General features: G+C 38.0%; 1 protein-coding gene across 6 annotated transcripts; it reads right to left on the bottom strand.

Annotated features, from left to right (window-relative positions):
• Positions 1-42,734: 42,734 nt before the first annotated feature.
• Positions 42,735-46,111, bottom strand: LOC130469333 (26S rRNA (cytosine-C(5))-methyltransferase NOP2B-like). Of its 6 annotated transcripts, none has more exons than XR_008929820.1 (7): positions 45,675-46,109; positions 45,173-45,265; positions 44,638-44,706; positions 43,834-43,909; positions 43,555-43,647; positions 43,400-43,479; positions 42,973-43,314 (listed from the first exon to the last, which is right to left on the bottom strand). XR_008929820.1 is itself a non-coding variant. In XM_056838503.1 (6 exons), the coding sequence occupies exons 3-6, from the start codon at positions 43,564-43,566 to the stop codon at positions 42,885-42,887; spliced, it is 261 nt and encodes an 86-aa protein (XP_056694481.1). In that variant the 5' UTR covers positions 43,567-43,647; positions 43,834-43,909; positions 45,675-46,111; the 3' UTR covers positions 42,735-42,884. The 6 variants fall into 6 exon arrangements, 1 of the variants encoding a protein (XP_056694481.1); XR_008929822.1 differs by having other exon boundaries at positions 45,173-45,240; positions 45,675-46,107; XR_008929823.1 differs by lacking the exons at positions 44,638-44,706; positions 45,173-45,265 and adding an exon at positions 42,735-42,951 and having other exon boundaries at positions 43,216-43,314; positions 45,675-46,103.
• Positions 46,112-72,089: the final 25,978 nt, after the last annotated feature.

The following is a 72,089-nucleotide window of genomic DNA, read 5'->3' as shown; positions in this document are numbered from 1 at the left end:
ACGAAAATACCTGAAGATGGAACGACTGTTCCGTTCTTCTGATCTTCCTTTAGCTTCAAGCAATCTCTCTTCCAATGCCCCTTCTTCTTGCAGTAGAAGCATTCGGATTCAGAAGTGGGTTGACTGACCTTCCTCTTTACAGATTTGGCGCCAGTTTGCTTAGTTGGGCTGGCCTTGTTGCCACCTTTCTTAGCCTTCCTCTTCTTTCCAGATTTCTTGAACTTGCCCCCATGCACCATAAGCACATCCTGCTTATCACTTTTGAGCGTCTTTTCAGCGGTCTTCAGCATACCGTGAAGCTTAGTGAGCGTTTTGTCCAGACTATTCATACTATAGTTCAGTTTGAACTGATCATACCCGCTATGAAGAGAATGGAGGATGGTGTCTATAGCCATTTCCTGAGAAAATTGCTGATCCAGCCGACTCATATTCTCAATGAGTCCAATCATTTTGAGAACATGTGGACTTACGGGCTCGCCTTTCTTAAGCTTGGTCTCAAGAATTTGCCTATGAGTCTCGAATCTTTTGACTCGAGCCAGATCTTGGAACATGTTCTTCAACTCACTGATGATTGTGAAAGCATCTGAGTTGATGAACGTTTTCTGCAGATCTGCACTCATGGTGGCAAGCATTAGACATTTCACATCCTTGTTGGCATCAATCCAACGATTGAGGGCTGCCTGAGTGACCCCGTCGCCTGCGGCTTCGGGCATCGCCTCTTCTAGGACATACTCCTTTTCTTCCTGCATAAGAACTATTTGCAAGTTCCTTTGCCAGTCAAGGAAGTTTTTCCCGCTCAACTTCTCCTTTTCGAGAATTGATCGAATGTTGAATGAATTGTTGTTTTCCATAGTTAAAACTACAATTGAAAAAAATAAACAAATAAATAACCATTCACAATTTCTCTTAATAAACTTAAATTCTAGCATACATGCATAATTCAATGTTCATTAAGCATTTTATTCAAGTTATGTGTTCCGGCAGGTGTGAATAAAATGATTCCAAGATCCTAAAATCATTGAAGAACTAAGCACAGTTTGTCGACTTAATCCTAAAACATCTTAGGTAAGCAAAAACCTTTTGCTAATAGTCTAGAAACTATTCTTGGTTGATAGGTACGTCTAAGAACTTATTAGGTAAACCTATCGATTTTGCCACGACATAAAAGGACTCCTTACTTATATCGTTGAGTTTCACCAAAACTAACATGTACTCACAATTATTTGTGTACCTTGCCCCTTTAGGACCAATAAGTAACACCTCGCTGAGCGAAAACTATTACTAGATTGATGTAAAGGATATCCAAGCAAGTGTATATTTTGGCATGGCACCTTTTAACTCAATTTTTTAAGTTTGGAACTTAAGGCTCTTACTATGTTGGTTAGATTTTAAGTGAACTAAAATCCTTAATCATGCAACATAATCAAGCTTTGATCTCATGCATTTTAAGACATATTTAAAAGCAATAAATAACTTAAAACATGCATAAGATAAATGTGATCTAGTATGGCCCGACTTCGTCATGAAGCTTTAACTTCAAAGTCGTCTTGAAAATCTCCGTGGGAGGCACCATTTTCTTCAAATAGGATAAGCTATAATTAAAACTAATTACAACTATTTGATGGTACGCATACCATATTTGAATTAAAAAACAACTTTGGTACTTTAGACCAATTACATTCAAATTAATGGTACGCAGACCATATTTTCTATCCTATTTGGGCCATACTAGTCACTTCATAACCTGCAAAACAGTACATATACAATATATACCATTCACCCATTCATTATCATGAATGGTCCACATAGCTGGTTAGTAAAACACATTATGCATCACATAAACATTTGCAGCAATTAATCAAGGGCACCAATAATCTACAAATTATTCAGTCCTTATTAATTCTAATCAAGTTGTTTTAACCTTAAGGATTTGTAGACCTAATCAAGAGTATATGACTAAAAAGGGCTCCCACTTAAACCAATAAATTCATATGCTTTACTAATTTTAAACATAAAAATGTATTTCTAGTCTAACCGGAAACATACAAATTTAATTAAAATTTAAAGCTCATATAAATTTATAATTGAATCCATAAATTTAATTTAATTTCAGTCGTATTTAAATTAATTCATGATTTTAATTTTAGTAAAATAATTAGAATAAATAAAATTTATTATAATTACAATATTCAAAATTAAAATCCAAGAAAATAATTTAAATTATTAATTTTAAAATTAATTAAAATTACGTAAACTGAAATTTTCAAATTAAAATTTCAAAACGATCTAATCGCAACGCAACAATCCCACGCAACGCACGCCCATGGGCCACACGCACACAGCCATCGCTGGCCATGTGCGCGCAGCCCATGCGCTGCGTCGCATCGCTGCTGCTCACCATCGCAAGGTGCGCGCCAGCGCTCGTCGCAACAAGCATGCTGCTGACCATCGCTGGGCGCAGCGCTCGTCGCACGTCGCAACAAGCACGCTGCACACCATCGCTGGGCGCAGCGCTCGTCGCACGTCGCAACAAGCACGCTGCACGCCATCGCTGGGCGCAGCGCTCGTCGCACGCACACTAGCGCTCGCTGCGCGCGAGGCTCCGCATGCTTGCGCGAGGTAGTGCGCGCTGTGGCGCAGCACGCTTGCTGCCCTCACGCGACTGCTCGTGCCTTGCTCTCGCCCTTGCCCATGCGCCCATTGCTCACAGCCCACGACACAAGGCAGGGCTGCTGCCTTGTGCTCGTGCACCATGCCCTTGCTCGCTGCATTCGTACCGCATGGGCGACGAGCTCCCTTGCTCGTCGTCGCATGCCCGCACTATACAACACCCCTTAAGGGTAACACGTAGCGTCCATTGCTTTGTGCGTGCAAGTTATATGAGCGAATCGCATAAAAATTAAAAATTTATATTCAAAATTAATGACAAATTAATAAATAATATTAATTTCATAATTTTAGGGCGAAAAATCGAAAATTTATTATTTAATTGATTTCCGATTAACATGGATTCAAGTCTAGGTCATAAAAATTTAAAATTTAACATAAATTTACAATTTTTATGGTGGTTTTTAATCATAGGTATCTAATTAAATTATAACTAATTATGAAAATCAAATTAATTCTAAATTATTCCAATTTTCAACAAATTAATCATAATTACAAATTAGATTGCATAATTAACAAGGCTAGGCATTCAAACTTGTTAAACATAAACAGTAGGTCAATAAAAAATTCAAGATTTATCAACAAGAATCGCAAATATTTAATTTAACATCTTAAATTTACGAAATTTTGCATTCGAAAAACTAAAACCTCCGAAAAGTCATAGTTAGGCTTCGAATTTGAGAATTCTGGGTTCGGCCAAAAAAATTTATTTTTGTCAAAATTTTAGAATGCCTTTTACATGCGGAATTGACACAAAAATCACTCGATTTGGATGAGTAACGAAGAAACTGCCGAAAAACTGCGTACGTATAATTAAATAAACGCAATTTGCAATTAATTAACAATTACGAAAATTAATCACCCCTTTTTTATTCTTGCAAATTTGTAATATTTAACCATGTTTATGCAATTTAGATTATGAAAATAATAAGAGGCTCGTGATACCACTGTTGGGTTATGATACATATGACAATTCATAAATCATGCGGAAAAACCATTTAGCCAGGAATACATATTATTTACACATAATCATATAGCATAGTTTAGATGCATACTCTTTGTTGCGTGCCTTCCCTAGCTGCGCCCGAACCGAACAAGAACAAGTCTTTAGGACTCCAAATGTCGTCCCTCCGTAGATAGTCCACAGTACGTCCGGATCCACCTCAAGTTAGACCAACTAGAATCGCCCTTAAGGTTACTAGGAATTTCGGCTAGTGTTTGCAAGTGTATGGTTAATTTTATTTCAAAAACTTACCCTTTGAATACTTCAATCGTTTGTGCAAATAATGACCCTAGGCCCTTATTTATAGAGGTATGGAAAAGGAACTGGAATCTTATTAGGATACTAATTAGTTAAACTAGAATCCTAGTAGGACTCTAATTAATTAATTTTATCCTTTTAGGATTAGGAATTTAATCATCAAACAAATCCTACACAATTTAGGTTTCGTATGTGAACACAAACTCTACACGAGCATGACCCACGAGCGTGCAGGCCATGCCCGCGCACAGCCCACACGACCGCTCGGCCCACGCGAGCCGCAAGCCCACGTGAGCAGCAGCACAGCTCGCAGCCCATCGCTGCGCGCGCTGCCATGGCCTGCTGGGCCTGGCCTTGCGCTGGGCCTGGCGTGGCCTTGGCTGTTCGTGTGGCGCGCTTGGCTTGCTGGGCGATGGCCTGGCTTCGTGCTGGGCCCTCGTCCGGCAGGCCTCGTCCGATGCTTATTCGTACGATACGCTTCCGATTAAATTCTCGGTTCCGGAATTCATTTCCGATACGTACAATATTTAATATTTCCGATTCCGGAATCAATTTCCGTTTCGAACAAATATTTAATATTTCCGTTTCCGGAATTATTTTCCGATTCCGATAATATTTCCGATTCTGACAATATTTCCGTTTCCGGCAATATTTCCGATTCCGGCAATATTTCCATTTCCGATAATATTTTCCGATACGTACCATGTTTCCGTTTCCGGCAACATCTACGACTTGGATAATATTTATATTTCCGATACGATCCATATTTCCGTTTCCGGGAATATCATCGTTTCCGGAGTATTCATTTCTTGCTTGTGACGATCTCAGCTCCCACTGAAACCAAGATCCGTCGATTCCGAATATCCATAGATAGAGTATTTAATGCCATTAAATACTTGATCCGTTTACGTACTATTTGTGTGACCCTACGGGTTCAGTCAAGAGTAAGCTGTGGATTAATATCATTAATTCCACTTGAACTGAAGCGGCCTCTAGCTAGGCATTCAGCTCACTTGATCTCACTGAATTATTAACTTGTTAATTAATACTGAACTGCACTTATTAGACTTAACATAGAATGCATACTTGGACCAAGGGCATTATTTCCTTCAGTCTCCCACTTGTCCTTAGGGACAAGTGTGCATTTCCTAATTCCTTTGTCGCTCGATGCTTGCTCTTGAACATAAGGTAAGAGTTGTCATCCTTATTATGTCCAGAGGTGTTCCTCGGTTTCAGAGTTCAACTGATCAAATAGACAGATAATCATAGCCTATGATTCATCCGAGCACGGCCATGCATTTCACAGTTTCTAGCTCGAATTAGTATTATATGTTGCATATTGCTAAAATCAATTCAGATTAGTTTAATAGTTAACGCATGTCCCTTCGATTATTTATGCTGAGCTAGTAAGGATATCCTGCCTCTGGAGTTATCGACGAGCGAATTACTCCTCTCGGTAGTTACAGTCCCCCGAACCCTCAATCTCTACCTTGCGGGTGTATATTGAGAGATCCCCACACCAGGGATCACAAGGGAACCTACGGCCGTCGTGGTCAAACATAATTGCACTCCCTTTATGTCACGATAACCGAGTTTTGTCAGTTTTTCTCATTGTCGTTAAAAACTTAATGGCGACTCCTATATTACTAGTCAATTGGGTGTATACTCACAGGAAATCCAATTACACTTGATTGAATAAAAAGAATCGTCACACCCACGAGGGACAAGGTCATGCATTAGCCTCGCGCTTTTTCGACCCCCTCACAGTGGCGACTCCACTGGGGATAGTGAAGGAAATACTCGTGCTTGTAGGTAATCAAAATAGCTGAAGGGTGAAACGATCCTACCCCGCGTTTATTTCCCCATCAAGTTGGGACGACCTGAAAATCAGCATATTAATGTGAACGGGCAGAACATCATAACGAATCTCGGCTCCCTCGGGAGTTGGGACTAAGGATACCCTTTTTTCGCCAATAGGGGGGTGCATACGTCGCGCATGTTGCCCACTCGGTACTTGTGCAGGTAGTACACCTATCCCGAACCCAATCGCTCGCCCATTAGGTCCCTCTCGCCTGCATGCCCCCTTGGCTTGCACTTGCGGGTTGGCCTCTTGAGCGAAATTCGTCTGATGAAGACACTACCTCGACCGGGGCATGTGTTGGATCTACGATAGAAGCGGTACCAAGCCAGGCGCAAATAAACTACCCATAGAAACCTATCATAAACTACGTGGCATATTTAATTTTCAAATCCATGTTTGTATTGCAGTTATGTGTAGCGAAATATGTGATTGTGTGTGACAAACTATCCTAGAAAACCAACGACCTTAAAAAACTGCCCCAAACATTCATAGACTAATTTGCCAAAGAGTTATACCGAAACACGTGTTCCGCAAACCCGAATGATCGCCACAAAATAAGCGACGCTCGGGATGGCCTGTAACGAATCCCACAAAGGCTGCACAATGCGTAAGGACGTTATTAGGCAAGCACGCAAAATCAAAGTCGCAAAAAACAAAAGTAGACGAAAACTGAAAACGAGTACCAGTTAGGGACGCATTTTCAGCGTCCCAGGCTGGGCGCCTAAATTTCTCACGCCCACTGCTGGGCGCTGAAGTTGCTGCCTGGCCTTTTGGTCAGGCACAGCAGCCTCGGTGCCTGCGCATAAAAAATATACGTAGCAAAAAAAAAAACTTTTCGTAAAAAATTGCTGCATGGGAGTATGAAAAGGCACTCGACTCTAAAAGCGACTAAAAAATAAAAAAATAAATAACTCTTTGTGTCGTTGTTAGGCCTCCTACGACGACAATGCTCGGCACCAAAACCGAGCATGCTAATTAAACGACCTTGAATGTCACATGGGCAAAATATTCAAAAAAATAATGTTCGAATAAAGTCTTCAAAAAAAATAAATGTTCAAATAAATCCGAGTCTAGACCAGGCTATGCCAAAATACAATCCAAATCCTAAGTCTTAGTTGTCTTATCCATAGAATCGGTCCTAATGCTTGGTGTCATTCTGCAAGTTAAAAGGTTAAACCATATTGAGTCTCCTGTCCTAACATTTAAATCAATAAGCACCCATATGTAATTGTCATCCCTTGCTAAGAATCCATGGCCTCAATACTCTCTCTCACCAATAAAAAGAATATATTATAGTATTTGCAAAATGGAAACGGTCACATTCTGAAAATCATTCCCCCATAGTCGCACAACCCCCAAAGTGAACCTAAGGTATCAATACCATTGGCAAAATTAATGACCTCAAGGCTTATGATCACATTGGGTCACAACTATCATAGTCCTCTCGAGTCACTCACTCCTTGAAATACTACTAAGTACGGACTAAAAGATTTTCCATGAATGCAACATGACCAACCATGAAAATACCCAAATTGGCATACCATAAGGCTACCATTGGGGTAAAGCAATACACACTAAGAGAGAAGCCGCACTAATGATTCTAGTCTTGCAAAAATAAAAATTCGATCTCCCCAACTAACTACCTTGCCAACATTAAGTAAAATGGCGCTTGACAAATGAACACCCAAGGGTTAAAATCTAAAGTTTCAACCAACGAAAGTTATGGTCCAATTAGCCTAAGTCTGAGAGTCGCTTGGTCAAGTATTATAGGCTTACGCCATGTTATTATTTTGAGTCTAGGCCACCTCCTTGTATTCATACACGGGTTATAATCCGAAAGATTAATGAAAGTTTGAGTCTAAATCACAACTTCCAGTTAAATCCCGGAAACCGGAATCTGAAAAGAAGCAAAAAATTATCTTCGATGTAATTCTTTCGTTAAATTTCAATAAAGTAAAAATTACATTTTGAATCTACGCAATTTGCACATTTTAAGAAACGACTAAATACGCTTGCAAAGTAAGACAATTAAAAGGTCCACCCTAGGCCTATTAAAGCTAAAGGTCCACTATAGGCCTACCAAACGAGGCTCACTCAGTCTCGCCTCGTGACTCAAAGACCACAACCATCTACCTTTTAGCCCAAATTAAAAATTGAAGAATTTATGTTGGGGAGGAATCCCAAGGAAAAAGAAAGAAAAAAATAGAAAGAGAAAAGGGAGAGCGAAAAGAGTAAGCTAGGGAATACTTATCCCGTAGTGCAACATTTACCTAAGTAAACGAAGGAAAAGAATTGAGTCAACCAATCCAAATCATAAAATTCTACGATGTCTACCCTTTCCCATCCTTATGCTCTTAGACGCCTTCGCTCTGGGGTCCCTGTTCAGCTCATTTTAACCTATCCATGTTCTCATTGCCATGACCCAAGAAACCATTACCTCGACTCTTGTTCTTGAACTCGTTGTCAACCGCAAACCACGCACGGCCATTGACACGTGCGTCATACCCCTTATTTCCAAAACCTGCTCTTATACCACCATTAGCATAATGACCATATAACTTGTGTGGATACATCCTGTTGATATACCCTTGAGCCATCCCTATGCTACTCATTGGCCTTGATTAATGTAAACTCGTGAACGCTAGCCTGAGGCCGTAAAATGTGAATCCTAGCAGATGTAATCCTTATGCTTGACCAATACCTATACAAACTACCCTATCTCATTCAACCCATCTTTCAAACCGTCTTGAGTCACAAATAAAAAAAGACAAATGAAAAGTACATTCTACACTCAAAAATGAAAATTAAAAAAAAATTAAAGAATGTAAATAATAAAAAAGAAACTTTGCAAAGCGCCTCTAAAGTTAGTCTAAAAAGGAAAAGAAGCATTTAGCGCACCAAAAAAGATCCGCCCAGAAGTCATTTTCAGCGCCCAGAGCTGGGCGCCGAAATCTTTAGTGCCCCTGCCTGGGCGCTGAATCTCTTTGCTTGCTGAAAGATTTGTCCAGAAGTGCTCGTCATTTTATCCGCACATGCACGGAAAAATAACGAACACTTGGAGGGGTACAACACGTATTCAGGTATACGTACCAAAAAAAAAAAAAAAATCACATGAAAAGAAAATACATGTACTCAAAAATATAAAACAATTTTTTTGGCTTACGGCAAGGCAGCAGATTTAAATAATAATAAACTTCACTTATTCTACCATTTCAAATAATATGTTTCCACCTCGGAACGTACTTGTTTAAAATCGGCATTCTAAGAAACCATTTTCTAGGCTAAGAACTACGCAAGACCTGATTCCAAATTAAATCTATTTAAGGCGGATACGTAGGCAATCCATGATTCGGTCCAACTAATTTGCAAAAATATTAAAAGCCTATAGAATAACAAGAATAAGAAATAGAGTCCCTTATTGAAATTTAATTACTTGCAACCCAAGTCGAAAGAAAAATTTAAGTCAAAGGAAGAATCTAAGTCATCAAGATGCCAAAATTAGTGAGCACACATCGAAAAATAATAAAGGGCATGTACCCTTGCCAGAAGGAGCACTCACACTCCTAGGCACTTAGCCAAGACTCAAAAGACCGCTTTGCCTCAATTGAATGGGGGCTAGCGCAAGCGTCCATGACCTCTAAAATACTCGACTTGACCCTCCCTAAAGCGAACTAACTCACTTAAAGACTTTCTTTCACCTCCAGACATAGTCGTTCGCTTAAAGACCTTCTTTCACCACTAGACACAGTCATGATCGCCAACAAGTAGCAAAGGCAGTAAGCTTGCAGTGAAAAAGATTGTTCTACGGCGTCGCCCCATCGTTCCTTCGAACTCAGGGCACCCGTTCATGGTAATTCAAATGCTTGCTAATCCCCTTTTGAAAAAAAACAGACATTGTCAATAGGACTTGGCACTTAACCAAGGCTCACCCTACTCAGACATATGACACGGGCATCTAAAATCGAAATCTAAAAGCATCATTAACGGGAAGACATAATAGCAACTGGGGGCTAAAAATTGAAATGAAAAAGCTAGGGAAAGAACTAAGTATACCTTGACCTTTTGTACAGACATACACCAAGTAAATCTAAGTCAATTTGAAAACGGTTTATATTCCCGCGATTCTGGAAAAGATGGCCCTAAAAGCCTAAAGCACATGCTAAACGGGCACAAGTATATCTTGAAGCCTGCACCCTGGCTTCCAGTATATCCTTAGACAGCATTCCAAAAATCGTAACAGTATTTTGATTCACTCATGTAATCCTGTACGAACCCTTCTATAAGTCAACCTACTTAGGACACCTCGGATTGTACACAGTAGGACTCGGATTTTTAATAAGTTTCAAATAAAGACTTCTTCGAACATAATAAAGTGTTGTTGGTTTAGGCCAAGTATGCGTTTATCTCGATGTTGCAAGTGAGTCAAAAATATTTCTGAATATGATTATGGGTAAAGAAAGGCACCTAGCTTTTGGTCAAAGGCACACTTCAACATGGGACTACCTTGACCATGGCAATGTCGCACAATACGACATTTACAGGAAAATTAGCAAATCACTACTAGAACGTACCTCGCACTAAACGAGTTTGGTTCAAACTATTCATGATCCATGTCACCATGAATACATAAAAACGTATGCCAAGTATTATAGCACCAAGCCAATCCCGTAGCTATAATTGGGGGCTTGAGAAAAATACTCTAAAAATGCTCGAAATGACGATTTTACCACAAATTCTCGACGCTAATGCTATACATACGTCATAGAGGCACAATCCTAAGGTTTGATCGTGTAAAACGAACCTTAGAACGGCTACAACCCCTCCCAAATTCTAAGCATTACTTAGAGTATATAAAGTTGCCCCACTAACAAGGGTAACTGAAAATCGCGAGTCACCAAAACTCCGATCAAACCACTGCACATAACGCTCGCCCTATAAAGCGCCCGTTACACAGTCTACATCGTTCCAAAGCAAAAGCGAAAAAAAAGAAAAGAATAAAAAAAAACTGTCAAAATTCTGCCCAGGAATCATTTTCAACGCCCAGAGCTGGGCGCTGTTATCTTTAACGCCCCAGCCTGGGCGCTGAATCTTTCTGCTAGCCAAGTTTTGCCCAGATACAAAAATAAGAAAGAAACACCTATGAATCATTGCATCGAACGAAGTAATAAGTCGTGCAAACCCACGCAGAAGGTGCTACACTTGTTCGAGCACCTGAACGATTCAGCACGATGAAGTACTCCAAATAATGATATCCCAACACTTGGAGGAATGTTCTAAGACACGCCGTTAGGCCACACCAGCCTGCGTTGCACCATAATCCCACAGTACAAGTCTAAAAAAGGTAAGGCACATTGCACTAATGTAAGCACGACTAAGAGTAAGAGGCAAAGACTACTTATCGCCCAAATACAAGCCACACGACTTCTACATTAAGGATTAAAGGTAGCAAAACATTATCTACCACGGAAGGGATAGCTCGCACCTACACGAGCGGAACCCCAAGACATCTTTCTCGAAAGAACCTACAAAAATCGTACGCCAAAAGGAAGCATCCCAACATGCATACTTGAGAGCTCCAAGCTACGAAACAACCATAGCAAAATAAAAAAAACCTCGAAGCAAATGTTTGAACAATCGAAAGGGTACGATGTTTGAGCCCACTTCATGAATGGACCTGACCCCTATCAAGCTTCTAAGCAAACTATTCAAAATCAGTCATTGCTAAAAAAAAATGATTCAAGCAAACTGATTAATGGACCGCACACAACTGCCATTCTATGAACACTCGTTCGCACATACATATCATCATTCACGAACACGTTCAAAAAAATAAAAGAGCGATCAAAGTCTTACACCTCAAGGTATGTTCCTCGGGCCATATAGACTCGCCCGACTATTGCAATAACTGAACACCTTAAGAGCAACAGTTCCTTAAAATAATCGCCCCAAAGCGACAAAAACCGTAGTCCACCAATCGGCTACGGCTTCTCAAGAAAATCATCACGTTCTAAAAACAAAGAAAAAAAACAAAAGAAAAGAAAATACATATAACTTTCAAGTGAAATAAACGAATGAACAAGAGGCCAACTGTGTCATCAAAAGACCAGCCCAAACAACACTTTAAACGCCCCACCTGGGCGTGAATTATTTCAACGCCCAGGCCTGGGCGCCGAAAATGAACCCAGGCTCAAAAAGGCCCTAACTTCTATTGGGCCCTGCCATATTCATTCGGCTTGAAAATTGCCGATTTCTTCACTAAAGTCGCACTCCACGGCTTCGCTAAAGTAGCACACTACTATAGAAGGTCGCTCGCACATACGAGCGTGACCCCAAACATTATTACAAGATGCAAAAAACAACCGACGAGCCCCAACGCTTGGGGGCTCGCAAAAAAAAAATGGACTCCAACAAGGAGCGCGCAATCAAAATCACATTCCCAGACTGCGCCACACACCATATCATGTTTGGATATCTCAAAAAAATATATTGTTAAACAAAAATATACATAGTGTGGACCCACTTATAGGACACATCTAATCAGGAAATATTACGGCCCACCAACAGGTTGTAATCACAAAAGCCCTTCTACATAGGCAAAATAAGAAATTCAAAATGGGCTCGCCCACCCTCAGCGGGCGGGGTCTGCGTCACTAAGCCGCGCAGGTCCCCAGTTTTCGAAAAATAAAGTCTTCAAATTTAAAATAGGCTCGCCATCTTCAGGCGGCGGGATCTACGGCGCAAACCACGTAGGTCCTTATTTTCAAAAAAAAAAAAAACAAAATAAAATTTCAAAACAGATTCGTCCACTTCTATCGGACGGGGGGTCCACCCTCAGCGGACAGGCTCGCCCACCTTCAGCGGGCGGGGTCTGCGTCACTAACAGCGCAGGTCCTTAGTCGCTGCAGCGATAACTTTTATTGGTTTTCCCTTTTTCCGAAAATTAAAGGATCGGTTTTCCCTTTTTCCGAAAATCAAAGGATCGGTTTTCCCTTTTTCCGAAAATCAAAGGATCGGTTTTCCCTTTTTCCGAAAATCAAAGGATCGGTTTTCCCTTTTTCCGAAAATCAAAGGATCGGTTTTCCCTTTTTCCGAAAATTAAAGGATCGGTGTTCCCTTTTTCCGAAAATTAAAGGATTGGTTTTCCCTTTTTCCAAAAATTAAAGGATTGGTTTTTCGTTTTTCCAAAAAAGAGCGATGTGTTGGATTTTCCTTCGTTTTACGTCCTATAAAAACAAGGGGGTTTTCTCGTTTAGCTAGCCCTGAAAATGAGAATCTTTAAAAATGTTTTACCTCGTGATTGGGCTTGGCCAGGCCCAATTACACTTTACAGCTTTAATTTCGAAAACATCTGTAGTTACTCCCAATGACAAAGTGAGGGAGTTTCTACGCATCTTTAGATCCTTCCAATGACAAAGTGAGGAAGTTTCTATACTATCAGTTGACAAATCCCAATGACACGTGAGGGATATGTCGACACTTCAAGTGATGACCCTTAAGTCAAATGTTATCACTCGGGGGCTCGTGAGACCCTCGCAAAACAGGTCACATACACCATGGCTTGTGTGACGCACTCCGTCTAATACTTTGACCATCGTCTTACTCCAAGACTCAGTCAAAGTGGGGGCTAACTGTAGACACCTACTTTTGTCCCCATTCCCGCAAGGGAAAGGTTCGATGATGAAAGCATAAAAACTCCACTTGACAACGCATCTCCTATAAAATAAACGAATCTCGATTCCCCATTTCATTTCACCCGAAACCTGCTATTTATGGAAACCTGCTAAAAATAGTAACTGCCGTAAAAGGTAGCTTCTAAAAGTGGCAAATCATAAAAGATAGAAACCTGTCAGAATTAGGTGTTGCATTCCAACATAAATCCTAAATGAGATAGAAAACCGCGAGAATCCTATTCCTAATAGGATTCGAAAATAAGAGTTACGTATTAATTAAAATCCTAACGAACCTAGAGTTCGTAACGGGCCCAGACGCATTCCGTCATAAAAATTGATACGCGCTAAAAGACTCGAATTAATCTCAAACTCTACGGATTTCAGGAATCCGAATCTGACAAAGAATTCGGCCTAGACATCACTTTCAACGCCCAGAGCTGGGCGCCGAAATCTTTGACGCCCAGCCCTGGGCGCTGAAATTACATGGATCTCTATTTTCAACGCCCAGCCTTGGGCGCCGAAATTACATGGGACGTGTTTTTTCCTAATTCTTTATGGATTAGAACTCTGCAATTCTATCTTTCCACGAACTCTTCCCTATAAATAGGCCCCTAGTTTCGACGTGAAAAAAACAACAACACATAATATATTCTGAGTATTGACTCTAAACCCCTTAGCCTAAGCCTCTCGCTGCGAAACTGTTCACGCGTTCTGTCGCAATCGATCCATAAATCGAACAGAACGTATCCTGTCCCATAATTAAGATTCGTTAAATAAAAAGGAGAAATAGCAAAGTCAAAGTGGTTAGTTTTCTGAGAACCGTGACACACCTCTCAAGGGTGCGTCGTAATGTGTCCCTTTTCGATGATTTAACTGCTTTCCTCACCCTTTTTATGAACTGTTAAACTAACCTAATATGATTGTTCTATCACGCCTAACAAATATAATATTTTTGGGAAATCGGATTATCATGCTAGGTCCCTTAATGTTATTTAAATCAGATAATCACGATCGAATTAGTATTATATGTTGCATATTGCTAAAATCAATTCAGATTAGTTTAATAGTTAACGCATGTCCCTTCGATTATTTATGCTGAGCTAGTAAGGATATCCTGCCTCTGGAGTTATCGACGAGCGAATTACTCCTCTTGGTAGTTACAGTCCCCCGAACCCTCAATCTCTACCTTGCGGGTGTATATTGAGAGATCCCCACACCAGGGATCACAAGGGAACCTACGGCCGTCGTGGTCAAACATAATTGCACTCCCTTTATGTCACGATAACCGGGTTTTGTCAGTTTTTCTCATTGTCGTTAAAAACTGAATGGCGACTCCTATATTACTAGTCAATTGGGTGTATACTCACAGGAAATCCAATTATACTTGATTGAATAAAAAGAATCGTCACACCCACGAGGGACCAGGTCATGCATTAGCCTCGCGCTTTTTCGACCCCCTCACACTTAGGAAAATAGGATTGGGCTTAGCAATTAAATGATTGGGCTAGCCAAGAGTTTGGAATTAAATTCTTCTGATTGGGCTCGTTTAATAAAACGAATTGGACTTTTCATTTAAAACCCGAAGCCTTTAAAAATCATTTGCAACCCATTTAATTTCCCGACTCAAGAATTAAATTCGTTTCGTAATTAATTAAAATAATAAATATTCTAATTAATTAAAATACATTTAAATAAGATGCATTTAAATATTATTTAAATGCTAATTAATTGTAAAATGCTTTACAAATATAATAAAATATACTTATAAATATTTATAAAAATACGAGGTATTACAGTCTACCCTCCTTAAAAGAAGTTTCGTCCCGAAACTTGGGTTCGGAAATCAAAATTCAACTCAAAACTTGAGACTTTATGAGACCTTTAATGCGTTCATTTGCAAAAATTTTAAGTTGCTGTACTCTTTACATGATTAAACAGGACAATAATAAGCGCAAATTCAATAGAAAGCACTAAATTGAGCATAAAATAGGGAAAAATAAGGTAAAAAGCGCGAAATTCTACCGCACTCTACCCCCCTTAAAAGACACGAGTTACGACCCCGTAACTCAACTAACCTCGGGAAAAAGCTCGGGATATTTCTTCCTCATTTCGTCCTCCGCTTCCCAAGTAGCTTCCTCTGATTCTTGATTAGACCACAACACTTTGACAATTTTCACATCTTTAGTACGCGTACTACGCACTTTGCTATCGAGGATTTTGACAGGTCTTTCCTCAAAGGTTAGACTTTGGTCTAATTCTATGGTCTCCGGTTGCAACACATGCGATTTATCCGGGATATATTTCCTTAACTGAGATATGTGGAACACATTATGCACTCTATGCAGGTCCATAGGCAAGGCTAGTCTATAAGCTACCTTTTCAATTCTTTCTAAGATTTCATATGGGCCTATGTACTTAGGGCTTAACTTTCCTTTCTTTCCTAATCTCATGACACCTTTCATTGGTGACACTTTGAGCAACACTTTATCACTTATGCTGAACTCTTCATCCTTACGTTTCAAGTCTTCATAACTCTTTTGGCGATCTTGCGCCGCTTGAATCTTTGATTGGATGGTTCAGATTTGGTTCATGGTGTCCTCTATCATTTGAGGTCCCAACACTATGGTTTCACTAATATCGTTCCAGCAAAGTGGACTTCTACACTTTCGTCCATACAAAGCCTCAAATGGTGCCATTCCAATGCTAGCATGATAGCTATTATTATAGGAAAATTCAATCAAATCCAGGCTATCTTCCCAACTTCCTTGGAAATCAATAACGCATGCCCGAAGCATGTCCTCCAGGGTTTGGATTGTCCTCTCAGTTTGTTCATCCGTGGCTGGGTGGAAGGCTGTACTCATTTTCAATGTCGTACCAAAGCTCTTCTGCACACTTTTCCAGAAATTCGAAATAAACCTTGAATCCCTATCTGACACGATATCCTTAGGAACTCCATGTAACCTCACAACATTCTTAACGTAAGCTTTAGCAAGTTGTTCCATTTTCCAGGTTTCCTTCATTGGTATAAACACTGCTGACTTAGTCAACCTATCTACCACAACCCAAATTGTATCATTTCCAGTCTTTGACTTAGGCAAACAAGTGACGAAGTCCATAGAAATACAGTCCCATTTCCAGCTTGGAATCTCTAAAGGTTGGACCTTCCCTTGAGGTCTCCTGTGTTCAATTTTAACTTTCTGACAAGTCAGACATCTAGCCACAAATTCAGCCACTTCGTTCTTCATCCTTGGCCACCAATAGACCTTCTTCAAGTCCTTATACAACTTGTCACCACCTAGGTGCACAGAATATGGCGTATTATGCCCTTCTTTCATCAATTTCTCCTTCAATTCTCCACACTTTTGAGGCACGCACCACCTGCCTTTGTACCTCAAACTTCCATCATCATGGATTCGGAATTCTAACTCCTTACCTTGCGAAATCTTTTCCTTAATTCGCTCCAACTTCACGTCACCAGCTTGATTCTCCCTAATCTCATCAAATATTGACGGCTGGATGGTTAAGACATTCATCATTCCCTCAAGGCTTTCACCACTCACTATTTCAAGGTTCAAACGCTGCATGTCCTTACACAGCTCGTTAGCAACTACTAACGCATTAACACTATGACTTGATTTCCTACTCAAGGCATCCGCAACTACATTGGCTTTTCCTTCATGGTACTGGATATCCAAATCATAGTCCTTGATCAACTCCAACCACCTTCGTTGGCGCATATTCAGGTCCTTCTGTGTGAAGATGTACTTTAAACTCTTGTGATCCGTAAATATCCTACACTTCACACCATACAGATAGTGTCTCCATATCTTCAATGCAAATACTATATCAGCTAGCTCTAAATCATGGGTAGGGTAATTGGATTCATATGGCTTCAACTTCCTTGACGCATACGCAATAACCTTCCCGTTCTGCATCAATACACACCCTAAACCATTCTTAGAGGCATCACTATACACATCATATGCACCACTCTCATCTAGTAAGGTTCACATTGGCGCGGTTGTCAATCGCGTCTTTAAGGCTTGGAATGCTTCCTCACACTGGTCACTCCATTCAAACTTTGCTTCCTTCTTCATCAAGGTAGTCATGGGCTTGGCTATCCTAGAGAAGTCTTGCACAAATCGTCTATAGTAGCCAGCTAATCCCAGAAAACTATGAATGTCAGTCACACTCTTGGGTGTAGGCTATTCACTAACAGCTTTGATCTTAGCAGGGTCAACTGCCACTCCTTCTTTAGATACAAAATGTCCCAAAATGCAACTCTTTCCAACCAAAACTCACACTTTGAGAACTTGGCATACAACTGGTTATCTCTCAAGGTACTCAACACAGATCTCAAGTGTTCCGCGTGATCCTCTTCACTCTTTGAATACACTAGGATGTCATCTATGAAAACCACTACAAACTTGTCCAAATTGGCATGGAATACACGGTTCATTAAGTCCATAAATATTGCAGGGGCATTGGTTAACCCAAAAGGCATAACAGTGAACTCATAATGTCCGTATCTAGTCCTGAATGCGGTCTTTGGTATGTCATGATCAGCGATTCTCAATTGATGATAACCCGAACGCAAATCGATCTTTGAAAAGATTCCTGCTCCTTTTAGTTGGTCAAATAGGTCTTCTATCCTAGGTAAAGGATACTTGTTCTTGATCATGACCTTATTGAGCTCCCTGTAGTCTATACAGAGCCTCATACTTCCATCCTTTTTCTTCACAAACAACACTGGAGCTCCCCAAGGCGATGCACTTGGCCTAATGTAACCTTTCTCCAATAAATCCTCCAATTGGCCTTTTAACTCATTCATTTCTACTGGAGCCATTCGATAGGGTGCTTTTGAAATAGGCGCGGTTCCAGGCACTAAATCTATGGTAAAGTCAATAGGTCGATTGGGAGGCATCCCCAGGATCTCTTTCGGAAACACATCAAGGAATTCATTAACTACTGCAATATCTTCAGGCTGATCCTTGATCACATGCTCTAGGTTTCTCACGTTACATAAGAAAACTGGGTTCCCTTTACCGACTAGCTTCACGAGTTCCATTGCCATGATAATTCCTATGTTCTTAGGCTTACCAAAACGACGATATGACACTACTTTGCCTAGGCTAGACCTCAAGTGAACCTTCTGCTTCTCACAATCTATTTTGGCTTTGAACATGGCCAACCAATCCATTCCTGGAATTACATCTAGCTCTCCTAACTCAAACTCGATTAGGTTAGATAAGAACACGATCTTGGCTATGGTCAAAGGCACATCTCTATGGATTTTGGTACACTTCACTATACTACCAGTAGGTATGACTATAGGTACTTCAATTGTTTCAGGCTCTTTCAACCCTAGTTTCGCCAAAGCATCTACTGATATAAAAGAATAAGTCGCACCAGAATCAAATAGAACTTTAACTAAAACGGAATTAATAGAAAAAGTACCCGCTATGACGTCAGAGGAAGTTTCCGCTTTTTGCCTAGATATCACATTCAACTTTCCTTGGGCAACTCCTTTGTTATAGCCACCTCCATTGGTGTTCCCATTGTTGTTTTGGTTCCCATTCTACTGTTGGTTTCCTCCAGGCTTTCCATGGTTCTGGTGATTGCCATTGCTGTTGCCATGGGTACCACCTTGGTGGTTCCTTTGGTTTCCACCTCCATTTCCCCCATTTCGGTTCTGACTGTTATGATTATTGCCTTGGTGGTTACCTTGGTTGGGCTTCCCATTCTTAGAATTACATTCATACTCCCTGTGGCCTAACTTCTGGCAGAATCTACAAGTCACTAAGTTTCCATCACAATCCTTTCCAGGGTGATTCATGTTACATCGCCTACAGTCGTAGGTCCTTACTCCATTCCTTCCAGACTGATTTCCACCACTTTGGTTGTTGCGATTACCACCATTGTTAGCCCTAAACTGGAAATTCCCATTTCCTTTGTGCTTCTTAAAATTCCCCTGATTCTGATGGTTATTCCCTTGATTCGAGCTTCCGCCATCCTTTCTCTTTTCAGTACCACCATTCTTCCTTTGTTGTAACCCATACAGGTGAGCAGCTTTCCCGTACAGGGTGTCTAATGAGGTAAAGGTCTCTCTAGACAACAACAGCTGTAAGTCCATGGTTAAACCATTCTCAAATATTTGAGCCCTGAGCTCTTCCGTTTCCACCACTTCAGGTGCAAACCTAGACAGCTCTATAAACTTAGAATAGTATTCCGTCACAGACAGACGCCCCATTTTGAGTTCAATGAAATCCTGCTCCTTTTGCTTCTTCAGATAAGGTGGGTAAAACTTGTTCCTTAGTGCAGTTTTGAATGCTTCCCACCCAAAGTTAGGTGTGGCTCCTGTTAGGTTATGATACATATGACAATTCATAAATCATGCGGAAAAACCATAAAGCCAGGAAAGCATATTATTTACACATAATCATTTAGCATAGTTTAGATGCATACACTTTGTTGCGTGCCCTCCCTAGCTGCGCCCGAACCGAACAAGAACAAGTCTTTAGGACTCCAAGTCTCGTCCCTCCGTAGATAGTCCACAGCACGTCCGGATCCGCCTTAAGCTTGACCAACTAGGATCGCCCTTAAGGTACTTAGAATTTTCGGCTAATGTAGGCAATTATATGACTGAATTTTTGCTCTCAAAAATCACTTTGAATACTTGAATACTCTATGTAAAATAATGACCCTAGGCCTTTATTTATAGAGGTATGGAAAGGGAATTGTAATCCTATTAGGATACGAATTAATTAAACTAGAATCCTAATAGAATTCTTATTTAATTAATTCATCCTTTTAGGTTTAGGAATTTAATCATATGTCAAAACCTGATAGCTTTATGATTTGTATAGCACACAAACACACACACGCACGCACAGCAGCCCACGAGGGACGCCATGCGCGCGCGCGCAGCCCGCGAGCTCGCAGCCCATTGACACGAGGCCCACATGCTGCCGCAGCGTTGGCGCGCGCTGGGCCTGCCTTGCGGTGGGCCTGGCGCAGCCTTGGCTGGTGCGTTGTGGCGCGCTGGCTTGCTGGGCGATGGCTCGGCTTCGTGCTGGGCCTTCGTCTAGCAGGCCTCGTCCGATGCTAATTCGTACAATACGCTTCCGATTAATTTCCCGATTCCGGAATTCATTTCCGATACGAACAATATTTAATATTTCCGATTCCGGAATTAATTTCCGTTTCGAACAAATATTTAATATTTCCGTTTCCGGAATTATTTTCCGATTCCGACAATATTTCCGATTCTGACAATATTTCCGATTCCGGCAATATTTCCATTTCCGATAATATTTTTCGATACGTACCATGTTTCCGTTTCCGGCAACATCTACGACTTGGATAATATTTATATTTCCGATACGATCCATATTTTCGTTTTCGGCAATATCATCGTTTCCGGAGCATTCATTTCTTGCCTGGGACGATCTCAGCTCCCACTGAAACCAAGATCCGTCGATTCCGAATATCCATAGATGGAGTATTTAATGCCATTAAATACTTGATCCGTTTACGTAATATTTGTGTGACCCTACGGGTTCAGTCAAGAGTAAGCTGTGGATTAATATCATTAATTCCACTTGAACTGAAGCGACCTCTAGCTAGGCATTCAGCTCACTTGATCTTACTGAATTATTAACTTGTTAATTAATACTGAACCGCACTTATTAGACTTAACATAGAATGCATACTTGGACCAAGGGCATTATTTCCTTCAGTCTCCCACTTGTCCTTAGGGACAAGTGTGCATTTCCTAATTCCTTTGTCGATCGATGCTTGCTCTTGAACATAAGGTAAGAGTTGTCATCCTTATTATGTCCAGAGGTGTTCCTCGGTTTCAGAGTTCAAATGATCAAATAGACAGATAATCATAGCCTATGATTCATCTGAGCACGGCCATGCATTTCACAGTTTCTAGCTCTCCGAGTGGCCTTGTATAACTTTTAAGCATCTCATCCCGATTTATGGGAGGACAATCATATCCCAATCTTGCGATCTTGAGATTAGACTTCGTTTGATAGGTGATTACCTGAGCGTTGCCTTTATAGCCTCCTTTTACTGTGCGACGGTTGGTCAACGTCAAAGCAACCAGTTCACAAACAAGTAATCTCAAATCACTCAGGTATTGAGGATTTAGTGTCTAATAATTTTAATGAAATTTACTTATGACAGATTTTCATCTCTTACAGTAAAGTTTCATAGGTCTTGTCCGATTCTAGTCTTCCCAAAGTAAGTATCTATGCAAATGATTATGACATTGCCATGTCCACATAGTTCAAGAAACAGAACTACTAGTCATGCATTCTAATCGTCTAACGTTTTCTATGCGTCCAATTTTATAGAAAACTCCGACTAGGGACCATTTTCAACCTTTGACATTCAAGTTCACTTGATAGACATTTCTTAGTCACAGGACTGGTCCTGACAGTCTATCTTGAATATATCGTCAAATTGAAGGGACTCATCATTTAATAAACCACAAATTAAATGGAAAAATGAATTCTTTTCATTTGTTGTGAATGATTAACCAATAATGTTTTACAAAGATTTAAACTCTAAAACTTTAAAACATTAAACAGGGATATCAAAGCCATTCTCCAATATGCTTGATTCCCATAGCTGCAGTGTGCGAGTTGTGCTTCGCCTGCGGCAGAGGTTTTGTCAATGGATCTGATATGTTGTCATCAGTTCCAATCTTGTTTATCTCGACTTCTTTTCTTTCAACGAACTCTAGTAGAAGGTGAAATCTACGAAGTACATGCTTGACTCTCTGGTGGTGTCTAGGCTCCTTTGCCTGTGCAATAGCTCCGTTATTATCACTATACAGGGCTATTGGTCCTTTAATGGAGGGGACTACACCAAGTTCACCTATGAACTTCCTTAGCCATATAGCTTCCTTTGCTGCTTCATGTGCAACAATGTACTCCGCTTTAGTTGTAGAATCCGCAATGGTGCTTTGCTTAGCACTTTTCCAGCTTACTGCACCTCCGTTGAGGCAGAAGACAAACCCAGACTGTGATCTGAAATCATCTTTGTCGGTTTGGAAACTTGCGTCTGTATACCCTTTAACAATTAATTCATCATCTCCACCATAGACCAGGAAGTCATCTTTGTGCCTTTTCAGGTACTTCAGAATATTCTTGGCAGCAGTCCAATGCGCCTCTCCTGGGTCTGACTGGTATCTGCTCGTAGCACTGAGTGCGTACGCAACATCCGGGCGTGTACATATCATATCATACATTATTGAACCAATCAATGATGCATATGGAATCCCATTCATTCGTCTACGCTCATCAAGTGTTTTTGGGCACTGAGTCTTGCTTAGAGTTATTCCATGAGACATGGGTAGGTAGCCTCGCTTGGAGTCTGCCATCTTGAACCTATCAAGCACCTTATTGATATAAGTGCTTTGACTAAGTCCAATCATCTTTTTAGATCTATCTCTGTAAATCTTGATGCCCAATATGTACTGTGCTTCTCCTAGATCTTTCATCGAAAAACATTTCCCAAGCCAAATCTTGACAGAGTTCAACATAGGAATGTCATTTCCGATAAGTAATATGTCGTCGACATATAATACTAGGAAAGCAATTTTGCTCCCACTGACCTTCTTGTATACACAAGATTCGTCTGCGTTCTTGATGAAACCAAAGTCACTGACTGCTTCATCAAAACGTATATTCCAGCTCCTGGATGCCTGCTTCAATCCGTAGATTGACTTCTTTAGCTTGCATACCTTTTTAGCATTCTTTGGATCCTCAAAACCTTCAGGCTGTGTCATAAACACAGTTTCTGTTAAAACGCCGTTTAAGAAAGCAGTTTTGACATCCATCTGCCATATTTCGTAATCGTAATCTGCAGCGATTGCTAACATTATCCGAATAGACTTTAGCATTGCAACTGGTGAAAAGGTTTCATCGTAATCCACACCGTGGACTTGCCTGTAACCTTTTGCAACCAATCTAGTTTTGAAAACTTCAAGTTTCCCATCCTTGTCCTTTTTCAGTTTGAAAACCCATTTGCTTCCAATGGCTTGGTAGCCATCTGGCAAATCGACCAAATCCCATACTTGGTTTTCAGACATGGAGTCTAATTCAGATTGCATGGCTTCTTGCCATTGCTTGGAGCTAGGGCTCGTCATAGCTTGTTTGTAAGTCGCAGGTTCATCACTTTCAAGTAATAGAACGTCATAGCTCTCGTTCGTCAAAATACCTAAGTACCTTTCCGGTTGAGATCTATATCTTTGCGATCTACGCGGGGTAACATTTCTAGATTGACCATGATTCTCACCAGATTCTTCTAAAGATCCACTACTACAAATATGGCTTTTAATAGCGTTTTTTTAATAGCGTTTTTGCCTCTATTGCTATCAAAAATATTAAAAATAACATATCATAGCGCTTATAAGAAAAACGCTGTCACATGTGCACATATTATAGCGATTTAACCGGGAGCGCCATTATTTTATAATCGTTATTATAGGGCTTTTTCAAAAACCGCTATTACAAGTATAAGAAAAAAAAAAAATACAAAAACCAATAAAAAAGAATCGCCTAATTCCCTCACTTCATCACTCTGCCAAACCAGAAACCTCGAATCTCAAGACTCTCAATAGACGCCGAAACCAGCACCACAATCCTTCACGCGGCGGCCATTAAGGGTGGTGGAGATTTAGATGGCGGCGATTAAGGTTGGTGGAGATTTAGGTGACGGCGTTTCCTTTGTCCGGCGTTGCTTATTCTGACAGAGAAATCGATTTTCAAGGTAATCTCCATAGAATTTGCGAAATTCTGTTAATTTATGTTGTCTTAATTTTTGTATGAAATTCGGGATAATTGTAAATTAATTTTCTTGAATTGGTTTTAATTTGTTGAAAAGGAGGTTTGGATTCAATTATGGTTGGTTTAATTATGGGTTTTGGGGTTTAATGATGGGGTTTGGGGTTTTGCGGTTGCTAAACAACTCTTCCTCGCCCAGAATTGAAATTCATCCTCCAGCAAAATAACAAGAACTATTCACTGCTTTCCTGTTCAATGAAATCTCTCTTTCCACATACAAAAATAATCTATGGTCAGACAAAAGGTTTGTTTTCATTCGATTTTACTCAATCAAGGTAGAAGAGTGTTACAATCCTCAAAGGTTCTTTGCTTCTTGACATGTTTCCATGAGTATTTTGCTGTCATGGAATGCAAAACAAAGGACTTGCTGAAATTGTGAAATAATATATCCATGTTGCATAACCTGCAAATTAAACAGTGATACCAGGTTACACAATCCATAATCAAGAAATTGGAGAGGTGGTGAGCTATGCCTAGTAAATTAAAAGGGCATGGAACATTTTAATAAATTAAAAGGGCAAGGTGGTGAGCTATGCCTAGTAAAGTTTACATATCTCGGTTAATTTCCCCCTAGTTCTTATTTCTAAGTACTCTGCAGAACTCTTGTAAGCTAAGCTGCAGGAGTTATCCATTCTGACTTTGAGAAAGGTTTTATCTGTGCTGTGACGGTAAGGATTATAACAGATTTTTTTATCTTATTTTCAGAAATATTAAAGGTTAGATCCCTCTCTAAAGAAACTAATTTGGGGAGGATGGTAGTACAACGCAGTGAACCTAGATTTGTATTCAGCTAAGCACGAAATCCTGTGGTAATAGCCATTGACTGTAGTTTTTTATTGCAGGGGTGATTCTTCTGTTCTTGTTAATATTCTACTGTATATGACTTAGTCATGGTTAAAATTTTTTCTCCATTAATTTCTGAAATTGTGAAGTTAAAGCAAGTGGTGAATGTATTGATTAAAAGATCATTTTTGGAAAATAGAAGTGTTTTCTCAGTGAGTTCGTATTTGTCTCTTTCATTACTAAATATGAAGGGACTTAAACCACTCCAGTGGAAGTAGTTAATTTGGTGTCTTCGCTTTCACCTATGTCAAGAGTTGATTCATTTTTTCTTACATGCCTAGTCAAATCACTCAAATGCAATGTGTAAAAAAGCTCCAAGCCTAAAGCGGTAGGGGTCTTGCTTCGGTGCGCCTAGTTGAAGTGAGGCGCACTATATAACATTTTAAATCAACTGACTGATGTGCGCCTCATATGCTGCTTCGAACTGATCTACTGCAATGCTACTAATATGTTGCTTTGTGCTATGTGTAATGATCTCTTTTGGTTGTGTTGTTATGCTAGTTTATGCTAATTTGTTATGCTATGATTGTGTTGTTATACTTGTTTATGCTAATATGTCTGCTTGTTTATGCTAATTTATTCTGCTGTGATTGTTGTGTTCTGCTTTTTTATGCTAATTTATTCTACTAATATGCTGCTGTGAATACTGACTACCGATTTACTAATATGCTGTTGTGAATATTAATCTGCTGATCTACTGATATGCTGCTGTGAATACTGATCTGCTGATCTTGCATACTGATCAACTGATCTGCTAATGTGAATATTGATCTGCTCTGAATGCTGATTAAATATTGATCTACTGATCTTGCTACAAATCAATCTGATGTACTGGTTTTCCACCGTTATTTGTTCCTTGAGTGAACTACTGTCGGATTCTGTCAAAATATTACCTGTGTTACTCTGATACGGGTGCTTACATACTTAAAACCTTCTTAATTGAACAAATCCATGCACTCGTTGATGGTAGTCAGTCGATTCTTGGTTCTGAATGGAGACTATTGTTCTTAATTCGACTGCAGTGATAATATGAAACTTGAAACAGATTGATGCTTCTGATGAGTCTGATACTTGAGGGTTAAGGGATTTAGTGGCAATATTGCCATGATTTAATATGTCTGAAATATCATGTCTTTTTAATACTGCATCAGCTTGTAATGAAATCACAAATCTGCCAAGAAAATTAACAAGTATGGGGAAAGATTGCTGCTTATATTAATGGAAGATTAAGCACACAAAATGGTGCGGTTACAAGTTAGCTTGAGGCTACAATTCTCCAAAATAGTGAGTTTAGGTCACAAGTCTCAATTGTTTACTCACACAAAAGACAACCAAAACTCATTGCTCTCTTCCCTTATTAATAGCTAAAACTCGTTGCACTACCAGCCCACTTCCTTTTCTCCTCTATTGCATCTGCTGTCTTGTTTGCTACGGCTTTTTAAAGATGTTTGGATGATTCTGTTGCTGCCCCTTTTGTCCTCTTCTGTTGTAGGTGATACCATGATAGTTATTGGTGGGCATTGCCAAGTCATCACACAACTTTATTTTAATCCTTATAGTTTCATCTAGGTTAGAATTATAGAATTGTAGTAATAAGGGTTAGTGTACGAAAGCTACAGTACTAATGAAGAGCATCTATTATTCTTGTTACTATAATATTACTCTTGAATTTATAGGAACCGAAAAATGCATCCTTGGGGATTTACTTGAAATCATATCGTTAACACGTAAGTGAGCTTAATTAACAACCATTGTTTGACTTTAATTAAATTTTATACGATAATCAATTAATGTTCCAGTGGGGTACACCGTTATTCAGTGCAGGCAGTGTGTTTGGGATAATGGGTGCGGCACTTGTTTCGTCAGCAGAGGTTTGATCACGTTCGCATAAAATTAATAACTTTGCTTGTGTTTTCATGATTTGAGTATTATAAATTTATAAAATCACTTTGTTGCTGAAAGCTCTTTTAGGTAAAATAGTGGACGAGCTCTATTTAAGTAGTAGGATATTGGCATGTTTTTGTGATCCATCTTTTCGAATGATTCGTTTTCTGGTGCAGACCACTGGAACATTTTATGCAGCTGCCCGCCTATCTGGTGCCACTCCTCCTCCCTGTCATACGTTGAGCAGAAGTATAGGGTGGCAGGTTTGGGCTGAGATTATATTAATAATTTGTTTGGCTATTCCGCTTGGAGTAATATGTGGTAAGGAAGGTTAACTGTTCTTTTGGCACGCAGGGTATAAGCATGCTTCTTGATGGTCTATTTGGTTCTATTGTTGGTTCAACTGCTTCGGTGTAAGTGCCCTGTATATGCAGCGTTTCCAACCCATTTTTGTAAATTTAGGGAGCTATTATAGCAGATACTTTTTTTCTGAAATCACTTGGTTCAAGAATAATACATTGTGTTGTCGAGTAATTGGTTCCTCTTTAAAACCGTGTTTTAGTGTTCTAATAGAAGAGAAGTCCTACAAGAAAGAATAATGTAAATGAAGTTCCTTGTTGAAATTCTTCTTCTCTTGTGAGATAGTTTGTCCAGTTTCAGTTAAAACAGTAATAGGATAGTTATACTACTGCCTTAAGTTGAGTGGAAATTATTCCTTTTCCCGTCTATCTCAACTGTTGACAGTTGAGGGTAAGTACTACGTACATTTAGACCTCTCAAGAGTCAAGACCCTGCAACACACTTGGAGCTATGTAGGGTTATTGTTTAAGTGGGATAGCTTTTTAAGTTTTTGAAGGAAATAATGCCCTTGGTCCAAGTATGCATTCTATGTTAAGTCTAATAAATGCGGTTCAGTATTAATTAACAAGTTAATAATTCAGTGAGATCAAGTGAGCTGAATGCCTAGCTAGAGGCCGCTTCAGTTCAAGTGGAATTAATGATATTAATCCACAGCTTACTCTTGACTGAACCCGTAGGGTCACACAAATAGTACGTAAACGGATCAAGTATTTAATGGCATTAAATACTCCATCTATGAATATTCGGAACCGACGGATCTTGGTTTCAGTGGGAGCTAAGATCGTCACAGGCAAGAAATGAATACTCCGGAAACGATGATATTGCCGGAAACGGAAATATGGATCGTATCGGAAATATGAATATTATCCAAGTCGTAGATGTTGCCGGAAACGGAAACATGGTACGTATCGGAAAATATTATTGGAAATGGAAATATTACCAGAATCGGAAATATTGCCGGAAACGGAAATATTGTCAGAATCGGAAATATTACCGGAATCGGAAAATAATTCCGGAAACGGAAATATTAAATATTTGTTCGAAACGGAAATTAATTCCGGAATCGGAAATATTAAATATTGTTCGTATCGGAAATAAATTCCGGAACTGGAAATTTAATCGGAAGCGTATCGTACGAATTAGCATCGGACGAGGCCTGCCGGACGAAGCCGGGCCATCGCCCAGCAAGCACGCACGCCACAAGCCCAGCCAAGGCAGCGCCCAGGCCTACCGCAAGGCAGGCCCAGCGCGCGCCAAGGCCACGGATGCGTGGGCCGCGCTGCGTGGGCTGCTGCTCGCACGCGCATGGGCAGCCCTTGTGGCTGTCGTGTGTGTGTGAGTTTGTGCTCATGCGTGATTCCTAAATCTACAAGAGTCAGTGTATGATTAAATTTCTATTCCTAATTGGATAAATTAATTAAATAGAATTCATGTAGGATTCTAATTTCAATTAATTCGTATCCTACTAGGATTACGATTCCTTTTCCATAACTCTATAAATAAAGGCCTAGGGGTCATTATTTATACAACAAGTTTTAAGTATTCAAAACTAAGATTTTTAAGCAGAAAAATCAGCCAATATTCTTGCCTACCTAACCGAAAATATTAGAACCTTAAGGGCGATTCTAGTTGGTCAATCTTAAGGCGGATCCGGACGTGCTGTGGACTATCTACGGAGGGACGACACTTGGAGTCCTAAAGACTTGTTCTTGTTCGGTTCGGGCGCAGCTAGGGAAGACACGCAACAAAGAGTATGCATCTAAACTATGCTAAATGATTATGTGTAAATAATATGTTTCCTGGCTTTATGGTTTTTCCGCATGATTTATGAACTGTCATATGAATCATAACCTAACAGTGGTATCACGAGCCCCTTATTATTTTCATAATCTAAATTGCATGAACATGGTTAAATATTACAAATTTGCAAGAATTAAAAGGGGTGATTAATTTTCGTAATTGTTAATTAATTGCAAATTGCGTTTATTTAATTATACGTACGCAGTTTTTCAGCAGTTTCTTCGTTACTCATCCAAATCGACTGATTTTTGTGTCAATTCCGCATGTAAAAGGCATTCTAAAATTTTGACAAAAATAGTATTTTTCTGCCGAACCCAGAATTCTCAAATTCGAAGCCTAACTATGACTTTTCGAAGGTTTTAGTTTTTCGAATGCAAAATTTCGTAAATTTAAGATGTTAAATTAAATATTTGCGATTCTTGTTGATAAATCTTGAATTTTTGATTGACCTACTGCATATGTTTAACAAGTTTGAATGCCTAGTCTTGTTAATTATGCAATCTAATTTGTAATTATGATTAATTTGTTGAAAATTAGAATAATTTAGAATTAATTTGATTTTCATAATTAATTGTAATTTAATTAGAAACCTATGATTAAAAACCACCATAAAAATTGTAAATTTATGATAAATTTTAAATTTTTATGACCTAGACTTGAATCCATAACAATCGGAAATCAATTGGATAATAAATTTTCGATTTTTTCGCCCTAAAATTATGATATTAATAATATTTATTAATTTGTCATTAATTTTAAATATAAATTTTAAATTTTTTATGCGATTCGTTCATATAACTTGCACGCACGAAGCAATGGACGCTTCGTGTTACCCTTAAGGGGTGTTGTATAATGCGGGCATGCGACGACGAGCAAGGGAGCTCGTCGCCCGTGCGGCACGAATGCAATGAGCAAGGGCGTAGTGCACGAGCACAAGGCAGCAGCCCTTCCTTGTGTCGTGTGCCACGAGCAATGAACGAATGGGCATGGGCGAAGGGCGAGCCAAGGCAGTCGCATGTGGGCAGCAAGCGAGCTGCGCCACAGCGCGCGCTGCCTCGCACAAGAGCGCGCAGCCTCGCGCGCAGCGAGCGCAAGCTCGCGTGCCACGAGCGCTGCGCCCAGCATTACTCGCGCGCACAGCGCGCGATGTCGCCCGCCCAGCGAGCGATGTCGCGCCCCAGCGAGCGATGTCTCGCGCCAGCGAGCGATGGCTCGCGCGCGCAGCGAGCGATGTCGCGCGCCCAGCGAGCGATGTTGCGCGCGCGCACTGCGAGCGATAGCTCGCGTGCGATGAGCGCTGGCGCGCGCAGCGAGCACAATGTGTGCGGAGGCTTGCGATAGGGAAGCAGCAGCTATGCGACGAGCGCATGGGCTGCGCGCACATGGCCAGCAATGGCTGTGTGCGTACGGTCCATGGGCGTGCAACGCGTAGGTTGTTTGCGTTTCGATTAGATCGTTTTGAATGTTTAATTTGAAAAATTTCAGTTCACGTAATTTTAATTAATTTTAAAATTAATAATTTGAATTATTTTCTTGGATTTTAATTTTGAATATTATAATTATAATAAATGTTATTTATTCTAATTATTTTACTAAAATTAAAATCATGAATTAATTTAAATACGACTGAAATTAAATTAAATTTTTGGATTCAATTATAAATTGATATGAGCTTTAAATTTTAATTAAATTTGTATGTTTCCGGTTGGACTAGAAATACATTTTTATGTTTAAAATTGGTAAAGCATATGAATTTATTGGTTTAAGTGGGAGCGCTTTTTAGTCATAAACTCTTGATTAGGTCTACAAATCCTTAAGGTTAAAACAACTTGATTAGAATTAATAAGGACTGAATAATTGGTAGATTATTGGTGCCCTTGATTAATTGCTGCAAATGTTTACGTGATGCATAATGTGTTTTACTAACCAGCTATGTGGGCCATTCATGATAATGAATGGGTGAATGGTATATATTGTATATGTACTGTTTTGCAGGTTATGAAGTGACTAGTATGGCCCAAATAGGATAGAAAATATGGTCTGCGTACCATTAATTTGAATGTAATTGGTCTAAAGTACCAAAGTTATTTTTCAATTCAAATATGGTCTGCGAACCATCAAATAGTTGTAATTAGTTATAGCTTATCCTATTTGAAGAAAATGGTGCCTCCCACGGAGATTTTCAAGACGGACTTTGAAGTCAAAGCTTCAAGATGAAGTCGGGCCATACTAGATCACAAATATCTTATGCATGTTTTAAGTTATTTATTGCTTTTAAATATGTCTTAAAATGCATGAGATCAAAAGCTTGATTATGTTGCATGATTAAGGATTTTAGTTCACTTAAAATCTAACCAACATAATAAGAGCCTTAAGTTCCAAACTTAAAAAAATTGAGTTAAAAGGTGCCATGCCAAAATATACACTTGCTTGGATATCCTTTACATCAATCTAGTAATAGTTTTCGCTCAGCGAGGTGTTACTTATTGGTCCTAAAGGGGCAAGGTACACAAATAATTGTGAGTACATGTTAGTTTTGGTGAAACTCAACGATATAAGTAAGGAGTCCTTTTATGTCGTGGCAACATCGATAGGTTTACCTAATAAGTTCTTAGACGTACCTATCAACCAAGAGTAGTTTTTAGACTATTAGCAAAAGGCTTTTGCTTACCTAAAATGTTTTAGAATTGAGTCGACAAACTGTGCTTAATTCTTCAATGGTTTTAGGATCTTGGAGTCATTTTATTCACACCTGCCGGAACAATAAAATCGAATAAAATGCTAATAACTTGTTTGAATTGCATGGTTGCTTTAATTTCAAGTTATTATTCATGATAAATGTTTAGACTTTGCATGCTTCAATGTATGTTTTAATTATTGTTTATAATTAAATATCTTGCACTGCAATAAATCCTTTTAGAAAGGTAACAGTAAATTTCCTCGATTGGTAGTGAATCCAAGAACGATTCACGGAAAAGAGAGAAAGTGAGCAATTTAAAATGTACGTTTCTTATATCGACTTTTATGGTTGTTTTCGAATATCAAATTCGAATGGCAAACCAATTGGTGCTTGTGAATTCAAAATACACTGTAGTTTTGAGATCATAAAGCATTGAGCTTAAACGCTCAGCTTTACCAATGGTTAACAACCTAATATCTTTGTCCATTTAATTCTCGAATGAGTCTAGTCCCTAGACATTCGAATAGATCGATGCTTAGAGAACTTTAGAAGCTTCTGGTAAGATCATCTAGTTGAAACTTAATATTCAACATAAATTAAATGTTAAGAACCTTGTTGGGGTGACATTGGACATGTCTAACAAGTATAAAAGTCAACACTAAAGAATTCAATTCTTAAGACTATAAGAAAGGGTACAAGAAATAGGAAACAAGGAACAAATGAAAGGAATTTACGATTCCGTTTCTACCTATAAATTTATGTTTAAAGAGAAGTGACCTAGCAATCAAACTTCCTTGGTATCATATACCGCTTGAGGTTCTTACTTCGGTAAAAACTCAAACAATGGAAGCTAGGATACACTAATGACCTACAAGTGAGAAATGAAGCATGGCAATGCTACATTAGTTGTAGGGTTATCTAGTTTGTTTTAAGTCCTTTCAAAGGCTGGAACTAAATGGCTATTTTGTTCCATAATCAGCATACCTAAATTTCTGCTTCAAACACAGAAAGACTCACATTCAAGAAAAACAAAAGCAATGTTTGTTTGTTTATTTGAATGAAATGGTCAATTACAGGTTGAGTCAATATGCTTGATTAAAACAAACAACTCTTTAAAGAACTTTACTAGGTTCAAATCAACTTCTTGATTTGAGTTCCACTAATCTTTGGCATTGTTGCTTAGACCATATCAACAAGTTAACATTCAAAAGCTCTATTTTGATGGACTTTTGAAAGTTGGTTGATTTCTAGATCAACTTAAGACAAGCTAGTCTTACTTGTTGAAAGTAACAAAGAATATGAACTATTGTTAGAACGCCTAGACGATAGAGTTCAAAGCTAAAGAAAGGTTTTATGACTTTATTATTTCACATGGATTTGAGTGAATATAGGTTTATTTACTCAAATGTGATATAAGTTGAATCTGTTTGGCTAGTTCAAAGATTCAAAAGTATAAAATCCACTTGGCAAGAAATCATAAAGATCTAGGTTAGATCATGTTGATGATTACTTGAGACCAAATATGATCATCAATGATTGTGTGTTGTAATTTCACAATCTAGGTCCATAAGATATGGCATATCTTAGTTGGAATAATCGAAGTCAATTAGTACTTGATTCGATCAATGACGGATCATAAAGACTTTTCCTATAATTTCTAAAACAAAATGCTCAACTACCACCAAACTAAACCAATTTCGTCAAAGCTATTGAAAAGTAATTTCAGAATATCTTTTCATAATATATCTAAAGAGTTCCTAAACTCAGTGGGAGCTTAGTGTTTGTTATTCAACAAACTAAGGCCCAAGTATAGATATATGTTTCATTGTGATTTATTCAAATGAGACACAAGGGTATTGTTTCTACCACAAATTTTTGAGAACATAATGTTTGTTTGCTCGAAATAATGTCCTTTTGGAGATTCGTTTCCAAAATGACAAGTGGGAGAAAATAGACCTCGAAAGTTTTCGAGGCGAACAACAAACATAAAACGGACATTCCGGAGGCTTTTCGAAGTGCTTCAGAAAATCCGAACTTATTCTTTAAGACTTTAGAAGTGGCTTTAAAGAATAGACATCTCTTAGAAGACTTTACAAGTGCTTCAAGGAGAACAGAATATTCAAAGGACTTTAAGTGGCTATTGATATTCTAATGTTTGATGTTCTATACCCAAGTAGGCATAGAATTCAAGTCACTGAAACTATGAGATTCTTCTATTAGATAGTAAAGAAACATAGAGATCAGGTCAATGAAACTATGAGATTCTTCTATTAAATAGTGAAGAAACCTACAACTTGCAGTCAAACTATTATCATGTAGATTAATAAGTTTGTGACTTGTAAGAAAGCTATGACGAAACCTAGATTCCCTAAAATGGTTAGAGGCCATATATAGACTCAAATGTTTTAAATGGTTAGAGGCCATAAACCATACTCAATGTTTTGATGACAAAATTGAAATTTTGTTGATTTGCAAGAATAGTTTCACACCTATTGGTTGCAAGTTTGTTTTAAGGATAAAAACCATCAAACAAGAATTGTGTTCACACACAAAGCTAGATTAGTTGCTAAAGGTTACAAGCAAATTCATGGCATGGATTGTGTTGAAACCTCATGCATAATCGTAATGCTCAAGTCTATAATTCAAGCAATGATTGCATATTGGTACATATAGCAATTGGATGACAAAACGTATTCCTCAATCAAATGTTGGAATAAACTATGTACATGGTATGTCATAGGATTTGTGGATCCAAATAAATGCTTGAAAAAGAAAGCTAGCTTATGAAATCTAAAGTACAGATTTAAGCAAGCAATTGGGAATTAGAAATGTATTTTAGTGAAGCTAATAAGTATTTTAGTTTCATAAAATGTACATGATTCTTATAGATATATAAGAAGTTTAGTGGGAGTACATAAAAACTTATTTGGTCCTATGTGTATCACACACATATCTCTCTATTGTGAAATAACATTCAAATGCTAAATACTTAGATTTGAGATTATTCATCAATGACGGACCAAGGCGAAACTTAGTACATACTGGGTATTAAGATCTATTCACAAAGATCTTATGATATTGTTTTGGATTAAGTAAATGGCATTTACTAAATCAAACACGAAAGTCTCCATTGGAGATATTCGACCCATGTGAATAAATCTAAGTAAAGGATGTTTGAACTATGTATAAGCATTTACTAAGTTAAACATCAAAGGATCTAAATAAGATTCTTAACCTATATTATATGTCAAAGAATTTAGCTGGATTTAGTATCTACTGAAACTAGATAAGCTAAAGTTACATGAATAGAATTCAATTGGGAATTATTCTCCAAAAGAATTTATCATGTATGATATAATATGAGGATCGCCAAAAACGTATCGTATGACTTTAGGCATGACGAACATATACCAGTCTCTATTGATCTAAGTGAAGATCAACTAGATTGAGATCAAGAATACTTATGGTACTTGAAAAGGTACATAGGAATAGTTCTTGATTCAAGGAAATAAAGATATGCTAAATATTGATGCTACACGCATAAACACTGGCAAAGGATCAAGCAAGACCCTTTGGAGTTAACCATTGATAAGGACGAGCTATAGAGCATCGTGTTTTGAAATGGCAACATGGGTTGGAGACCATGAGTTGTTGCGTGGGAAATTAAAATATTAATTTCTATGTTCTAAGATACAGCTGGAAAGTCTTCCACATATCTGTGAACTGCTTGGATAAGTAAATCCAAACAAAGCATCACTAGCAACCTAAACAGTTGAAGTAAAAGTAATTATTGCCTAAGAAGCAATAAAACAGGGTTGTTTAAAGTTCTTCACTGAACTTGGGTAGATCACCTGTCTGCTGGCTCGATGGTTCTTCATTGAAAAATGCGTAGAACCACTCTTGAAGCAAGAAAAACGTCTGCTAACTTGATGGTTCTTCATTGCAAAATGAGTAATACCACCATCGAAGTAAGAAAGACTAGATCACATAATAAACAAACTCGAAAAGATCTTATCATCATATCTCGAAGAACATTCGATGAAAAGGATATTAAGATTGGCAAAGTATGATAACTAAACCTATGCAACAAGTGAGAAGCAACACTCACGTTGTAGCACTGGAAATCAAGCATAGCTTTGAATTCCATGAATTGTTTTAGAAGATGGGTTTGAGGCCCATGGTTATAAAACATTGGGGTTGAACATTTATCATATATGAAATGTATTTTCATATTCCATTTAATCTTGGTTTAGTATTAAATGATGAGTCCCTTCAAATTTGACGATATATTCAAGATAGACTGTCAGGACCAGTCCTGTGACTAAGAAATGTCTATCAAGTGAACTTGAATGTCAAAGGTTGAAAATGGTCCCTAGTCGGAGTTTTCTATAAAATTGGACGCATAGAAAACGTTAGACGATTAGAATGCAAGATGACTAGTAGTTCTGTTTCTTGAACTATGTGGACATGGCAATGTCATAATCATTTGCATAGATACTTACTTTGGGAAGACTAGTATCGGACAAGACCTATGAAACTTTACTGTAAGAGATGAAAGTCTGTCATAAGTAAATTTCATTAAATTATTAGACACTAAATCCTCAATACCTGAGTGATTTGAGATTACTTGTTTGAGAACTGGTTGCTTTGACGTTGACCAACCGTCGCACCGTAAAAGGAGGCTATAAAGGCAACGCTCAGGTAATCACCTATCAAACGAAGTCTAATCTCAAGATCGCAAGATTGGGATTGTCCTCCCATAAATCGGGATGAGATGCTTAAAAGTTGTACAAGGCCACTCGGAGAGCTAGAAACTGTGAAATGCATGGCCGTGCTCGGATGAATCATAGGCTATGATTATCTGTTTATTTGATCAGTTGAACTCTGAAACCGAGGAACACCTCTGGACATAATAAGGATGACAACTCTTACCTTATGTTCAAGAGCAAGCATCGAGCGACAAAGGAATTAGGAAATGCACACTTGTCCCTAAGGACAAGTGGGAGACTGAAGGAAATAATGCCCTTGGTCCAAGTATGCATTCTATGTTAAGTCTAATAAATGCGGTTCAGTATTAATTAACAAGTTAATAATTCAGTGAGATCAAGTGAGCTGAATGCCTAGCTAGAGGCCGCTTCAGTTCAAGTGGAATTAATGATATTAATCCACAGCTTACTCTTGACTGAACCCGTAGGGTTACACAAATAGTACGTAAACGGATCAAGTATTTAATGGCATTAAATACTCCATCTATGAATATTCGGAACCGACGGATCTTGGTTTCAGTGGGAGCTAAGATCGTCACAGGCAAGAAATGAATACTCCGGAAACGATGATATTGCCGGAAACGGAAATATGGATCGTATCGGAAATATGAATATTATCCAAGTCGTAGATGTTGCCGGAAACGGAAACATGGTACGTATCGGAAAATATTATTGGAAATGGAAATATTACCAGAATCGGAAATATTGCCGGAAACGGAAATATTGTCAGAATCGGAAATATTACCGGAATCGGAAAATAATTCCGGAAACGGAAATATTAAATATTTGTTCGAAACGGAAATTAATTCCGGAATCGGAAATATTAAATATTGTTCGTATCGGAAATAAATTCCGGAACTGGAAATTTAATCGGAAGCGTATCGTACGAATTAGCATCGGACGAGGCCTGCCGGACGAAGCCGGGCCATCGCCCAGCAAGCACGCACGCCACAAGCCCAGCCAAGGCAGCGCCCAGGCCTACCGCAAGGCAGGCCCAGCGCGCGCCAAGGCCACGGATGCGTGGGCCGCGCTGCGTGGGCTGCTGCTCGCACGCGCATGGGCAGCCCTTGTGGCTGCCGTGTGTGTGTGAGTTTGTGCTCATGCGTGATTCCTAAATCTACAAGAGTCAGTGTATGATTAAATTTCTATTCCTAATTGGATAAATTAATTAAATAGAATTCATGTAGGATTCTAATTTCAATTAATTCGTATCCTACTAGGATTACGATTCCTTTTCCATAACTCTATAAATAAAGGCCTAGGGGTCATTATTTATACAACAAGTTTTAAGTATTCAAAACTAAGATTTTTAAGCAGAAAAATCAGCCAATATTCTTGCCTACCTAACCGAAAATATTAGAACCTTAAGGGCGATTCTAGTTGGTCAATCTTAAGGCGGATCCGGACGTGCTGTGGACTATCTACGGAGGGACGACACTTGGAGTCCTAAAGACTTGTTCTTGTTCGGTTCGGGCGCAGCTAGGGAAGGCACGCAACAAAGAGTATGCATCTAAACTATGCTAAATGATTATGTGTAAATAATATGTTTCCTGGCTTTATGGTTTTTCCGCATGATTTATGAACTGTCATATGAATCATAACCTAACAGTTTTTATATATAATTTCTGCAATTTTAAGTTATTACTTTTGATAGGTTCAAGAAGTTGTCCCTAAGGTTTTTTTCAGCACCTTCTTATCTCAGTAAGCTGCTACATATCTCATACATTTAACTTTCACTTTTTCTTGCAGGGAGAATGTTGGGCTTCTTGGACTGACACATGTAGGAAGTAGGAGAGTTGTTCAAGTGTCTACATCTTTCATGATCCTTTTCTCCATATTTGGTGAGCAGTTCTGGAGTAACAGCTACAATCGAAGCTTTAATGAAATTAAGTATACATGTATTTTCATCTTTGTAAGCTTAATTATCTTCTGTGAAATATCTGTTTCAGGAAAATTTGAATCCTTCTTTGCATCAATCCCTCTACCAATATTTGCTGCCATATATTGCGTTCTGTATGGAATAGTCGGTAAGTATGTTATTATTATTTTTAATTACCTATTTGATGTTATGAATGCCTTGTAACTAGTCACTATCTTGCAGCTGCCAGTGGGATTTCCTTCATTCAATTTAGGAACAATAATTCCATGAGGAATATGTACGTTTTGGGGCTGAGTCTTTTCCTTGGAATATCGATACCTTATTACTTTATGAGTTACACCATGACAGCAAATCATGGGCCTGTTAACACCGGTGGTGCATGGGTAAGTTGTTTTTATATCAAGTAATGTTCACATATTGTGTCCTTTCTTCATATTGGCTAATGGAGACCGATATGTATATTATATATTTTAAATCTAATAAGAAGTATTGGTTTTGTAATATAGAAATAAAAGACATACCAGGCCTCCAAAAAAAAGGTACATATATATGTAGTACATACTAAGGCCAACGTAGACAGGCAAAGATTGTGAGTCTGCACAGCTAACAGCCAATCCAACTATGGTTGCATTCAAACTATAGAAGACTTCATAATTTGGTACCTAGCATAAATATTACCTAAAAATGACCTTGATAATTACGTAGTAGTACACAAATAATTAGAATCACATCATAATCTATTCCTATAATGTAAGTTCAATTTGTTTTCTTCATGTATGGCACTTATTTTTTATGGTAATACTAATTCTTTCGATTTTTCCCCTTCTATATATGTATGAATTCTTAAACCCCATTGTTTCACATTACTTTTCAGATTCTCAGTTTCGAAGTTATGACAAAGAGCAGATTGACGAAGTAAAGAACCGAATGGGTGCGCCATGTTGTTCAACAATTGTATAATAGCTAGGTTATGTTGAAGGAACCAACAAACATTAGACTCTATTAATTAATGTATTTTACGTAGTTTAATGTTTAGAATTTTATTTTATATCTATGTAATCGGTTTTATTAGGGTGACAATTACATAACTTCTTTTAGTTGAGGTTTGGAAATTAAGTTTCAACTATATACTATTCTTCAATATATGGTGTTATTTTTGTTGCAAAAAAAAACAAATTTCAGGTATATTATAAATATATATTTTAAAAAAAAATTAATAACTTTGACAGCGCTTTATATACATCCGCTATTAGAAAATAATTTAAAAGTTGGCGGTAAACCTTTAATAGCGTTTCTGTAATAGCGCTTATAAAGTGCTATGAAAGAAACATTTGAATTATCCTAATATTACATATGACAACGCTTTTGAAAAGCGCTATTAAATGTACCTTTTACTTTTAATAGCGGAGCCATCAACAGCGCTTCTTGAAGCGCTGTTAAAGGCCTTATTAAGCGCTATTAAAAGCATTTTCTGTCGTAGTGATCTCTGAGTTTCATCCTGAATGTCATCTTGAGCATTCTCTAGAGTTTGTTGTTCGACTCGAATTTCTTCGAGGTCTACTTTTCTCCCACTTGTCATTTTGGAAATGTGATCTTTATCCAAAAAGACACCATCTCGAGCAACAAACACCTTGTTCTCAGATGTATTGTAGAAGTAATACCCCTTTGTTTCCTTTGGATAGCCCACAAGGATACATTTGTCAGATTTTGGATGAAGTTTGTCTGAAATTAATCGTTTGACGTATACTTCACATCCCCAAATCTTAAGAAAAGACACATTTGGAGGCTTTCCAAACCATAATTCATATGGAGTCTTTTCGACAGCTTTAGACGGAGCTCTATTTATAGTGAGTGCAGCTGTATTTAGTGCATGTCCCCAAAATTCTAATGGAAGTTTGGCCTGACCCATCATTGACCTGACCATGTCTAGCAAGGTTCTGTTCCTCCGTTCCGACACACCGTTCCATTGTGGTGTTCCAGGAGGAGTCAATTCTGATAGAATTCCACATTCTTTCAGATGGTCATCAAATTCATAGCTCAGATATTCACCGCCTCTATCAGACCGCAGTGCCTTAATCTTTTTGCCTAATTGATTCTCTACTTCACTCTGAAATTCCTTGAATTTGTCAAAGGATTCAGACTTATGCTTCATTAGGTAGACATAACCATATCTACTGAAGTCATCAGTGAAAGTGATAAAGTAGCTGAAACCACCTCTAGCATTTGTACTCATTGGTTCACATACATCTGTATGGATTAAACCCAATAGTTCATTTGCTCTTTCCCCAACTTTAGAGAAAGGTTGCTTTGTCATTTTGCCAAGTAAACATGATTCGCATTTACCATAATCCTCTAAGTCAAATGGTTCTAGAATTCCTTCCTTTTGAAGTCTTTCTAAGCGTTTCAAGTTTATATGGCCTAATCGACAATGCCACAGATAGGTGAGATCTGAATCATCCTTTTTGGCCCTTTTGGTATTTATGTTATATACTTGTTTGTCGTGATCTAGTAAATAAAGTCCATTGACTAATCTAGCAGATCCATAAAACATCTCTTTAAAATAAAACGAACAACTATTGTCTTTTATTAAAAAGGAAAATCCCTTAGCATCTAAGCAAGAAACAGAAATGATGTTTTTAGTAAGACTTGGAACATGGAAACACTCTTCCAGTTCCAAAACTAGCCCGGAGGGCAACGACAAATAATAAGTTCCTACAGCTAATGCAGCAATCCGTGCTCCATTTCCCACTCGTAGGTCGACTTCACCCTTGCTTAACTTTCTACTTCTTCTTAGTCCCTGTGGATTGGAACATAAGTGTGAGCCAAAACCTGTATCTAATACCCAAGAAGTTGAATTAGCAAGTATACAGTCTATAACGAAAATACCTGAAGATGGAACGACTGTTCCGTTCTTCTGATCTTCCTTTAGCTTCAAGCAATCTCTCTTCCAATGCCCCTTCTTCTTGCAGTTGAAGCATTCGGATTCAGAAGTGGGTTGACTGACCTTCCTCTTTACAGATTTGGCGCCAGTTTGCTTAGTTGGGCTGGCCTTGTTGCCACCTTTCTTAGCATTCCTCTTCTTTCCAGATTTCTTGAACTTGCCCCCACGCACCATAAGCACATCCTGCTTATCACTTTTGAGCGTCTTTTCAGCGGTCTTCAGCATACCGTGAAGCTCAGTGAGCGTTTTGTCCAGACTATTCATACTGTAGTTCAGTTTGAACTGATCATACCCGCTATGAAGAGAATGGAGGATGGTGTCTATAGCCATTTCCTGAGAAAATTGCTGATCCAGCCGACTCATATTCTCAATGAGTCCAATCATTTTGAGAACATGTGGACTTACGGGCTCGCCTTTCTTAAGCTTAGTCTCAAGAATTTGCCTATGAGTCTCGAATCTTTCGACTCGAGCCAGATCTTGGAACATGTTCTTCAACTCACTGATGATTGTGAAAGCATCTGAGTTGATGAACGTTTTCTGCAGATCTGCACTCATGGTGGCGAGCATTAGACATTTCACATCCTTGTTGGCATCAATCCAACGATTGAGGGCTGCCTGAGTGACCCCGTCGCCTGCGGCTTCAGGCATCGCCTCTTCTAGGACATACTCCTTTTCTTCCTGCATAAGAACTATTTGCAAGTTCCTTTGCCAGTCAAGGAAGTTTTTCCCGTTCAACTTCTCCTTTTCGAGAATTGATCGAATATACTACTACAAAAAAGGGCATAGAGTACTGTTGAAATACACTTTATAGGACGCCTTAGAGGCGTTCTCCAACTCAGCGCGCTATAAAGTTTATAAAACGGGTAAAAGAAGCGTTTTATATAGCTATTTATAAAGTACGGTGATAAGAGATAAGCGTCCTCTATTCCCTTCCTAAAATCAGAAAATAAGGAAGGAATATAGAACGGTTAGCGTACATAACCGTCTCCTATACTCTATAATAAAGTGCACCTTCCGTACATAACCGTCCTCTATTCTTCTTGTTAAATATTGAGATACAGAACATCTTCCGTACATAGGCGTACTATATACTTCATGTTTAATATTAAGATAGAAAGTTGTTTCCTTACACAACCGTTCTATATTCTACCCCTTTTTTTTAATATTATTTCAAAATAGCACGCATCCCTGAAATAGGATATTACGATTCTAGTATGTAAACCAAATCTAAAAAGATAAAATAAAAATGATATCCACACGATCTTTCCAAAAATCCCTTCATTTAATAACAAAATAATATTGTTCATTCAATAAAAAAATTCCTATTATTCATTGACAAAATATAGATGATTTACACAAGGTACGGGAAAAAAAACAAAATCCAATATCACTATTAAAAAACTTTAAAAAAAATCAAAGAGCTAGCCTCTGCAGACAGCTTCTGCAGCAACTGGGGATGGTGTAGCAGCAAGAGCAGATTCTGCTGCAATAACAAATTCTACATCAAGAACAGATTCTGCAGCAACAGCAACTTCTGCAGCAACAACAAAAACCAGATTTGGCAGTTCGTCTGCAGGACTGGACTGAGGTAACCATCTCCTTGAGCTAGCTTAAGTCACACTAGATCATCGTTATCATCATCTTCATCGTTATTTGGTTGGTGATATTCACAAAATAACAAGAATGTCTTCCATCTAGGCTATCACTTTTTTAGTGGTGAGTGAGACGGACAGTAAAGATTTACCTTGGCAACAAAAAACCGTCCAAATTGTGCTCATGGGGATAGAATCGCCGCGTCATTTTTAATGATGGATGAAATCGATATTTCCTAAAGTTGACAAATCTGAGAAAAAAGGAATTCTCATCAGACATCTTAAATCCTCTGATTAAACCAATATGAACCCAAAGAACTCAGAAATTAGGATTACCCTGCCCTTCCAAACTCTAGTCTACATGGGACTAGTTTCACATTCCGTTTCTTCAAGGCATAGTCAACAACTGCTTCATTCTGCGGGATATTAAATTTGAAAGGAATAGGTGATAGTAGATGACAGAAAAAATAAGTTATCTATGTTAGACAAACCTCCATAACCATGATGGAACATGTCGAATACACATCATATCCTCCAGTTTTTGAATTTGCATCCACCAAATCAATAGCAGCTAGGAGAAGTTGCTGCAAGCATGGAAATAAAGAATAATCTTAGAATGGAAATGAAGTTTACATATCTACAATGCCGACCATCCCCAATCACCAATGGAAGTACACAATAATAGCTTCAGAAATGTAGCATGACAGTAGGACCAAACTATTGTATTTTGTGTACTAGTGAAATTCAAACAAGATTCAGAAGGTTAGAACCTGTTGCAAGTTGCGCACACTTCTGTATCTCTTCAAAGCTTTTAGAGGATTTTATAGATTTGTCCATAGATATCACCTGCAAAATCATGATTGCATATCATTCAGTGTTCTTTTTTTTTTAAATGTTGACAAACCAACTAAACTACTCTAAATTTGTTTCACCAAATGGTTGTATTCAACTATGCTTGCAACTTGCAAGAAAAATACCTGAGTGAAATATTAATATCAAGCTACGTAGTGTTTGTTATTAATTAAAGCTTAAACCATTTTAAAATATTTTAAAACTTCCTCCGTTTCTTTTTTACTTGCAACACTTCCCTAAACCGGAAACATCACAATACTTGCAACACGCTATAAATGGTAAATTATTTTGTATGCAATGACATCTATAAGTGTATGTTGCAACTATATAGAAACGGAGGAAGTACTAATTACTTTTTATTAAGATTAATTCTCAAATGACTTGACAGATTTGCATGGGCTAATAACTAGTTTCTAATAAAAGCAGCCAAGGCACTGAACCTAGCTAGAGAAGCACACGACCTAGCAGTTGCAATAGGCCAGGCTGTTGGTTATATGTCAGGTGCTCATTAAAATAAGGTTAAGGCAAATATTTTAACCCTTTTTGAGTCAACATGTTCTCAAATCGACCTCGGTCTACTAGTAATTTAGCACCCATATTCTCAATTTGTAGGGAACATGTTAGGGGGTTCATACTTGTGCTAGAAGAACAATCACTAAATGAATATTAAAATTTTAAACCCCGACACCAACAATATATATATAAGTAATTAGACTTATTACCCCTGTTCAACTGCAAGGTGCATCCAGTATTACTCTATCGCGTGAATTGGCTCCCAATACCTTCGGAAGCTACATGTAAAAGTTAAATGAAACAGACGTGTGAAACTCCTAAATATCCATTACCTAAAGAGATTTCAATTTTACCATATTAATAGGTGAGAAGAGTATTTAACAAAGAAGATGCAGCAAGCAAACAACAACAACAACAGAATTGCAGGGAGGTGGCTGATTCTGCCTATAATTTTTCTCGGTTTTTTTTTCATTGAACTTGTCATTAAACCTTCCTCTATCTGCTACAAAGGCCATAGGATCAGTATGGGATGCATTCAAATTAAATTCAAGGCGTCTAACTTTCCTACGACACTTATGACTCCATGAGAAACACATTTCCCTAATATGCCAATTACTGTCAAATTGACCCCAAGTTAGATAAATTGAGCATCTGTAACTTTTACCAGGTCCAAAAGCTTTAGCACAAACAGTATGCATGATTCTAAATGAACTTATAAACATATTTTGAGGAAATAAACAGTACCCGAATCACACTGTTCTTTTTCCTCTCAACTCAATTTTTAGAGGTCTAGAGTCCTCACACCTTTGTACCTGAGCACTTGAGCAGAGAGTCACGCTGTGTACATATCAAGAAAGAGTAACTGGAATAGAAGCAGATCTTTGCTATTACTCGACAATATAAGCAAATAATTGTAGCACGGTACAAGGATAAAATTTCAGTACCATCAAATCTCACATTCTCACTATAGTTCGACTTAAATCATATAAACTTAAGAAAAATCAGTTAAATGAGACTTGGTTCATCGGATTTATTCCGCAAAAATTCATGAATTGTTCGGTTTAATTATTAATCAAGATAAATTATTCGATCTAAAACTTGAATGAAAGTCTCCTCCATACATGTATAGAGAGTTTACACCAGAATTCCATACTTAGACATTGCAATTTGATTATTAACAATATTCACAATCCCTAGGGTTATTAGTTGAAGGATAAATATGCAGAACAAAATTAAGGATACCAACCTTGAAATTCGGAGTGATAGAGAGTCGATCGGCGTACACCATAGGTTGAAAAGGAGCGGCAGTAGTATTACAGTACGGCGGAGGAGACCGGGTGGTGCTGCGCGGTTTTGGTTTTGCGGGAGATGGATTTTGGGGTTTGTTTTGTGTGAAACCCCAAATCCCCAATATTACGAATAGTTGAGTTTTACGTCTCTCCCAAATTATATTAGAGTTCATTTGAATTTGCTTTTGGGTTTTGGGTTTTGGGTTTTGGCTTTGCGGGGGAATTCAATTTTTGTAGAGTTAATTAGTTTTGTTTTTTATTTAAGGTTAGATAGTACGTATATGTTATGAATCGTATATATGCATTTATTTATTTATTTTTAATTTTTTTTTATTATGGTAAAAAATATGAAACTGTTAAGTAAGGCAAGCGCTCTATATTCTTTTCCCTGCATAACAGTTATCAAAGATAGGCGCTCTATATTATCCCGAGAAACGTCTAACACACTTAAGCGTTCTCTATTCAGTGTCACTTATTCCGACTTTTGTAGTAGTGAATGTTGAATGAATTGTTGTTTGCCATAGTTAAAACTACAATTGAAAAGAATAAACAAATAAATAACCATTCACAGTTTCTCTTAATAAACTTAAATTCTAGCATACATGCATAATTCAATGTTCATTAAGCATTTTATTCAAGTTATGTGTTCCGGCAGGTGTGAATAAAATGATTCCAAGATCCTAAAATCATTGAAGAACTAAGCACAGTTTGTCGACTTAATCCTAAAACATCTTAGGTAAGCAAAAGCCTTTTGCTAATAGTCTAGAAACTATTCTTGGTTGATAGGTACGTCTAAGAACTTATTAGGTAAACCTATCGATTTTGCCACGACATAAAAGGACTCCTTACTTATATCGTTGAGTTTCACCAAAACTAACATGTACTCACAATTATTTGTGTACCTTGCCCCTTTAGGACCAATAAGTAACACCTCGCTGAGCGAAAACTATTACTAGATTGATGTAAAGGATATCCAAGCAAGTGTATATTTTGGCATGGCACCTTTTAACTCAATTTTTAAGTTTGGAACTTAAGGCTCTTACTATGTTGGTTAGATTTTAAGTGAACTAAAATCCTTAATCATGCAACATAATCAAGCTTTTGATCTCATGCATTTTAAGACATATTTAAAAGCAATAAATAACTTAAAACATGCATAAGATAAATGTGATCTAGTATGGCCCGACTTCATCTTGAAGCTTTAACTTCAAAGTCCGTCTTGAAAATCTCCGTGGGAGGCACCATTTTCTTCAAATAGGATAAGCTATAATTAAAAACTAATTACAACTATTTGATGGTACGCAGACCATATTTGAATTGAAAAACAACTTTGGTACTTTAGACCAATTACATTCAAATTAATGGTACGCAGACCATATTTTCTATCCTATTTGGGCCATACTAGTCACTTCATAACCTGCAAAACAGTACATATACAATATATACCATTCACCCATTCATTATCATGAATGGCCCACATAGCTGGTTAGTAAAACACATTATGCATCACATAAACATTTGCAGCAATTAATCAAGGGCACCAATAATCTACAAATTATTCAGTCCTTATTAATTCTAATCAAGTTGTTTTAACCTTAAGGATTTGTAGACCTAATCAAGAGTATATGACTTAAAAGGGCTCCCACTTAAACCAATAAATTCATATGCTTTACTAATTTTAAACATAAAAATGTATTTCTAGTCTAACCGGAAACATACAAATTTAATTAAAATTTAAAGCTCATATAAATTTATAATTGAATCCATAAATTTAATTTAATTTCAGTCGTATTTAAATTAATTCATGATTTTAATTTTAATTTTAGCTCGCTTGCTGCCCACACGCGACTGCTCGTGCCTTGCTCTCGCCCTCGCCCATTCGCCCATCGCACACAGCCCACGACACAAGGCATGGCTGCTGCCTTGCGCTCGTGCACCATGGCCTTGCTCATTGCATTCGTACCGCATGGGCGACGAGCTCCCTTGCTCGTCGTCACATGCCCGCACTATACAACACCCCTTAAGGGTAACACGTAGCGTCCATTGCTTTGTGCGTGCAAGTTATATGAGCGAATCGCATAAAAATTTAAAATTTATATTCAAAATTAATGACAAATTAATAAATAATATTAATTTCATAATTTTAGAGCGAAAAATCGAAAATTTATTATTTAATTGATTTCCGATTAACATGGATTCAAGTCTAGGTCATAAAAATTTAAAATTTAACATAAATTTACAATTTTTATGGTGGTTTTTAATCATAGGTATCTAATTAAATTATAACTAATTATGAAAATCAAATTAATTCTAAATTATTCTAATTTTCAACAAATTAATCACAATTACAAATTAGATTGCATAATTAACAAGGCTAGGCATTCAAACTTGTTAAACATATACAGTAGGTCAATCAAAAATTCAAGATTTATCAACAAGAATCGAAAATATTTAATTTAACATCTTAAATTTACGAAATTTTGCATTCGAAAAACTAAAACCTCCGAAAAGTCAAAGTTAGGCTTCGAATTTGAGAATTCTGGGTTCGGCCGAAAAACATTATTTTTGTCAAAATTTTAGAATGCCTTTTACATGCGGAATTGACACAAAAATCACTCGATTTGGATGAGTAACGAAAAAACTGCCGAAAAACTGCGTACGTATAATTAAATAAACGCAATTTGCAATTAATTAACAATTACGAAAATTAATCACCCCTTTTAATTCTTGCAAATTTGTAATATTTAACCATGTTCATGCAATTTAGATTATGAAAATAATAAGAGGCTCGTGATACCACTGTTAGGTTATGATACATATGACAATTCATAAATCATGCGGAAAAACCATAAAGCCAGGAAAGCATATTATTTACACATAATCATTTAGCATAGTTTAGATGCATACACTTTGTTGCGTGCCCTCCCTAGCTGCGCCCGAACCGAACAAGAACAAGTCTTTAGGACTCCAAGTGTCGTCCCTCCGTAGATAGTCCACAGCACGTCCAGATCCGCCTTAAGCTTGACCAACTAGGATCGCCCTTAAGGTACTTAGAATTTTCGGCTAATGTAGGCAATTATATGACTGAATTTTTGCTCTCAAAAATCACTTTGAATACTTAAATACTCTATGTAAAATAATGACCCTAGGCCTTTATTTATAGAGGTATGGAAAGGGAATTGTAATCCTATTAGGATACGAATTAATTAAACTAGAATCCTAATAGAATTCTTATTTAATTAATTCATCCTTTTAGGTTTAGGAATTTAATCATATGTCGAAACCTGATAGCTTTAGGATTCGTATAGCACACAAACACACACACGCACGCACAGCAGCCCACGAGGGGCGCCATGCGCGCGCGCGCAGCCCGCGAGCTCGCAGCCCATTGCCACGAGGCCCACATGCTGCCGCAGCGTTGGCGCGCGCTGGGCCTGCCTTGCGGTGGGCCTGGCGCAGCCTTGGCTGGTGCGTTGTGGCGCGCTGGCTTGCTGGGCGATGGCCCGGCTTCGTGCTGGGCCTTCGTCTGGCAGGCCTCGTCCGATGCTAATTCGTACGATACGCTTCCGATTAATTTCCCGATTCCGGAATTCATTTCCGATACGAACAATATTTAATATTTCCGATTCCGGAATTAATTTCCGTTTCGAACAAATATTTAATATTTCCGTTTCCGGAATTATTTTCCGATTCCGACAATATTTCCGATTCTGACAATATTTCCGTTTCCGGCAATATTTCCGATTCCGGCAATATTTCCATTTCCGATAATATTTTCCGATACGTACCATGTTTCCGTTTCCGGCAACATCTACGACTTGGATAATATTTATATTTCCGATACGATCCATATTTCCGTTTCCGGCAATATCATCGTTTCCGGAGCATTCATTTCTTGCCTGTGACGATCTCAGCTCCCACTGAAACGAAGATCCGTCGATTCCGAATATCCATAGATGGAGTATTTAATGCTATTAAATACTTGATCCGTTTACGTACTATTTTGTGTGACCCTACGGGTTCAGTCAAGAGTAAGCTGTGGATTAATATCATTAATTCCACTTGAACTGAAGCGGCCTCTAGCTAGGCATTCAGCTCACTTGATCTCACTGAATTATTAACTTGTTAATTAATACTGAACCGCACCTATTAGACTTAACATAGAATGCATACTTGGACCAAGGGCATTATTTCCTTCAGCTCTAAGGGTATTCTCACATCGTTGCCACCATAAATCAGCTTCACCTCTCAGGTAGTACACATCACTGTTCACCCTAAGGTTTCCGGGGCAATTCACACCTACAATGAGCTTATTAAACTCTCTCAACCAGTTTTCAAGCACACTTGGTTCAATCTCTCCGCTATACAGTGGAGGCTTTCTTTGAGCTATTTTCTTAAACATTTCCCCAGCCGGATCATGCACTGGGTTAGCTCTAGTTTGAGCTAGGTCTCGAACTACCTCAGCTAGTTGTCTAACCACTTCAGAAATCTCTTGGTTAGCCATATCCCTTCTCCTGAATAAAATAAAAAGGCTAACTTTAATATTGGTTGGACATGACATTACTAAGGCACTAGTTCGACAACGAACCTACTCACAACTAGAACACATTTAGGCGCACCCTAGGGGAAGAGTTGGCGCCACTTTTGGGCCTTCTCACCCCACTATTCGATGCATGCATGTAAATTTAGATGGTTGCCACTTGACCACCTTGCACATAAAATTTCGTTGAAGAAATAACAATTAATCTCTTTGCGATACCCACAAGACTTAATATTGAGAATTGAACTTAAGAGATAACGAAAAGGAAATTCTATTCTTTTATTAAAACTCCATTGAATAAGTCTTACATCCACTAATGCCATAACATTTATTCTCCAACTATAATGAAACTAAAAATCATAAATAGTAGCTTTGCCACTTTATTAATCAATGAAAAGTAAAACTAAGGATTACATTTTTCTAGAGACTAACGTCATCACGACGATCATTTCTTTCCTTGTACTGCTCTGGAGTAAAGTCTTGATCATTAGGATCATCCAAGTCTTCTTCCGGATCCGAGTCTTCATCCATAGCCTCATCATTCTGTTGTGTCTCACTATCAACCACATTGTTCTCTTTAAGCTCATCTTCAGATCCACTGGATATCTCAATGGTTGCTTCAGGAACTACAGGATTAGGATTTTCAATCTCTACCACATCATCATCATTATCCTCCTCAACATCACTAGCTTGCTCATCATGGATCATGCCATCCTCACCATCACTTTCTATTCCTCTATAGTCCATACCTAGACCCGCAGAATACTTCCCATCCTCATAGCTATTTTCCGCAACCTCTAAGATAGTAGCAAGAACCTCAGAATCATACTTCCACCTACCATCACTAGTCACATATTTGTACCAATTAGGGGTACCATCACCAAAATGCATGTCACTGAACTTGTTCTTGAGGTCTATGTAAGGGTTCTTATGGGGCAAACAATGTATAACCATACTAGTCATCTTATCTTTGTGCCTAAGGTAGGGCATATCCTTGGTCGAAGCCAAATAGTCACAAGCAAACACGATCTTCTGAACATACATGCGAGGAGTCTCATTATCCATCTTCTCTAAGTATCCTAGACTGGTGAACTTAGAAGGTAGCATCCTTAATTCCTGAAAATTCACAACTAAAAAGTCTTACTAACGCGTTTCCATAGAAATTCCAACCCCAAAAGGATACAATAAATAGTTCGTGGAGCCATACAATTTTCAATGCACAAATATATGCTCAACATGAAATATGATGCAATTAATCACATAAAGCAATATAAAACATGGTTAGAACATATACATGGCAATTAATAATCCACATAATCACATAAAATGCATACTTAAACTAATATGCCCTTCTTAGTCTACCCATTTCTCACTTGAAAATAATATTAATTTTCGAAATTAATTAAGAAATAACTCCTAACTTAGTTGAAATTATTTGAATTAAAATCGAAAATTAATAAGAATTATTGATTAATTAAATAAATAAATTTTGGATAATAAAAGAAAAATCCGAAAATAATTAGAAATAAAATTCGAAAAATATTCGAATAAATAAATAAATAAATAATTAAAATAATTCGGATATTTAAATAAAAGAAATTCCGAAATTAATAAAATAAATTCGAATTTAATTCGAAAATTTCGAAATAAAAAAAAAATTCGGACAAACTAATTAAATTAAATAATAGTCCCAACTTTTCAACTTATTTCAAACGACCCATAATAATTAATATTTGACCCTTAAAATATTGAGTACTCAAAATAATACGTTTTGACTTTAGGAAAATAATATTTAAAAATCCTAAAGTTCCGCATTAGTCTCCGATTACCACTTTGTAGTATTGATTACTACAAAAAAGGAATGAAACTAAGCTCTAGTATACCACTTTGTAACACCCTAATAATTCCTTGCTTTTATAAAATCATTTTCCAACTTAAAATAAAGGAATTATTAAAGTATTACCGCCACCGTGATAACGGTTAAGGCTATTACCAGAATTACGCAGTGGAATTTAATGTCAACTAACTTTTAAAACATAATTAATGTAATATTGAGGCCTCCTACAATTTGGAACCATAACGGCCCAAAAACCAAAACATAAATAGTTCAAACATTTCAAACATAATTAAAGTATAATAAAATAGTTCAAATTACGAAAACATGCAACTCTCTCGATCATCCCAAGCCACATGATTCCGATCAACCAACCTGCTATATTATTCTACTCCCCATCAATGCAAGTGCAAATGATAGATCATCATAGGGTCATTAAGGCAAAGGCCATGACCAAAACACACAAAACACGTAGTCAGCAAAAGCTGAGTTCTTACAAGAATAGAGTGAATGAAACTAAAACATGCATCACTCACTAAGTACTAACCATCATGCAAAAGCCATATAATAAATAACAACCAATCATGAATACAAGACTCGACTCTTGACTCGACTCTTGACTCACAATTCAATTAGAATAAGCTTCGAACGGGCCAAAAGAAAGTTCCATAAAGGAAAAGGTGATGGGAGCCAACCATACACCAAGTAATAAATAATAAAATTGGGCCATACCAAGTGTCGGGTCATACTGACGGAATTCCTGCGGATAATATAAATGAAACAACGTCTTGTATCATTAGTAGGAGTACGAGCTTTCCGGCAAGACTCCCCCATTGTTCATACTCAAGGTATATACATTCCAAGAGTTTTGAAGCTTGTTCTGGTTGCACTTTACGTTTATTAATATTTTATTAAAGGTGAACTCAAGACTCAACAATATACATTCATACAATTAATAAACAACAACCAAAATAATCTTATTTTAATGCTTTAAGACTTGTGATCAACCAAACAAGACTCTTGTGAAATTACTACCATGTTCCTCCTAACCAAAGTGAGATTCCACATCATGCACATTAACATGAGGGTTGTGCCCTTGCACGACAAATCCTAATTCATTTCATACAAAATATTCCCAACTGAACCCTACATGTGCGGTGGCTTACTTGAGCCAACCCTTCACATGTGGTAAAATAAATAGTACAACGAGGTACGAATAATTGGCTCAAAGTATGCTAGACATCCCGTACAATAGCATACAATTAAATAATCATCCCTTGCATGTGAAACAAACCATACATGCATAAATATTGAACAACATGATTGACAATAAATTTAATACTCATAATAATCTCAATATGCTTGTTCAACCAACAATTCAATAATTCCAATAACATTAATCCACATGATCGTTCACCAAAGCATATATGAATACACATAATATAATTCACATCATCAACAATCATGTAATGTCCTTGACAAAAGTGTGGTCCCCCTAGACTTGTACGTACCTTGAATACCTAAGCGTAGGGGTCACTTTGCAATAACGAGCACTCAACTAGAAATCACCTCCTATCATCAAAATAATGAAACTTAAATTATTTCCATGTTCATTAAATTTCCAGCAACTTTATAAAATCTAAAACCTTATTTAAACTTTAGAATTCAATCGTTTTTCAATAATATAATCGTCTCAATTTGCAAAACCAATCCCTAGTACGAAAACATACTTTTTTCGTCTTTAAAATCAATAAAAAATAACACTTTAAGCCTTTATTCAAATCTGAAAATATAATTGATTATCATAATTAAAATCATCACCTAATTATGCTAATCAATTGACTCATTAGGTCTAGGTTAAAACCCTAACTTGAAAATCCCAATAACACTAATTTATTATCATAAAAATCAATCCTTTATTAAATAAACGAATCTGAAAATTCATGCTTTAATAGTTAAAACAACCCTAATGAATCACAACACGTAAATCCTCAAAGCACGGTATTCATAATCGATTCCCAGCATTTATTACTCAAAACAATAATAATATTATAATTTAAAATACCGAATTGAAATAGAATAGGTAAGGAAGAAGAGAATTATACCAATCCGGCCTATAGCACGGAACAATCACGAATTAGGGTGATTGGGCGAAAAAGAATTGAATTACGAACACGAACAACACACACACACACACACACACGCACAACTCGTGTGCGGGTGCGTGCAGCGACGAAGGGACGAGTCAGCAGCAGCGCGCGCGGGCTGGCGCAGCGTGCGAGTGAGAGGGGCGAGCAAGGGTGTGCGCTGAGCACACAAGCAAGGGGACGAGCAAGGTGTGCGCGAGCACACGAGCAACAACAAGGGACGTCAGCAGCGCAGGGCACGAGTGCTCGCTGCGGGCTGCGGGCAAGAGAAGAGAGAGACGAGAGGGAGTGTGGGCGAGAGACAAGCACGAGGGCACGAGGCCGAGGGCGTGCAGAACGAGGGCACAAGGCCGTGCGGTGCAGCACGAGTGGGCGTGAGGCCGAGTGGGCGTGAGGCCGAGCAAAGAGAGGAGAGAGGAAGAGTGATGGGCAAGCAAAGCAAAAGAGAGGGTTTATGAGATTTTAAGGGTTCAATTAATGATGAGGAGTCCTATTTATAGGCTCCTTATTTTTAATGGGCTAGGCTTAGGAAAATAGGATTGGGCTTAGCAATTAAATGATTGGGCTTGCCAAGAGTTTGGAATTAAATTATTCTGATTGGACTCGTTTAATAAAACGAATTGGACTTTTCATTTAAAACCCGAAGCCTTTAAAAATCATTTGCAACCCATTTAATTTCCTGACTCACGAATTAAATTCGTTTCATAATTAATTATAATAATAAATATTCTAATTAATTAAAATACATTTAAATAAGATGCATTTAAATATTATTTAAATGCTAATTAATCGTAAAATGCTTTATATTATAAAAATACGAGTTATTACAGTGACGGCGGATTGTACAATGAGTGAAACTATATAAGCGAACTCAGGGTCGTGTTGGATAATTTAACCCCGTGTAATGTAAAGAATGAATCAAATAAGAGGTTCTTACGTACTTAGTTATGGCATTGCTTATTTATGCTATGCATTTCATTATCTAGGGCCACCCTTTATTTTATTAATAAATTATACTCATTTTGGAACCTCTTAGTATGACATTTCTTATTTATTCTGCGTACTTCCTTATCTATAGTGACCCTAATTTATAAAATATATTTATAAACTCGTACTTTGCGACTTTCTATTCCTTACGAAAAACGATAAAAGGATACCGAACATGTCCTATAAAAGTTTGACTTCCAATTCACATAAAAGGAGTTCCATTTAAATGAAATAAAAACAGTAATAAGAATATGGTCAATGCGTAATTTACCCGCAATGAATATTTTAATATCGTTATTATTTTCAAGATGAATTTATTTTACAACTCAACTTAAAAAAAAAATTATTAATTAAAAAAATACATGTGAAGTTTTTGGAGGGAAAATCTACTGTGTTTAGCTTTGTTCCGTTCGACTTATTTTGACTTATTTCAGATAAAATAAGTTCAGATAAGTTCAGTTAAGTTTAGATAAGTTCAGTTCAGAAAAAAAAAAAGTTTTTTTGAGACATTTTCACATACAAATAAGTTTACTTCAGACAAAATAAGTTTTTTTTTGTCCAGATAAAATAAGTTCAGATAAGTTCAGTTAAGTTCAGATAAGGCTCTATTCTGTTCGACTTATTTCAGACAAAATAAGTTCATATAAGTTCAGATAAGATAACTTCAGCAAAAATAAGTCTTTTCAGACATTTTGACACACAAATAAGTTTATTTCAGACAAAATAAGTTTTTTTCAGATAAAATAAGTTCAGTCAAAATAAGTCCAATAGAACGGTGGTTCAGATAACATAAGTTCTACAAATTCTTATTTACAAGTGGTGTACAATAAATATTGTACACCGAAGTAAAAGTTAACTCAAAATGCTTAAAAGTTACCTTTATATATGTAAAAGTTATGATAAAATTTTTCATTTTAGTAAAAATATTTATTCAAAATCATTAATAATGTATAAAATTAATCATTTAACCATTTAAAATGTTTATCTATCAACTTTTTTTTTTTATAATATAAAAGTTACAAAAAACGGCCTAGGTTAAAGTTACAAAAAAAAGCATAAAAGTGATCTTTATTATACATCTTGTGCACGAAATAAGTGAAATAGTATAATAGACGAAGTATTTAGATATAGACTTTCCATGTTCTTAAAATGTTTAGGGTTAATTTAATTTAGGATTTTTTGTGATTTACCACCTAAAAAAAAACAGAATTTGTGTTTTACCACCTTAAAATCTCAAAGTTTTAAATTACCACCTAAAAAAAAAAAAATTTTTTTTTTACCACCTTTTAACAGACCGTTAACAATTCCGTCAAGTAGGGCTCACTCCCAACGGCTAGCTCATTAAACTATAACAAATTACACGACAAACTATTGAAAGCTTATTTGCTCAAAAAAAAACTATCGAAGGCTTCTGTTGGCTTCTCGTTCTTACTGCTTCATCCCATCTTCATGTAAATCAAAAATTTGCCTCACAAAACTTGAAATTGTTTGAGGGGTTTCATTAAGTATTTATTTTCGAGCAATTTGGTGGGAGAAAGAAGAAGAATCGAGGTACAATTAGGTATGAATTTCGATCGTTTGTATAAATTTCGTAGGTACTTTTTTGTTGAAATTGATGATAATTTTGACATAAACTGAGCCAATATTTGTGTGTGAATGATTTTGTATGCGATTTTAGTATTTTGGTTTGCTGAATTATCAATTCAATCAATCAATTAAGCCCCAAATTTTTTTTCCAAAAAAGTTAGGGTTCATATGAAATCCAAATTGGGGATTTGTTGAATGCTTAATGTATTTATAAATTGAGGTTAGGGAATGTTAATTCATATTATTAGAAACTAATAAAAATCTTGATTTGATGTCAATTGTAGGATCGAGCTTATGTCTACATGGAATTTTTCACCTTCAAAAGAGAAAAAATGTGGTTGTGGACTTCCACTTGCCATGTTAACTGGTTGGACTAGGGAGAATCCGGGGAGAAAATTCAGGTCATGCAAGTTGTACGATCCAATCACAGAAAAACGGGGATGCAAATCTTTTGAGTGAGTGGATGAACCAGATGGGACAACTTGGCAAACACAAGTGATCAACAATCTATTGTTGGATAAGAAGCTGATGAAGAGGGAAGTTGGTGATTTGAGTGGGCAAATAAGGTGTCTGATGAATGAAATCGATAGTTTGAAGGTGAAGAATAAGGCTTTAAGTTATGACAGGAAGAAGATGAACATGGAAGGGGGGCATGAGGCAATTACAGTGAATACCTATGTTGTTGTTGTTGCAATTTGTTGTTTTTTCATGATCTTAGGAATGTTTTTAGTGAATAAGATAGGCTAGTGTAGCTGGTTCATATGGGTAAGATCAGTCACGCTCAAATGAACTGAGAACATTTAGGTTGTTGAATATTGAAGTTGTAATGGCTTGAAAAACATAAGCTTTTGGTCTTTGAATGAAATAAAACTTCAAATTTCTATGTTTATTAAACATAGTTGCGTTGCGTAATGCTTTATATTTTCATTGATTTCGAGCTCGTGAAAGTAAAGCAAGCGATACCTTCTGATGTTTTGGCTGAATTTGCATTGAGTAAACAAAGTTTGGCTTGGCTTGAGTAAGGTACATGATGGTCAATTTGAATTACAGATGCAATATTATTTGACCAATTACCGAAATTTTTTGATGCTAATACCTGCAAAAACATGAAGAGTGCCATAAATTTTATGATGCTAATACCTGCAGAAACATTACAGTGTTGTTTGTAGACAAATTCAAGTTTATTATCATGCCATTAGTTTCTTAAAATCACATTTCATGTACTCTTATCACTTCACTCCAATACACTAGGATTTATTGGTATTAATATCACTAAGCAGTTGAGTGATCCCGGAAAATCAGCCCGCATGATCAGACTGCAGATCAGCAGCAAATGAGTGCAGATCAGTGTGCATATCAACAACAAATGAGTGCAGATCAGTGTGCATATCAACACCAAATGAGTGAAGATCAGTGTGCATATCAGCAGCAAATCAGTGTGCATATCAGTTCATATCAGCTGTAGATCAGTCTGCAGATCAGAAACAAATCAGCAGCAGATCAGTGCAGATCAGTCTGCAGATCAGTGCAGATCAGTCTGCATATCAGTTTGCAGATCAGCAACAGATAAGTGTGCAGATCAACAACAGATCAACATCAGATCAACATCAGATCAACAATCAGATTAGAGTGCAGATCAACTGCGTACGTATAATTAAATAAACGCAATTTGCAATTAATTAACAATTACGAAAATTAATCACCCCTTTTAATTCTTGCAAATTTGTAATATTTAACCATGTTCATGCAATTTAGATTATGAAAATAATAAGAGGCTCGTGATACCACTGTTAGGTTATGATACATATGACAATTCATAAATCATGCGGAAAAACCATAAAGCAAGGAAAACATATTATTTACACATAATCATTTAGCATAGTTTAGATGCATACTCTTTGTTGCGTGCCTTCCCTAACTGCGCCCGAACCGAACAAGAACAAGTCTTTAGGACTCCAAGTGTCGTCCCTCCGTAGATAGTCCACAGCACGTCCGGATCCGCCTTAAGATTGACCAACTAGAATCGCGCTTAAGGTACTACTTATTTTCGGCTAAATGGGCAAGAGATATGGCTGATTTTTCTGCTTAAAAATCCTAGCTTTGAATACTTGAAAAGTTATGTATAAATAATGACCCTAGGCCCTTATTTATAGAGGTATGGGAAAAGGAATTGGAATCCTATTAGGATACTAATTTATTTAATTAGAATCCTGCTAGGACTCTATTTAAATAAACTTTATCTAATAGGTTTAGGATTTAATCTTTTATCGAATCCCGATAGCTTTAGGATTCGCACACGAGCATCGCACGAGCACCGTACACCCGCGCAGGCCTTGCGGCCCACGCTGAGCGCACAGCGCTCGGCCCATGCTACTGTCCGCGCGCGCCCATGGCTTCGGCTGGGCCTGGTTTGCGCTGGGCCTGGTCGAGGCTTTGGCGTGTGTTGGTGATGCGTGTGGCTTGCTGGGCGATGGCCTGGCTTCGTGCTGGGCCTTCGTCTAGCGAGCCTCGTCCGATGCTAATTCGTACGATACGCTTTCGATTAAATTCCCGATTCCGGAATTTATTTCCGATACGAACAATATTTAATATTTTCGATTCCGGAATTAATTTCCGTTTCGAACAAATATTTAATATTTCCGTTTCCGGAATTATTTTCCGATTCCGATAATATTTCCGATTCTGACAATATTTCCGTTTCCGGCAATATTTCCGATTCCGGCAATATTTCCATTTCCGATAATATTTTCCGATACGTACCATGTTTCCGTTTCCGGCAACATCTACGACTTGGATAATATTTATATTTCCGATACGATCCATATTTCCGTTTCCGGTAATATCATCGTTTCCGAAGTATTCATTTCTTGCCTGTGACGATCTCAGCTCCCACTGAAACCAAGATCCGTCGATTCCGAATATCCATAGATGGAGTATTTAATGCCATTAAATACTTGATCCGTTTACGTACTATTTGTGTGACCCTACGGGTTCAGTCAAGAGTAAGCTGTGGATTAATATCATTAATTCCACTTGAATTGAAGCGGCCTCTAGCTAGGCATTCAGCTCATTTGATCTCACTGAATTATTAACTTGTTAATTAATACTGAACCGCATTTATTAGACTTAACATTGAATGCATACTTGGACCAAGGGCATTATTTCCTTCAGTCTCCCACTTGTCCTTAGGGACAAGTGTGCATTTCCTAATTCGTTTGTCGCTCGATTCTTGCTCTTGAACATAAGGTCAGAGTTGTCATCCTTATTATGTCCAGAGGTGTTCCATGGTTTCAGAGTTCAACTGATCAAATAAAAAGATAATCATAGCCTATGATTCATCCGAACACGGCCATGCATTTCACAGTTTCTAGCTCTCCGAGTGGCCTTGTACAACTTTTAAGCATCTCATCCCGATTTATGGGAGGACAATCCCAATCTTGCGATCTTGAGATTAGACTTCGTTTGATAGGTGATTACCTGAGCGTTGCCTTTATAGCCTCCTTTTACGGTGCGACGGTTGGTCAACGTCAAAGCAACCAGTTCTCAAACAAGTAATCTCAAATCACTCAGGTATTGAGGATTTAGTGTCTAATAATTTTAATGAAATTTACTTATGACAGATTTTCATCTCTTACAGTAAAGTTTCATAGGTCTTGTCCGATACTAGTCTTCCCAAAGTAAGTATCTATGCAAATGATTATGACATTGCCATGCCCACATAGTTCAAGAAACAGAACTACTAGTCATCTTGCATTCTAATCGTCTAACGTTTTCTATGCGTCCAATTTTATAGAAAACTCCGACTAGGGACCATTTTCAACCTTTGACATTCAAGTTCACTTGATATACATTTCTTAGTCACAGGACTGGTCCTGACAGTCTATTTTGAATATATTGTCAAATTGAAGGGACTCATCATTTAATAAACCACAAATTAAATGGAAAAATGAATTCTTTTCATTTATTGTGAATGATTAACCAATAATGTTTTACAAAGATTTAAACCCTAAAACTTTAAAACATTAAACAGGGATATCAAAGCCATTCTCCAATATGCTTGATTCCCATAGCTGCAGTGTGCGAGTTGTACTTCGCCTGCGGCAGAGGTTTAGTTAATGGATCTGATATGTTGTCATCAGTTCCAATCTTGTTTATCTCGACTTCTTTTCTTTCAACAAACTCTCGTAGAAGGTGAAATCTACGAAGTACATGCTTGACTCTCTGGTGGTGTCTAGGCTCCTTTGCCTGTGCAATAGCTCCGTTATTATCACAATACAGGGCTATTGGTCCTTTAATGGAGGGGACTACACCAAGTTCACCTATGAACTTCCTTAGCTATATAGCTTCCTTTGCTGCTTCATGTGCAGCAATGTACTCCGCTTCGGTTGTAGAATCCGCAATGGTGCTTTGCTTAGCACTTTTCCAGCTTACTGCACCCCCGTTGAGGCAGAAGACAAACCCAGACTGTGATCTGAAATCATCTTTGTCGGTTTGGAAACTTGCGTCCGTATAGCCTTTAACAATTAATACATCATCTCCACCATAGACCAGGAAGTCATCTTTGTGCCTTTTCAGGTACTTCAGAATATTCTTGGCAGCAGTCCAATGTGCCTCTCCTGGGTCTGACTGGTATCTGCTCGTAGCACTGAGTGCGTACGCAACATCCGGGCGTGTACATATCATAGCATACATTATTGAACCAATCAATGATGCATATGGAATCCCATTCATTCGTCTACGCTCATCAAGTGTTTTTAGGCACTGAGTCTTGCTTAGAGTTATTCCATGAGACATGGGTAGGTAGCCTCGCTTGGAGTCTGCCATCTTGAACCTATCAAGCACCTTATTGATATAAGTGCTTTGACTAAGTCCAATCATCTTTTTAGATCTATCTCTGTAAATCTTGATGCCCAATATGTACTGTGCTTCTCCTAGATCTTTCATCGAAAAACATTTCCCAAGCCAAATCTTGACAGAGTTCAACATAGGAATGTCATTTCCGATAAGTAATATGTCATCGACATATAATACTAGGAAAGCAATTTTGCTCCCACTGACCTTCTTGTATACACAAGATTCGTCTGCGTTCTTGATGAAACCAAAGTCACTGACTGCTTCATCAAAACGTATATTCCAGCTCCTGGATGCCTGCTTCAATCCGTAGATTGACTTCTTTAGCTTGCATACCTTTTTAGCATTCTTTGGATCCTCAAAACCTTCAGGCTGTGTCATAAACACAGTTTCTGTTAAAACACCGTTTAAGAAAGCAGTTTTGACATCCATCTGCCATATTTCGCAATCGTAATATGCAGCGATTGCTAACATTATCCGAATAGACTTTAGCATTGCAACTGGTGAAAAGGTTTCATCGTAATCCACACCGTGGACTTGCCTGTAACCTTTTGCAACCAATCTAGCTTTGAAAACTTCAAGTTTCCCATCCTTGTCCTTTTTCAGTTTGAAAACCCATTTGCTTCCAATGGCTTGGTAGCCATCTGGCAAATCGACCAAATCCCATACTTGGTTTTCAGACATGGAGTCTAATTCAGATTGCATGGCTTCTTGCCATTGCTTGGAGCTAGGGCTCGTCTTAGCTTGTTTGTAAGTCGCAGGTTCATCACTTTCAAGTAATAGAACGTCATAGCTCTCGTTCGTCAAAATACCTAAGTACCTTTCCGGTTGAGATCTATATCTTTGCGATCTACGCGGGGTAACATTTCTAGATTGACCATGATTCTCACCAGATTCTTCTAAAGATCTCTGAGTTTCATCCTGAATGTCATCTTGAGCATTCTCTAGAGTTTGTTGTTCGACTCGAATTTCTTCGAGGTCTACTTTTCTCCCACTTGTCATTTTGGAAATGTGATCTTTCTCCAAAAAGACACCATCTCGAGCAACAAACACCTTATTCTCAGATGTATTCTAGAAGTAATACCCCTTTGTTTCCTTTGGATAGCCCACAAGGATACATTTGTCAGATTTTGGATGAAGTTTGTCTGAAATTAATCGTTTGACGTATACTTCACATCCCCAAATCTTAAGAAAAGACACATTTGGAGGCTTTCCAAACCATAATTCGTATGGAGTCTTTTCGACAGCTTTAGACGGAGCTCTATTTATAGTGAGTGCAGCTGTATTTAGTGCATGTCCCCAAAATTCTAATGGAAGTTTGGCCTGACCCATCATTGACCTGACCATGTCTAGCAAGGTTCTGTTCCTCCGTTCCGACACACCGTTCCATTGTGGTGTTCCAGGAGGAATCAATTCTGATAGAATTCCACATTCTTTCAGATGGTCATCAAATTCATAGCTCAGATATTCACCGCCTCTATCAGATCGCAGTGCCTTAATCTTCTTGCCTAATTGATTCTCTACTTCACTCTGAAATTCCTTGAATTTGTCAAAGGATTCAGACTTATGCTTCATTAGGTAGACATAACCATATCTACTGAAGTCATCAGTGAAAGTGATAAAGTAGCTGAAACCACCTCTAGCATTTGTACTCATTGGTCCACATACATCTGTATGGATTAAACCCAATAGTTCATTTGCTCTTTCTCCAACTTTAGAGAAAGATTGCTTTGTCATTTTGCCAAGTAAACATGATTCGCATTTACCATAATCCTCTAAGTCAAATGGTTCTAGAATTCCTTCCTTTTGAAGTCTTTCTAAGCGTTTCAAGTTTATATGGCCTAATCGACAATGCCACAGATAGGTGAGATCTGAATCATCCTTTTTGGCCCTTTTGGTATTTATGTTATATACTTGTTTGTCGTGATCTAATAAATAAAGTCCATTGACTAATCTAGCAGATCCATAAAACATCTCTTTTAAATAAAACGAACAACTATTGTCTTTTGTTAAAAAGGAAAATCCCTTAGCATCTAAGCAAGAAACTGAAATGATGTTTTTAGTAAGACTTGGAACATGGAAACACTCTTCCAGTTCCAAAACTAGCCGGAGGGCAACGACAAATAATAAGTTCCTACAGCTAATGCAGCAATCCGTGCTCCATTTCCCACTCGTAGGTCGACTTCACCCTTGCTTAACTTTCTACTTCTTCTTAGTCCCTGTGGATTGGAACATAAGTGTGAGCCACAACCTGTATCTAATACCCAAGAAGTTGAATTAGCAAGTATACAGTCTATAACGAAAATACCTGAAGATGGAACGACTGTTCCGTTCTTCTGATCTTCCTTTAGCTTCAAGCAATCTCTCTTCCAATGCCCCTTCTTCTTGCAGTAGAAGGATTCGGATTCAGAAGTGGGTTGACTGACCTTCCTCTTTACAGATTTGGCGCCAGTTTGCTTAGTTGGGCTGGCCTTGTTGCCACCTTTCTTAGCATTCCTCTTCTTTCCAGATTTCTTGAACTTGCCCCCACGCACCATAAGCACATCCTGCTTATCACTTTTGAGCGTCTTTTCAGCGGTCTTCAGCATACCATGAAGCTCAGTGAGCGTTTTGTCCAGACTATTCATACTGTAGTTCAGTTTGAACTGATCATACCCGCTATGAAGAGAATGGAGGATGGTGTCTATAGCCATTTCCTGAGAAAATTGCTGATCCAGCCGACTCATATTCTCAATGAGTCCAATCATTTTGAGAACATGTGGACTTACGGGCTCGCCTTTCTTAAGCTTGGTCTCAAGAATTTGCCTATGAGTCTCGAATCTTTCGACTCGAGCCAGATCTTGGAACATGTTCTTCAACTCACTGATGATTGTGAAAGCATCTGAGTTGATGAACGTTTTCTGCAGATCTGCACTCATGGTGGCGAGCATTAGACATTTCACATCCTTGTTGGCATCAATCCAACGATTGAGGGCTGCCTGAGTGACCCCGTCGCCTGCGGCTTCGGGCATCGCCTCTTCTAGGACATACTCCTTTTCTTCCTGCATAAGAACTATTTGCAAGTTCCTTTGCCAGTCAAGGAAGTTTTTCCCGTTCAACTTCTCCTTTTCGAGAATTGATCGAATGTTGAATGAATTGTTGTTTGCCATATTTAAAACTACAATTGAAAAGAATAAACAAATAAATAACCATTCACAGTTTCTCTTAATAAACTTAAATTCTAGCATATATGCATAATTCAATGTTTATTAAGCATTTTATTCAAGTTATGTGTTCCGGCAGGTGTGAATAAAATGATTCCAAGATCCTAAAATCATTGAAGAACTAAGCACAGTTTGTCGACTTAATCCTAAAACATCTTAGGTAAGCAAAAGCCTTTTGCTAATAGTCTAGAAACTATTCTTGGTTGATAGGTACGTCTAAGAACTTATTAGGTAAACCTATCGATTTTGCCACGACATAAAAGGACTCCTTACTTATATCGTTGAGTTTCACCAAAACTAACATGTACTCACAATTATTTGTGTACCTTGCCCCTTTAGGACCAATAAGTAACACCTCGCTGAGCGAAAACTATTACTAGATTGATGTAAAGGATATCCAAGCAAGTGTATATTTTGGCATGGCACCTTTTAACTCAATTTTTAAGTTTGGAACTTAAGGCTCTTACTATGTTGGTTAGATTTTAAGTGAACTAAAATCCTTAATCATGCAACATAATCAAGCTTTTGATCTCATGCATTTTAAGACATATTTAAAAGCAATAAATAACTTAAAACATGCATAAGATAAATGTGATCTAGTATGGCCCGACTTCATCTTGAAGCTTTAACTTCAAACTCCGTCTTGAAAATCTCCGTGGGAGGCACCATTTTCTTCAAATAGAATAAGCTATAATTAAAACTAATTACAACTATTTGATGGTACGCAGACCATATTTGAATTGAAAAACAACTTTGGTACTTTAGACCAATTACATTCAAATTAATGGTACGCATACCATATTTTCTATCCTATTTGGGCCATACTAGTCACTTCATAACCTGCAAAACAGTACATATACAATATATACCATTCACCCATTCATTATCATGAATGGCCCACATAGCTGGTTAGTAAAACACATTATGCATCACGTAAACATTTGCATCAATTAATCAAGGGCACCAATAATCTACAAATTATTCAGTCCTTATTAATTCTAATCAAGTTGTTTTAACCTTAAGGTTTTGTAGACCTAATCAAGAGTTTATGACTAAAAGGGGCTCCCACTTAAACCAATAAATTCATATGCTTTACTAATTTTAAACATAAAAATGTATTTCTAGTCTAACCGGAAACATACAAATTTAATTAAAATTTAAAGCTCATATAAATTTATAATTGAATCCACAAAGTTTAATTTAGTTTCAGTCGTATTTAAATTAATTCATGATTTTAATTTTAGTAAAATAATTAGAATAAATAAAATTTATTATAATTACAATATTCAAAATTAAAATCCAAGAAAATAATTTAAATTATTAATTTTAAAATTAATTAAAATTACGTAAACTGAAAATTTCAAATTAAAATTTCAAAACGATCTAATCGCAACGCAACAATCCCACGCAACGCACGCCCATGGGCCACACGCACACAGCCATCGCTGGCCATGTGCGCGCAGCCCATGCGCTGCGTCGCATTGCTGCTGCTCACCATCGCAAGGCATCACGCGAGCTGGTGCTCACTGCGCGCGCCAGCGCTCGACGCACGAGCATGATGCCGCAGCCCATCGCTGGGCGCAGCGCTCGTCGCACGTCGCAACACGCACCCGCACGCCATCGCTGGGCGCAGCGCTCGTCGCACGCACAACAAGCACTCGCACGCCATCGCTGGGCGCAGCGCTCGTCGCACGCACAATAGCGCTCGCACGCCATCGCTGGGCGCAGCGCTCGTCGCACGCACAATAGCGCTCGTCGTACGCACAACAGCGCTCGCTGCGCGCGAGCGATCGATGCTTGGCGCAGCACTCGTGGCATGCGAGCTTACGCTCGCTGCGCGCGAGGCAGTGCGCGCTGTGGCGCAGCTCGCTTACTGCCCACACGCGACTGCTAGTGCCTTGCTCTCGCCCTCGCCCATTCGCCTATTGCACACAGCCCACGACACAAGGCAGGGCAGCTGCCTTGTGCTCGTGCACCATGGCCTTGCTCATTGCATTCGTACCGCATGGGCGACGAGCTCCCTTGCTCGTCGTCACATGCCCGCACTATACAACACCCCTTAAGGGTAACACATAGCGTCCATTGCTTTGTGCGTGCAAGTTATATGAGCGAATCGCATAAAAATTTAAAATTTATATTCAAAATTAATGACAAATTAATAAATAATATTAATTTCATAATTTTAGGGCGAAAAATCGAAAATTTATTATTCAATTGATTTCCGATTAACATGGATTCAAGTCTAGGTCATAAAAATTTAAATTTAACATAAATTTACAATTTTTATGGTGGTTTTTAATCATAGGTATCTAATTAAATTATAATTAATTATGAAAATCAAATTAATTCTAAATTATTCTAATTTTCAACAAATTAATCATAATTACAAATTAGATTGCATAATTAACAAGGCTAGGCATTCAAACTTGTTAAACATATACAGTAGGTCAATCAAAAATTCAAGATTTATCAACAAGAATCGCAAATATTTAATTTAACATCTTAAATTTACGAAATTTTGCATTCGAAAAACTAAAACCTCCGAAAAATCATAGTTAGGCTTCGAATTTGAGAATTCTGGGTTCGGCCGAAAATTTTTATTTTTGTCAAAATTTTAGAATGCCTTTTACATGCGGAATTGACACAAAAATCACTCGATTTGGATGAGTAACGAAGAAACTGCCGAAAAACTGCGTACGTGTAATTAAATAAACGCAATTTGCAATTAATTAACAATTACGAAAATTAATCACCCCTTTTAATTCTTGCAAATTTGTAATATTTAACCATGTTCATGCAATTTAGATTATGAAAATAATAAGAGGCTCGTGATACCACTGTTAGGTTATGATACATATGACAATTCATAAATCATGCGGAAAAACCATAAAGCCAGGAAAACATATTATTTACACATAATCATTTAGCATAGTTTAGATGCATACTCTTTGTTGCGTGCCTTCCCTAACTCCGCCCGAACCGAACAAGAACAAGTCTTTAGGACTCCAAGTGTCGTCCCTCCGTAGATAGTCCACAGCACGTCCGGATCCGCCTTAAGATTGACCAACTAGAATCGCCCTTAAGGTACTACTTATTTTCGGCTAAATGGGCAAGAGATATGGCTGATTTTTCTGCTTAAAAATCCTAGCTTTGAATACTTGAAAAGTTATGTATAAATAATGACCCTAGGCCCTTATTTATAGAGGTATGGGAAAAGGAATTGGAATCCTATTAGGATACTAATTTATTTAATTAGAATCCTGCTAGGACTCTATTTAAATAAACTTTATCTAATAGGTTTAAGATTTAATCTTTTATCGAATCCCGGTAGCTTTAGGCTTCGCACACGAGCATCGCACGAGCACCGTACACCCGCGCAGGCCTTGCGGCCCACGCTGAGCGCACAGCGCTCGGCCCATGCTACTGTCCGCGCGCGCCCATGGCTTCGGCTGGGCCTGGTTTGCGCTGGGCCTGGTCGAGGCTTTGGCGTGTGTTGGTGATGCGTGTGGCTTGCTGGGCGATGGCCTGGCTTCGTGCTGGGCCTTCGTCTAGCGAGCCTCGTCCGATGCTAATTCGTACGATACGCTTTCGATTAAATTCCCGATTCCGGAATTTATTTCCGATACGAACAATATTTAATATTTCCGATTCCGGAATTAATTTCCGTTTCGAACAAATATTTAATATTTCCATTTCCGGAATTATTTTCCGATTCCGATAATAATTCCGATTCTGACAATATTTCCGTTTCCGGCAATATTTCCGATTCCGGCAATATTTCCATTTCAGATAATATTTTCCGATACGTACCATGTTTCCGTTTCCGCCAACATCTACGACTTGGATAATATTTATATTTCCGATACGATCCATATTTCCGTTTCCGGTAATATCATCGTTTCCGGAGTATTCATTTCTTGCCTGTGACGATCTCAGCTCCCACTGAAACCAAGATCCGTCGATTCCGAATATCCATAGATGGAGTATTTAATGCCATTAAATACTTGATCCGTTTACGTACTATTTGTGTGACCCTACGGGTTCAGTCAAGAGTAAGCTGTGGATTAATATCATTAATTCCACTTGAACTGAAGCGGCCTCTAGCTAGGCATTCAGCTCACTTGATCTCACTGAATTATTAACTTGTTAATTAATACTGAACCGCATTTATTAGACTTAACATTTAATGCATACTTGGACCAAGGGCATTATTTCCTTCAAAATATATCTTCTTGTCTTTAACCATAAATAGGCACATACATAAATAAGTTGTTCGTTTGACTTTCCCCAAAACAAAATACATATTAGTGAAAGCTAAGAAACCTAATCTAATCACTGAGTGCTCCTAACTACTGAAAGCTTAGAACTAGTTTGGATTCTCGGGGGAGGTGATGTGCTTGTTGATGCTTGGTTAGCTGCTTCTTGGGGAAAAGACTTGTTAGCGATGCTGTTTGGCCCCGCCCCTTGAGAAGAAGCCTGTGGAAATGAGAAAGATATTCGATTAGAGTATGATCATAAACTTTAAAAAGCACAAAAACACACAAGACATATACACTAACCTTCCTTGCAATCCTTTCCTCATTTTTCTTCCTTTGTTCTTTAACCCATGGAGTTTGCAGTGGTGGTCTACCAACATTTGTCGTTGTAATTCTTGGTCCAACTACAGACGGGATTTTACAAGTCTTGGCATAGTGCCCAAAACCACCACAATTCTTGCATTGGTTCTTCCTCTTTGGTTTCTTAGCCTGATCAACAGCTTTAGAAGTTCCTTCTCCCTTTTCAAGCTTTCTCTTCTTTCCTTTGGGTCTTCCGGGTTGAACCTTGAATGCCGGTGGTAGTGGTTGTCTCATGTTCACCTTTTCCCAATGTTTAGGTCCAGGCATAGGCTTAATAGGAGACTCATATGCTAACAGGTATGTCTCCTTAGAGTAATAAGGGTGAACATACAACTCCGGATCCACCCTTTTGTCTAGCCTAAAAGCAAAAGCATGCACACAAGGTATCCCGGTTAGTTCCCAATGATAACAACTGCAAGTCCTTTGTTCTAAGTCAACCACACATTGATCTCCCTTTAACTGCACTTCATAATTGTCATCTCTTGATTGTTGCACTATGCATGACCTAGCTAACTTTTCTAGTCCATCAAACACAGTTTGCACATAGGGCATGAACTTCCCTTCAACTTTCTTTGCGGCCTCCCACTTGTCATTGTTCCTATTCATCATGTATCGTCTTAACCATTCCATTTGAGTGAGAATAGGTTTGTCTCTAGCATCTTTGATCACCGCATTGAACGTCTCACACAAGTTGTTCAAAAGCATGTTGGACTTGCAGTTTGGAGTAAATGCATGTCTAGACCAGTGACGGGGAGGAATTTTAGCTAGGTACTCATGTGCATCTTCAGATAGGAAATGAATGCATTCCATTTCCACCTCAAAGTCTAACTGGTAACACCAAATCAAACAAAGAACAACAATTAATTCACGCACATTTTAAGGAACCGAAAACAGAACAAAACAGAAGAAGCAACTGCAACAATGCCTACTGCAGAATCTGCCCAAATTAGTGGATATTTTACTTGAAATTATCTGCCCAATCTGCTTCTGTGTTATCTTTTTCTGATTTAGCATTTTACAGCATTCACACAAGTGAGCAACTTTATTTAAATTTTTCTATTTTGGTTTGTATCAAAAAGCACCAGGAACGTATACACTGTGGCTAATGTTTGAATGAAGCAGAATAACAACAACAATAAAATAGCAGCAACGACATAATAAATAGAATAACAGCAACAGAATAACATATTTCTCAACACGGGTACTCTCAACATATTTCTCGCTAATAAATAGAATAACAGCAAGAACAACAGAATAACAACAACAAAAACAACAACAACAACAACAACAACAACAACAACAACAACAATAACAACAACAACAACAACAACAACATATTTGACTCACTTCGGTAGTTGCCCGAGCCGCATCCCAAAAAGGTTCCTTGAATGTTGTTCCAGTGAAATTTAACTTGAAATTGGCCCAAATGTGCCTGACACAGTACCGTGTCTCGGCTTGAGGTACAACCGTGTGTAGGGCTTCCAAGAAACCCTGTCACAGCACGATCATTGTGTTATTATTCCTACTTTATTGAATCCAAAACAGTACATAATATGCAGAAAACGATTTAAGACAGAAAGTTACCTTCTGTCTGTCAGACATGAAGGTGAAGCCGGCCCCTTGATCACTTCCCAACATGCTCTTTACACATTCCAAGAACCACTCCCATGTCTCCGTGTTCTCAATCTCCACAGTGGCCCATGCTAATGGAAAAATATTGTTATTTCCATCCTTTGAAACTGCCACAAGGATTTGCCCGGGGTACGCTCCTTTTAAGTGACATCCATCCACCCCTATAATAGGTCGGCAACCTCTTATAAACCCATCCTTTAGCGGAGCAAGACCAATGAACATCCTAAGAAAGAGGGGTGGTTCTGGCTGCTCAATCCCATTAACAACAACATGAACATCACTTCCTCTGTTGTTTTGCATAACAGCCCTCGCGTAATCCCACACCCTTGCATATTGCTTTGATGCCGAGCCATAAATGATGAGCTTTGCTATGCACCTAGCTACCCAAGCCTTAGTGTAGGTCACCTTAATCCCCAATTCTTTCGAAACTCTCTCTTGTAACTGCTTCACCCTAAAAAAAGCACCGCTTTTGAATTCCTCCAAGTACCTTTCTGCTATGTACTCTGAAGTTACGTTATTATTCACCATACTCCTCATATACAAGTGCTTCAATTTCAAACTTTTAATTTGCCAAGTTTCTTGCTTCACCAACTTTGTAGCATGAACCTTAAAGAAACACTTCACACCCTCCTCACAAGAACACTTAGGCATCTTACTTCTTTTCGTATTATACACACACATACATCTCTTTTTGCAACGAGTAGTAATTCTAGTCCCGTCATTATGTAGGAAATAGAACTCATACCTATGCTCAATAGCATGAACTCTAAAATCCTTTCTAAGTACCCTAGCATTGCTGAACTTAAGCCTTTCCACTAGCTTAATTGGCTTTGTGAAGTCTGTTTCTCCATTGAACCATGGACTGATGTCCAGATCCTCATCGGAATCACCCGGAAGACTCCTAAGCTCATCTGAATCGCCCTCAATCTCTTCTTGGATCCTCACTTCATTGCAATCTAGGTTATCATTAATCTG

The sequence above is a fragment of the Spinacia oleracea genome, chromosome 3, assembly GCF_020520425.1.
Source record: "Spinacia oleracea cultivar Varoflay chromosome 3, BTI_SOV_V1, whole genome shotgun sequence".
Taxonomy (NCBI): domain Eukaryota; kingdom Viridiplantae; phylum Streptophyta; class Magnoliopsida; order Caryophyllales; family Amaranthaceae; genus Spinacia; species Spinacia oleracea.
Note: the sequence above shows the minus strand (reverse complement) of the source record. Positions and strands in the feature narration are given on the sequence as shown.

Bases quoted from the DNA above. Each gene is read 5' to 3' on its own strand.
- LOC130469333 (XM_056838503.1), bottom strand. The intron at 43,315-43,399 runs GTAATCCTAATT...CTTTTTTCTCAG, and splicing joins CTAGAGTTTGGAAGGGCAGG to ATTTGTCAACTTTAGGAAAT. The intron at 42,955-43,215 runs GTAAATCTTTAC...TTGTTATTGCAG, and splicing joins GACGGTTTTTTGTTGCCAAG to CAGAATCTGCTCTTGCTGCT.